Source organism: Euleptes europaea, chromosome 5 (assembly GCF_029931775.1).
Source record: "Euleptes europaea isolate rEulEur1 chromosome 5, rEulEur1.hap1, whole genome shotgun sequence".
NCBI classification, from domain to species: Eukaryota; Metazoa; Chordata; class Lepidosauria; order Squamata; family Sphaerodactylidae; genus Euleptes; species Euleptes europaea.
This window is the reverse complement of record NC_079316.1, coordinates 13371679-13442300: the sequence shown is the minus strand read 5'-3', so window position 1 is coordinate 13442300 and position 70622 is coordinate 13371679. Positions and strand designations below refer to the sequence as shown.

The 70622-nt window shown below is 51.5% G+C and overlaps 1 protein-coding gene and 1 non-coding gene across 2 annotated transcripts; both read left to right on the top strand.

Annotated features, from left to right (window-relative positions):
• Positions 1–23052: 23052 nt before the first annotated feature.
• On the top strand, positions 23053–24027 carry SOX2 (SRY-box transcription factor 2). Its single transcript, XM_056849768.1, has one exon. The coding sequence runs from the start codon at positions 23056–23058 to the stop codon at positions 24025–24027; it is 972 nt and encodes a 323-aa protein (XP_056705746.1). The 5' UTR covers positions 23053–23055.
• Positions 24028–34255: 10228 nt separating this feature from the next.
• TRNAA-GGC (transfer RNA alanine (anticodon GGC)) lies at positions 34256–34327 on the top strand. Its single transcript has one exon. It is a non-coding gene; the product is annotated as a tRNA-Ala (tRNA).
• Positions 34328–70622: the final 36295 nt, after the last annotated feature.

Below are 70622 nucleotides of genomic sequence, written 5' to 3'. Positions count from 1 at the left end.
GCGCTTACTCGAGAGTAAACCCCGCGCGCCCGAGCAGATGTACCCTCCAGTAAGACCGCCTAGGAGGGCAGCTTCGGAACTAGGCTCGGTGGCGACGAGCGGGCATTGCTGCCCCGGTCACGGGGGTGCGGGGCCACGGGGGCCCGGGGTTTATGCTTGGCCCCCAGGCCGCCAAGCACGATCCGGGATCTTCCCCGCAGTCCCTCTCCGGGTCGAAGCGGTCTTCCCAAATGAAGCCCCGGCCCCCTGAATCTTCGGGAAGAGAAGGCACGATGGGGAAATCAGATTTCAAGGCTGCTGCAGTCTTCCCGGGAAAGGGGGTGGGCAAGAGGGAGAATATTCACACAGTTAAGCCGACGCACTGGGGTGTTCGGCTGGACTTATTGCGGCTGGACTCCCCGCAAGAAACCCGAAGGAGACCCGCGGAGCCAAAGCGACTCCCGTTTCTTCCCCCACCCTCGCCCCAGACTGCTTAAAACCGGATTATGGGCATTCCTATAGGTGTAAAACAAAGAAATGGGGGTGGGGGGTGGTCCGACTTCCGCAAGTTTCCTTCCAGCTAGAGCTGACCCAGCTCCAGACGGCAATGAACTCGGCTTGGAAGCGAGTCCTCCTGGTTTCCACGGCCCTCGCTGCCAAATCAGGGAAAGGGAAGCCGTCCTTGGCGACCGGCTTAAGGGGTTTATGGACCTGGGGCTAGGCGAGCCGAGTTCGTTTCCCTCGACCCCCGATCCGGCGGCCTGGGACTTATTCCCAGCTGGTCCCCCCCCCCAGCCCACCCCCGCGGGGCTTGCGGGAAAGGAGCCAGGCGCTTCCAGCCAGGGCGTCCGGCCCCGGGGACGCCTTGGTCGTGCGTCGACTCGAATCCCCCCCCCCACCCCTTTTTAGGCGCCTTTCCAAAACGTGGCCTCTAAACCGATAACCAGCCTGCCGGTTCCCTCCTCCAAAGTGCAGCCGGGAAAGAAGTGGATCGAGAAGGGAAACGGGGGGGGGGGGGGGAAGAACCCATCTTTTCTTTTGCAGGGAAGGGGACTGGGGTGGGGGAGAGCTCTTTAAAGGGGGGGGGGTCCGCCGGCCGAAGTCGTTCTTCCCTGCAACAAGTTGCGCGCTTACTCTCCCCCCCCCCACCTCTCCAAAGGCTAAGATGTCATGGAGGTAGATGACCGTCCGGACGGGGCGGGGGCGGGAGACGTGATGCCCCGTCGTCTCCGCACTTTTCCTCGGCCTCGGGGTGGGAAGCGGGCCGAGCCCGGTCCGTCAAGCCGGATTCTCGAGGGGCAAAGGCGGACGAGTGAACTTTGGCAGGGATCGGAGCGCGAACGGGGGTGTGGGGTGTGGAATCGTCGCCAGTCTTCTCCCAGGTCAAATATCAGGGTCCCCCCCCCCCCAAAAAAAAAAGCTTCGGCAATATGGTCTTGATTAAGTAGGGACGAGCTGGCCACGTCCAATTCAGGGAACAAAATTTCAACAGCCCCCGCTTATTATAATCGGGTTATTTATTATGATTATTAATCAGAATAGCCGCACCATGTTTTAAAAGGGCTTTAACTTTTAACGCACCTTTTAGGTTTAACTGTCACATGCATGAGAGGTTTTGCCTTGGATTTGCCGCTCTCTAGATGCCCATTTTCCCCATCCGATTCTCAAAACTCATGCCCCATGCAGCGTTTTGAGGATTCGGATGGGGAAAATGTGCATCTAGAGAGCGGCAAAGCCAGGGCATAACTTCCCATGCATAAAAGGCCTACATTCACACCAGAGCATCCCACATCACTTTGGAGGGCGCAGCCGCTGCTAGGAGCGGACTTCTCTCCCCTTGTAGCGATGGAGCTCTCCTTTTGCGCGCCGCTTTCCATGCATGTGGGTGTGCGGTGGGGAGGGGGGGTTGTTAATCCACAGTGGTGACTGAGGCCATTTATGCAAGGCAAAAACTTCCCATGCATAAAGGGCCTCAGTGAACAGAAACTGCCCAGCGGTAGTTACCACGGATTAACTAAACCGGTGTACAAAAAATATTTTCAGGAACGGAAGCGTAAAAGCGAGTTTGGAGTCACTGGAGATTTGCTTAAGGGAATGGTTTCGCCGGACCGGGGATCCGTGTTAGACTTGGTGGTGTGTGTGTGAGGGTCTTCAGACGAGAAAAACGAAGCGCGTGGGGGGTCCTGCCGAAGGTGAGGAGAGAGAGGTGGGAATCCTTTCCGGCTGGCGCGCAAGGGCGCCGGACAGAGCGCAGCCCGACCCGGAGCTCACGGAAACCGGCGCTTGGACTGGTGGCCATTCGTTTCGGTCGACTTTCTCTTGGACCGGTGGCCACTTCCTTGGGGCCAAGACCGAATGAGAGTGGCAGGAGCGGCAGGCGTCTTGGGGGCGCGGGTGTTAGGCCCAGACCCGCCATGAAAGAAAGTGACTTATGTCCATGGTGGCGAGGGCACTGGGCATCCGTTGAAAGGCTGTGTGTGCCCCCCGCCCCAGCACAACATATGTATTTAAAGGAAGTTTGTGGTCTTTAGTACATCATTTCCAACCACTCCCCTCGATCTTTCCCTGAGATTCTAGATTTTTAAAAATAAAATTATGGACACAACACCCCCGCCTCAAACGGAAAGGGAAAAAAAAGATGTTTACACTGCTTAAGACTGGAGGGGAGATAGAACCCCCCCCATCTCAAAAAGGAATAATCTGTATCTGTAAATAATAATAATAATAATAATAATAATAATAATAATAATAATAATAATAATAGTAATAATAGTAATAATAGTAATAATAGTAATAATGGATCGGTTGGGTCTTGCAAGGTCCCTTTTAGACTTGCGTGCCTCCTTTAGTGGGGGGGGGAGGGGGACAAAACCTAAATCTTTATCAAGCCCCTATTCTGTGGCTTCAACAAACAGAATCCCCATTACTTCACGGCGCCTTTTGTTGGCCCTATACAAATGAGAACAAAATGGTTATTCAGGAAAACGCTTTTCGATTTGTATTGTGTGTGGCATGCACAAAGCGCACTGTTATTGTATTAAAAAGAACCATCTGTAGCAGAAACAATGGCATCAAATTATCTTTGAATACCCACTGCAAAAATATAAAGCGTTTATTCTTTATTCTTATTCTCCTCTACGGTGTGGGGGGGCAGGGAAAGGGGGGAGCGCGCAAAGAGACAGAGCATTGACTTTTTTGTTGTTTTGGGTGCTTTTCTTATAACGCACACACACCAAATCAGCCATTTGGATTTTTTAAGCCATACCATAAACGATTTTCCCCCTCTCTCCCTCTCTCTCTCCCTCTCTCTCCTTCTCGCTCTCCCCCCTCATTCCAGGGGCTGCAGATTCAAACTAGGGCTTGAAGGATGTGGAGCCGGGAGAGCCGGGGGAAGAGAAAAAACCGAATTGGATTCACTCTGGATGAGAAGGTGGGGGAAAGACCGGGGGTGGGGGGAATGGAAGGATGGAGAGAGAGAGGAACCGGCGAGCATCTGCGACCGCGGCTGTCCGGGGAAAGCGCTCCAGCCCCCCGGAGACCGAGCGGGGTCGGAGGAGCCCCCGCGGACTGTGTCTTTTCTGTCTGCCAATCAAACGACTTCCGAGCCAAGGGCCCGGACTGGCTGGGAGGAACCCGTAAGTAACTTCCACCAACTTTGACATCCGCTCAGTCCGCTTGTTCCTGGTCTCCGTCGGTGCCTAAAAGAAACTGGGGAGGGGGGGGGTAAAGATCTGGGTAGATCTGCGCGCCTCCTGTTAGGCGACCGTAAGGGAAAGGCTTTCAGAGGGTAGAGATGCTCCGTTGCCTCCCCAACCCAGTTTTTAGACTGAAATTGACCCCCCAAAAATTGAAATCTGGTTTGCTTCCTGGGGGGGGGGGAGGATCGCCCCCTTTGTGCCCCCCCTCCCCAATGGAGGTTTAGGAGCGAAGGGGTATGTTGCTGCTTAATACGGGTCCACCCTCGTCGAGCAGGCGGCTCACAGCGCCGGCGCCCAAACCTGTCCCGGGAGGAAGGGAAAGAGGCGAGAGGGGTTAGGAAAGCATCCCTAGCCCCATGGTAGAAAGCAGAAAACGGGGGAACGCGCCCCGTTTCTCTGCGGCAAATGGGCCGTCCCGCATCTAGTAGGGTGCACGTTGGGTTTCCGGGAAACAGGTAACGGGGGAGGTTTACTGGCGGGGCTGGGGGGGGGGAGGAAGGAAGGAAGCGGGAGGCGAGGGATTTACCTGGGGGTGAAACCTGCAAGGTGTTTGGCGCGGTGCCAGCGGCGGCGGCAGGCTCTTGCTCTCGCGCGCCCCCTAACGACAGGACGGGGAGTGGCCTTCGCTCGGCTCTAGCTGGTACCCGAGAGGCAGCTGCTTTCTCTCCCTCTCCTCTGCCCCCAACTTTCTGGACTGGTTTGCGTCCCCCCCTCTTCAAAGAGCGAGAGGGGTTTTTCTTCCCAGCTCGGCAAGGCCTTCACTCTCCCCCCCCGCCCCAATAAAAAAGCGTTACGATTATCTTCACCTTTCCATACACACAGATAGATATATTGTCTGGAAAGCATGACTTAAAATATATGTAAGGGGGGATTAACCCACCTGTCTTTAAAAGTGCTTCTCGATGGTGTTTTTTTTAAATCGACCAACATTTTGCCTGATAATAATACGGGATTTTTATTGATTGATTTTTTTTTTTTAAAGGAGGGAGTTCTTTCAAAAATCGCCCAACATTTTGCCTGATTATAATACAGGATTTTTATTGATTGACTTTTTTTTTTTTAAAGGAGGGAGTTCCTTTTTAGGAAGGGGCCAGCGTCTTTTTCATTTTTCCCCTTCTATTATTATTATTATTATTATTATTATTATTATTATTATTATTATTATTATTTTAACAGCAAAAAAAACCCTCCCCCCCCCAAAAAAAAGCGTATGCTAGATAAAGGTTAATCTCGGGTTGAGTGACGGAGCCGTGATTGACAAGCGAAAAGGTGTGGAGGGCAGGTCGAGCTGTCTTATTTACAGCCCGCTGCTGGCGACGGCGCTTTTGTGAGGACCGGGAAGCTAATTTAGCGCTGATCAAAAGCGCCACGGAGTTAAAGGGGCTGGTAATGACTGCTAATTTCATTTCAGCCTCGTACATCCCCGACCGCTGTAATTAAAGACGTGCTATTTAAATACAGGTGAAGAGTGGTGGGTGGTTTTTCTTTTTTTTTAAGTGGGGGGCCGGGCAGCCCGTTCCGTTTTTTTTTTCCCCGGCTTCCCGAGCCTCAGTGGGTGCGGATGCAACGCTTGACTCCGGATTTTTCATTTCCCTCCCTGCCTCCCCCCCACCCTTCCTCCCCCCCTTCCTCCCCCCCCACCCTCTTAACGATTTCGGCTTTCATCTGGGGCGCTCTCCGGGGCTCCCTCCCTCCCCCTCCCCTTTCAAATAAAACGGATTCGTGCGGCAAGAAACGCGCTACCTCCTAGAAAGGGAACCCTATCCACATGGCAGAAGAAGAAGAGGGTTCCAATGTGGAGTTATTTTATTTTGGCGCGATGCGTTTAATCAGACTCGGTAGGCAGGGGTTAGCCTGGTTGGGGGTGGGGAGGGAGGGGGAAAGATGGGGAGCCAGAGATCAGTGCGTGTGTGTGTGTGTGTGGGGGGGAGTTTAAGCGCCTCTATGGAACATCATTTATTAATTAAATTATCCCCCCCCCACTTCGTGCCTAGATTTGTTGGCTCTGCAAACGAGGTAATTTCTCAACTGATGCCACCGTTCCTTTTCTAGCCAGACATCAAAGGATAAAAGCTCTACATTTTTCGTAGTTGGTTAAAATTGATGCTAAAAAAGAAAAAAGAAAGAAAGAGAGAGAGAAGTTAGCCTTTAATCTCTTTTTATCCACGAGGACTAAAAAGATCTGTACTCGACCCCGCTAAGCTTGCAAGCCGCCGCCCGCTCCTTCCGGGGTTGCGATGGGCTCAGATGAGAGGCGGGGGCTGAGCGGGATGCCTCAGCGCCCCCTGTTGGCCGCAGCGCCAGTCCTGCCGGCAGCCGTCCCCCTCGGCCTTCTTTGGGTATGGGGCTCGGCGTCTTCCACATAACAGCTCAGCAAACTTCGCGAGATGAAACGGGGCTGGCAATTAAAATCAAAGTCCAGGCGAGAGGCTCGTCCGCCACACACGGCGCGCGCAAAAGTTCCCTTTTCAAGAGGGACGGGGGATTTCGAGGATCCAGGCCGGGCCCTGCTTAAAGGGGGCGCGGCGCTTTTTTTTGTCTTGAGGGTTTTGGGGTTTTTTTTAAAAACATCCATCAATTTAAAAAGTTGGGTTTTTTTTTTTTTAAAGATCCTCAATAAACATGCCGGGCCCTGTTTAAAGGGGGAGTGGCGCTTTTTTTGTCTTGAGGGTTTGGGTTTTTTTTTTTTTAAACATCCATCAATTTAAAAAGTTGTTTTTTGTTTAAAAGAAATGATGTTTTGCTTAAAACCGAATGCTCATCTCCTGTTTTGGTTTTAGAGAATGACCTGCAGGAAAATCATGATGCAAATTAACTGGGCCTTCTAGGCTTAATTCTGAAATCACATCATTAAAAGTCAAATCAACATACTTTTTTTTAATTAAAAAACGAATCTTAGAACCTGAGGTTACTTTTTTAAAAGATCACTTTGCCCATATTTTAAAAAACCCTTCTGGAGGAGAAATGCCCACCACAGGATTTTTTATAAAACAACAACAACAACAATATAAATGTATAATTTAAAAACTTTGCCGTATGGGGGGGGGGGTCACCTTTCTTTATTGGTTGTAAGTCAAATTAATATTTTCGTCTCTTATCTGTAGAGGTTTGTCGGATTTTTTTGGCATTATAGAAATAAATATTTTAATTGAAGCAATTAGCCCAAATCAGAGAAAATCTTGTCCTCATATTTTGCCACCCCATATAAAATTATGATTCTTTCAGATGGGCTGCCCGGTTACTCTGTAGCAACAAAATAAAGACTCTCGAAATTTATTCGCCACGACATGCTGGAATCAATTGCTTTAGTCTTTAAGGTTCTACTGGATTCCTCTTTTATCATGTAAAGCGATATGGCTCCTTGATAAAGAAACCCTGTGTTTTTAAGCTTCTCTTTTGTATGGACAGAGGCCAGGATCCTAAGCATGCTTTCTTGCGAGTAAATGACACTGAAACCTAGCGGGCGCCCTTCAACATATCTCTCTTCCGGGCTTTCGATACTTGGGCTATTTATGCATGGGAGGTTTTGCCGTACATTTGCCACTCTCTAGATGCACATTTTTTCCCATCCAAATTCTCAAAACTCTGCATGGGGGTTTATTGTTGAGTTTTGAGAATTTGGATGGGGGAAACGTGCATCTAAAGAGTGGCAAATGCAAGGCAAAACCTCCCATGCATAAATGGCCTTGGAAAGTAAACCCTATTGACCTCAATGGGGCCTGGCACCCCGTAAGGAGACTCTGAATCCTACACCGCTTCTGGTCCTCTCCCGGGCCAGTAGTAAGGAAATGGACCCCGTGTTTTCTGCCTGGCACCTCGCTAAGGAGACTCCGAATCCTACTCCGCTTCTTCTTCTCTCCCGGGCCAGTCCTAAGGAAATGGGCCCGGTGTTTCCCGCAGTTCCGCTTCTGATCCAGTCTTTTCCTAAGCGTCGCCAGTACTGAAGAGGGAAAGTCTCTTCATTCCCCTTCAATCTGAGTGGAAGATTTTTTTTTGGGGGGGGGAACACGACAGAGCCCCCAAAATACCCCCCACCCAAGCCGGGCCCTGGGTTTGGCGGGGCTGCGGCTTGCCTCGGGCCCCCTCTGCGCGGTCGGCTCCCTAACCGACGTGGCCAGGATGGCCCTACAAACGCTGAGCCCAGCTGCAAAGCCCTGAGGCCCCATCTCCGGGTTTGGGAGACCTAGCCCAAGGGGTAAGGGGGGTGCATCGGGACACGGGGGCCTGGCCCTCCAACGTCGGGGCAACGCAAAAAAAGTCGTGGGGGGGGGGAGCGAGCACGCTGTATTGGGCGCGGGGCTTTTGTCTCCCCCGGGGAAGCGCTTTGCGGAACAAAACACCGAAAGGGCTGGGGCCTCTGGTCTGAAAAGGGGTGGGGGAGAGAAAAGAAAAGGGTTTCCCTTTCCAGCGCTTTTGGGGTTCCTCTCAAGACCAGGGAAGAATCGTGGCCCGGGTATGAAGCCCTTGGGAGCCCAGAGCCCGAGGCAGGTCCTCCTCCCCACCCTAAATGCCCGCCCGTTTCACCTGAAATCTGGCACCCACACAAAAACCGAAAACGCATGGGAGATTTTGCCTTGGATTTGCCGCTCTCGAGATGCACATTTCCCCCATCCGAATTCTCAGAGCTCTGCATGGGGGCTTATTTTTGAGTGTTGAGAATTGGGATGGGGGATCTAGGCGCATCTAGACAGTGGAGAATCCAAGGCAAAACCTCCCGTGCATAAAGGGCCAAAGACAGGATGCTAATCCGATACTTCCCTGCCCCAAAATATGGTGATGGCTGCCAACTTGGAGGGCTTTAAGATGGGAGTGGACATGTTCATGGAGGAAAGGGGTATTCATGGCTGCTAGTTAAAATGGATACTAGTCATCATGATGCATACCTGTTCTCTCCAGGATCAGAGGAGCAGGCCTATTATATTAGGTGCTGTGGAACACAGGCAGGGTGCTGCTGCAGCAGTGGTCTTGCTTGTGGGCTTCCTAGAGGCACCTGTTTGGCCACTGTGTGAACAGACTGCTGGACTTGATGGGCCTTGGTCTGATCCAGCAGGGCTTTTCTTATGTTCTTATGTTCTCAACGAGACCGCTTCGGGGGCTGTTGGCTATGAGTATTTGTGCGTGCTTTACACTGAACAGTCCTGTAAATTGCCTGGGGGGGGGGGTTAGAAATGCTTGGGAACCCCAGCTGGGTCTGAAATACCCCCCCTTTGTGGAGCATGGTGTGGGTACTTGTTTTAAACACCTGCAGGGTGACCGGCTGAGCCTGGAAGCAGAGAACTGGAAAGCTGCTCAGACCTCCAGCCCTTGCTTGGTTTGGGCCAGGGCCAGGAAAAAATAATAATAATAATAAAAACCCATCCCTGTACTGTCTGTGAACACCAGGACCCAAATTCTCAAGCCAGCCGAAGAAGGACACAGGGAAATCCATGCTATTTCCAACTGTTGCAAGCTGACCAGCTTCCGTACTATTGACTTGCAAATAAACTTGTGTGCACTCACTGGGGTGTGAAACCGGTTTCAACCCGGGTTTGTTGGTTTTAAAACACAGAGTTCTATTGCTGCGTTGGGTTTGTCGGATGCCTTGCCCTTGCTCCAGAAGGCAGTTTGGGAGGGCCTTAACCTCAATCCCTCCCGCCAGTCCCTCTTATCCATCTCCATTGGGGCTTCTTTTGTTTGTTTTCCTGGAGATGCAATCCCAACTGTTGGTACCAATATCCCAACCTTGACAGCTAGAATGCAAAGCTCAGTTGAATTTTGCATGTGGATTATGGTAAAGAGGGAGAAAGTGTACCAAAATACACCCTGTTACACAAAACGTTCCCGTGTACCTCCTTTTCTTCTTGGTAGGAATGCATTGTTTATTTTATTATTTTTATTTTATTTGTCGTATTTGTATCCCACCCTTTCACATGAAGCTGCTTTATACTGAAACAGACCCCTGGTCAGTATTGTCTAAGACTGGCAGCGGCTCTCCAGGGTTTCAGGCAAGAGTCTTTCACATCAGCTACTTGCCTAGTCCCTTTAACTGGAGATGCTGGGGATTGAACCTGGGACCTTCTGCATGCCGAGCAGATGCTCTACCACTGAGCTACGGCCCCTTCCCTTTCCCAGCAAGCCAGGCTCAGAGCGGGTCATGGCATAATAATGAAACATCAATTAAAACATACATTAAAGCATACTTTAAAATCCCACCTTCATATTACAATGAAACAAGATGGTGTTTAATCCTAAATCAAGGCCACTAGACAGACCTGGCTGGCAATGAATCCCCAAACCAGGTTGGGGAGAAGATGGGGAGGCCAGCAAATGACGATAGTGGAAAAACTCAGGCTACACTTGGATGTAGGCCTGGCGGAACAGTTCTGTTTGGCAGGCCCCTGCGGAACTCATTTAGGTCCTACAGGGCCCTGATGTTACTTGGTAGACTGTTCCACCAGGCCGAGGCCAGGGCCGAAAAGACCCTGGCCCTTGTCGAGGACAGCCACACATTCCGCGGGCCAGGGACCACCAGACACATATAATGCACAAATATGCCCTGACCCCATAGTCCAGGCTACTCGATCTCGTCAGAGCTCCGAAGCAAAGCAGGGTCGACCCTGGCTAGTAGTCAGATGGGAGACCACCAAGGAGTACCAGGCTCATGATCACAGAATCAAAGAGTTGGAAGGGACTACCAGGGTCATCTAGTTCAACCCCCTGCACAATGCAGGAAATTCACAACTACCTCCCCCACACACACACCCAGTGACCCCTACTCCATGTCCAGAAGATGGCCAAGGGGCCCTTCCTCTCATCATCTGCTTAAGGTCATAGAATCAGCATTGCTGACAGATGGCCATCTAACCTCTTCTTAAAAGCCTCCAGGGAAGGAGAGCTCACCACCTCCCGAGGAAGCCTGTTCCACTGAGAAACTGCTCTGTTAGAAAATTCTTCCTAATGTTTAGATGGAAACTCGTTTGATTTAATTTCAATGCATTGGTTCTGGTCCGATCTTCTGGGGCAACAGAAAACAACTCGGCACCATCCAGCCCTTCAAGTACTTGAAGGTGGTTATCATATCCCCTCTCAGTCTTCTCCTCTTCAGGCTAAACATACCCAGCTCCTTCAACCTTTCCTTACAGGACTTGGGCTCCAGACCCCTCACCATCTTTGTGGCCCTCCTCTGGACACGTTCCAGCTTGTCTACATCCTTATTAAATTTATGTGGAGGCAGGAAATGGCAGACCATCTCTGAACATCTCTTTGCTTGACAACCCCACCAGGGGTCGCCATCAGTCAGATATGACTCATGCAAAAATGCACAAACATGTGAACATTCTTTGCTTCCATGTGCTGTTGGCTGTCCCTGCAGGGCAACTGGTTGGCCACTGTGTGATGCTGGACTATATTGGCCACTGGTCTGATCCAGCAAGGCTCTTTGTAGCAACAAAATTTAAATACTTTTTAAGTATGCCCCCCCCCTTCCATCTTCACAATTATGTTCCCAATCCGACACTGGATTTTCTGGGTGGGTGTGATTTCTTGGCTGTTTAGCCCGCACCCTTCTGGGACAGCCAGTCCACCTGAAAATCAGCCACTGTCCTTGTCAGAGGGTCACCTGTGAGACCCACCAGCTGAGGGACTCTTGAGAGCTAGTGTGGTGCAGTGGTTAATGATCTGGTGAACCAGGTTCTAGTCCTCACTCCTCCACATGAGCGGAGGACTCTGAGCTGGGGAACTGGGTTGGTTTCCGCACTCCTCCACATGAGGCCAGCTGGGTGACCTTGGGCTAGTCACACTCTCTCAGCCCACCTCCCTCTGTCTGTTGTGGGGAGGGGGAGGGAAGGTGATTGTAAGCCGGTTTGATTCTTTCTTAAGTGGTAGAGAAAGTCAGCATATAAAAACTAACTCTTCTTCTTGCTACCTCCCAAGAGAGCAGGTCGCAGCGTTCCGCCTTCTGAAGACGGCATCTAACCATGTTTTTTTTTATAAGCCTTTCCCAATATACTAAGGTCAATATGGCTATTTATGCATGGGAGGTTTTGCTTTGGATTTTCCGCTCTCTAGATGCACATTTTCCCCATCCGAATTCTCCAACCTCTGCATGGGGGCTTATTTTTGAGTTTTGAGAATTTGGATGGGGAAAACGCTCATCTAGAAAGTGGAGTATCCAAGACAAAACCTCCCGTGCTTAAAGGGCCATATAAGTTATTATACCCAGGGAGACCCCTTTTTTCTGGAGCAGTCTTGTTGACGTCACTGGAGTCGAGTTGGGATCCAAAATGCATCTCTTCCCCTGTAGACATAGAGCCATAGGAAACTGCCTTTCATGGGGTCTCGAGGTTCTTCAAGACCAGGCGGATCCAGGTTAGAAAAGTTCACTCTCCAGGTGGACCGTTTGAGATCTGTGGGGCCAACCAATTCCGGCAGCTTTCCGAGGGAGGAAGAAGCAGCCTAGCTAGACCCGTTTACACGGCGCCGGTTCGTTTCTGAGCAAGGCGGAGTGGGGGACTGTCACTGGGAATCACAGCAGCCTGCGTGGCATTCCGCCTGTCTGCCCCACCAGCGATCTCCCTATTACCGCTCTTCTGGCGCACGCAGCCCGATCATACCTGTCCATCTCGCCTTCATTCCAGCTGATAACGCGAATGAATTGCGGAGCGAGGGGAAAGGAGACGCCTCGTAATGCCTCCTAGTCACAACAATGCATTTGGCTCCGCATGCTTGTGTACTGATGCGGCGGTTCTCCCCCTGGCTTGTAAAAGTTCCCTGCCAACCCTGAGCCCTAGTAGACCGGGAAGCCCCCGGGAAGATTTCCACCTGCCCCCGCCAGCGCCGATCTTGCAAAGGGCCGCTACTGAGATGCACCTTGGCTCGGTTCTGTTTCGGTGGCGAACAGTGCCAGGGCCCCCCAAGGGTCTGATTCGGATCGCCGGGCCCTGGTCTTTAGGACAGGTTCTTGTTGTTGAAATGTGCGTAGTCTCATATTCCTAATATTTAGCAGAGTGCATTAAGCTGAAGTTTAGCAAACAGCGGGAGCTGACGCATGCGTGTGTGTGTGTGGAAGATAAAGAAGCAGCAGTTGTTTGCTCTAATCAAACAAAATACATTTATTGTGGAAATACACTTTGGATAGGAAGGGACATACAGGGTCCCCTATCCTAATCTATCTATCTAATTCCTTAGATATAAGAGAAATTACCTGGCTTCCACTCCATCTTTGGAGTGGCAAGGCCTGAGCTCATGAAGAGCCCGGCTCTATGCGACTTGCATCGAAGAGGGTGAGGGGAAGAGAGAGAGAAGAGGATATGGTCCCTGACAATATAACTCTAAACATCAAAGGGCAGGAAATGAGGGGAGAGGTGCAACTACTAACAACCTCCCATCTATCTATCTGACTATCTGGTCAGTCCCCCCCCCCCTTGAGTGTGGAGGCAAGTGACACTGTTAGGGAGAGCCCAATTTCCAACACTTGTTGGGGGGTGAGAAGAGATCTTGGCAAACCACCCCCATGCAGAGTCGGCATTAATAAGCAGAAGGAGCAGAAAAGAGCAACCAAAATGATCAGGGGACTAGAGCGACTGTTCTATGAGAAGCGGTTAAAGCGCTTAGGGTTGTTTAGCTTGGAAAGAGGGCGGTTAAGGGGAGACATGACCGAGGTCTATAAAATTATGCATGGTATGGAGAGAGTGCACAGGGAGAAGCTTTACTACCTCTCTCATAATACCAGAATGCAGGGTCGTCTGCTGAAGGTGGAGTGTGAGAGTTTCAAAATAGATAAAAGGAAGTATTTTTTTCAGTCAACACATAGTTAAATTGTGGAACTCCCTGCCCCATGATGTGGTGATGGCTGTCAACTTGGAAGGCTTTAAGAGGGGATTGGACATGTTCATGGAGGAGAGGGCTATCCATGGCTACTAGTCAAAATGGATACTAGTCATGGTGCATACCTATTCTCCCCAGGATCAGAGGAGCATGCCTGTTATATCAGGTGCTGTGGAATGCAGGCAGGATGGTGCCGCTGCAGTGGTCTTGTTTGTGGACTTTGCCCCTGGTTGGCCACTGTGTGAACAGACTGCTGGGTTTGATGGACCCTGGTCTGATCCAGCATGGCCTTTCTTATGTTGTTATGTTCAACCAGATGTGAGCAGGTCCAGCTCAGGAACTGCCTCGAGAGATTCCCTCCCCACCCCCTCAGAGAACGGGCATAGACAACCCATAACGGAACATTTCACTTCCTTCCAAGTTCCACCAACTCTAGTCGGATTTGGAGCACAGTCCCTTGGAACAGAAAAGCCCCATTGATCGCAGGGAGATTTATTTCCTCTAACGAATGCATTCAGGGACCGGGGTCTTGGGCTGTGAACAGACGGTTGCTTTTAGGCGTCTTGGAGGGGGGTGGCCTAGAGGTGACTTTTTCCGGGGTACCTGCGTCCAGTCGTTTTTTTTATTTTTGGGAGGGGGGAGGTTACCGCATGGCTAGTCGGGCACTCAGCCCGCTGAAGCCAACTGCGTGCTGAATTGCAGGTAGTGACTCCAGGGGGACTACCGGGTTGCTTCTCAACCCGCGTGGCTTTAAACCGATTTAATATCCGGAGCCGCCTCCTCAGCGCCTAGCAGCAAGTAATGAGACCGGCTTCGGAGCGATTGCAGGAGGCGAGGCGACCCAGGCCTGATCCGGCACGCATTTGCTCGGAAGCAAAGGTGTCAGACTCCTCCGCCATTTATACCCAAGTCTTTCCCTTGAAAATCAGCTGGTCTCCAAGTATTCCGACTGAGCTATTTCGCTTGTGTAAAAAAGCCTTTCAAACCTACGGGCCTTCGTCCCATGTAATACTCGCTCCAACGCATATTTATTCAGAGGTAACTTCCATGGACTCCCAAGGTAGTGCGCTCAATCCCGTGGTCCTCGAGAATGTAGGATTGGCACATGAAGGCACTTGACAGCTTAGTTGGAAACACTGGTTAAGAGTGTGGGGCTGGGATCTGGGAGACCCGGGTTCGAATATCCACTGGTGCCAGGGAAGCTGGCTGGGTGACCTGAAGCCACTCACACATTCTCAGCCTAGCCTACCTCGCAAGGTTGTTGCGAGGATAAAATGGAGGAGAGGAGCACAATGTAAGCTGCCTCGGGTCCCCATTGGGGAGGAAGGCGGGCTACACATTAAATACATAGAATCATAGAGTTGGAAGGGATCACCAAGGGTCATCTAGTCCAACCCCCTGCACAATGCAGGAAATTCCAAACTACCTCCCCCCATGCCACCAGTGACCCCTACTCCATGCCCAGAAGATGGCCAAGGTGCCCTCCATCTCATGATCTGCCTAAGGTCACAGAATCAGCATTGTCGATAGATGGCCATCTAGCCTCTGCTTAAAAATCTCCAGGGAAGGAGAGTTTACCACCTTTCGAGGAAGACTGTTCCACTGAGGATCCACTCTAACTGTTAGAAAATTCTCCGTAATGTCCTAAATAATAAATTCAAAACCAGTGGCAACTTCTTGCAAATGGTGAATTCGGTGGGGCTTACTCTCAAGTAAATATGCATTGGATTGCAGCCCTGGAGTTTCACCAATTCTATGGGAATTAAAAATGGACAACCCCCAAATGATTCCTGTTTCAGGTCAACTAATGAATGGATTTATTAGTGTCTGAATTGTGGGCTTTATTTGCAAGGTTAGGGGTCTTCCCTCCCATCCCAAAAGGCAAGGATGCGACCTAAAATTATTCCAGGATGGCGGCGGCAGGGAAATAGAGAAGGACTAGAAAGGGAATTAAGGTTAGAATTAGAAACCTGTTCAAGAAACTGCCAGAGTCTAAACGCAAGGTTTGGAAGTAAGCCCCATTGCATTCTAGGGAATGTATTTCTAAGAAATGAGACTCAAATTAAGTAGGATTAGTTACCCCTGAATAACTACTAACCAATTTACCCCGCATAGGGATAGTCAAAGAGCGGCCTAGGAAAGAAAATCTGTTTCGGATGCTTTCTATACACGGGGTGGAGTGGTTGAGGATACTAATGCATTTTGTTCTCTTGACTGCAAAAACCATGCGGATGTTTTCATATCCTGAAATGAGGCCGATCCCAAAACACACTGACTCAGACCTCAGCCCTGCTGGGTTTTGTTGCGCCTTTCCGAACTTGGCTGCGATCCTGAGCGTTCTTCGCTTGGAAGTTAAGCCCCATTGCGATCCAATGGAGTTTGCTTTCAAGAGGACGTGTCTCAAGAGGATCCTTCACGGAAAGATGTCTTCCTCTGGTTGAACAGTCCGCAGTTCTGGGCATAAGGGGGGGAATGCTTATCCCTGGCTGTGAACAGGAAATGGAGGAAGGGCTTTACTTTGGGTTAATTTACTCAGAATTTCAGCGTAGTTATTCCAGATTTACTTACATGGAGTAGAAAGTTGCATTTACTCTGGATTAGTCCATCTAAAATGACTGGGCCTCTTCAAGAGGTGGGGGAAGAGATTTCCAATCACAGTAACAGGTGTTTGACTGCGAATATGCCACTCATGGACTCTGCTGCATGGACCTGATTTGTTTTCCCTTTTCACATTACTGTTTCTGCAGAAGATCTGGGAGAGAGTTGGTTTTTGTTGGTTTTTGGTTTGTATTTGTAGGACATTCTTCAGCTCGATGGTTTGGCAATCCTTTACAAGTGGGGAAAGGGTGCTGATCTTTCTCTCCCCGCCCCCTTCTTTGTTTCTCATCATTTAATGAATTATCTTTACGTTTTGACATGGGTGGTGTTAGTCTGTCACTAGCAGCAGAAAAGAGTAGGAGTCCAGTAGCATCTTAAAGACTGAAAAATTTCTGGCAGGCCATGACCTTATCTGAAGAAGTGAGCTGTGGCTTACAAAAGCTCCTACCCTGCCAGAAATGTTTAAGATGCTGCTGGACTCCTACTCTTTTCTACTTTAAGTTTCAGAGAGTCTCTGGGAATTTAATCTGCCTTCTCTCTGGTTTTGGAAGGGCTGGTGGGGTGGAGAGAAACCATAGAGCCCTTGAATTATTGGGGTAAAACAGAGTTGGAAGGAATAGCTTCTCGCCCCCACCCCCTTTGCCTTTCCCCCGGTTGTTACATATAATACTACTACTAAGCGTGGTGATCGAGCGGTTTGCCGGACGTGCAAGAACAAAAAGCAGATTAAATACTTTGAAACAGCAATTTGGAAAAAAAAAATCAAAGATCCTAAATGTGAATAGCATGGATTAGGTTTTCTCCTGCCGCGGAGCTATTTACACTCCTCTTGCCCCCTTCCTCATCTACACGGGCTCACAAAAGTTAACTTCGGGGACATCTCTCTCTCCACCTTCCCCCCCCCAAAAAAAACCCCACTTTTCATTCAATGGCTGGAGTACCGGCAGCTTCTTGCGTCCGGCCTCCAGAAAAGAGATGCGGATTAAGTTCCACGAGGAGGGCCCTCTCTCTGGCGCGCTTTCCGCCCTCCGCGGAGCGCTCCAGAATAGATCGGGGGCGCTCCCCATATTATTATTATTATAAGTGTAGCGTGGCATAGTTGAGGCCCGGCGGATGGGGACGCGATAAAACGCGGGGCTCGCGCCTAGATGAGAACCGGGCGGAGGCGCGCACATCAAAGCCGGGGCGATAGGAACAAGATGGTCTATTAATTCCGAAAGTGACGGGCTAAAGACACATTAGCGGGCCTCGCCGCGGTGATGTAATTATATCAGATCTGCTATATTGCCCTCGTTAGCCCGGAAGAGGCCTCCAGGGATACCTTGGCTTGTTTGTTTAGCTTATGAGGTGGGGATGTTTTTTTGTTTTAAAGGCCGCGGAAGGCTGTAGTCTTATGAGCTGAAGGGGGATTCTCTGTTGTGACCTAAGTCGTGGATTCTCGGTTCCTCTTTTCACCTTCGCGTCTCCAGTCCCCACCCCACCCCACACACACCATCTAGTTCTTCCTTCCAGTGCATTTACTGTATGGATCTGCTTCTGTAAATCTTTCCTCCCCCCCCTTCCTTCTTTTCTCCTCCCCATTCATCCAACATTGTAATTCTTTCTGCCTCCGTGAAGGAGGTAAGAGTCCAGTTAGCTAGTTGGGAAAACATTGTTTTTAGATAAATCTATTAAAACAACAACAACAACAAAAAACAAAGTTGTATTCATATATGTAAGAAAGGGGGAATATTTTTGTGTTCATTCGCTTTTTTTGGGGGGGGGACTCCTTTTGGGTAATGAAATTAAAACTTTCGAGCTGGCAAGTTGACATTTCGCCAAAAATTGAGTTATCAAGGCAGTAATTATTTCACAAGGAGATAAAAATTCTTCCTAGCCCCCAACTGTCAAACAGGAGAGACTCTTTTCAGAGTTTTCTCTTTCTTCCCCCTTCTCCCCTTCAAATTGCACATTTTTTTTAAAAAAGGGGGAGAGCAGAGCTCTTCCTAGCCGAAGGGTTTGTGAGTGGTTAAACAGAGCCCGCCCCCCACCCCAATACTGGTGGTCGTCAAACTCTGCTAATTAACAATGCTGAGAAATTCCCTCCTAACAAGGACATTCTCTGAGTCTCCGCCGGTTCCCTGCCGCTCGCCTTCATTTCCATAAGAAGATTAAGAGTGCAGGGGAACACACTCAAATGCAGATGTAGAAAAGAAGGGTTTTTAACGAGCATCATAATAGTAAGATGCTTGGCTAGTTCCCGTCTAATTGCTGCAAGTTAAACCTCTATTTGCAGCTAAGGACCAAAAAAGTTTTTTTTTTTTAAACAATCTTTCCATCTCCCCCAAAACTGCTAAGTTTGAAGAGGGAGTTAGGGAAAACTTTTTGTTTTTTAATTTCAGAGTAGGGCATCCCAACCATTCCAACACCCTCCTACCCCCCTCCGTTTTGTTTATTCGGGAATACACCAGAATGTACAATCCAAGGGCTTTTCTCAGTTGAGTGGTGGTTTAGATCAGAAAGCAGATAAAGACGAATCCAACTTTCCACTCCTCCTCCTATACTCACAAAGTAGCATTTTTCTCCATGATTGTCCATCACTGGAAAATATGGGGGGGGGAGCTCTGTTTATTTCGTTCCCCTAGATTCTGTACAAGGCGACGAATTTTCGCATAATCCAGATTAAAACGTGGCTCTCCGGGTTGCCTTTGAGATAATGCCCGTATCGTACCATTGGAGGAGGGGAACGTGAATTGCGCGGGGGGGGGGGTGTCAGCTGGAAGGAGGCTGTAGGACACTGGTAGGCTTTCTCTATGCAGCGAGGCACAATTGTTCCTTCAGAGAAGCCAAGATCCACACAAATGACATACCTTAGGCCTGAAAAGAAAACGACGCTGAATTTATTTATTTTGGTGGGGAGGATAGCCCGGGAAGCACTATCTCTTTTATCTTATTTTTCTAGAGTGCATTATGTATGTATGTATGCCGGGGACAATTCAGTGCGCTGATAAGGAAAACACGGCTAATTAAAATAAAGCGGTAAATACTCGTGATAACCCAATTGTTAGGTAGCTCCATACCTTATTTAGATGATAAATGCAATTAACAAAGAGCCCCACCAGCCACTTTAACCTCTTAACTGTGTTATTATAGAGCTGGGTGCCAGTAATACGCATCTAGTTATTGTGGGGTGGGGGATCTTTCCTCAGCCTCCGCATTCCCTCAATCCACTCCAGATTACTACAGGCTTAAAAAACAAATCTACGCCACTAACCATCAGTTAGCATTGTATCTTCACAGAGACCAAACGGCTGCCTCCCCCACCCGCCCCTTTTCTTCGAACTTAATTATCCATAAGATTTTTTTCTTTTTAAAGGACGTGATCAAGTATTTATGCTGAAGGATAAACAGCAGCCAAGTTTTTTTTTGCCGATGGCGTCTGGACGATTTCAGGCTCCGCTGGGCTGGCGGGGAAGGTCGGTTTCCTTCTGCGTAACGGCCCCGATCCTGGCGCCAGGCCCGCCAGCCAGATCGAGGAGGCTGCGCTTCCAACCAGCCGTTGGGAGGATCGCGACCCACGGATCCCCCTCTCCCTAATCCCCAGATCCCAGTAGGGCTAAGCGTTGAAGTAAAAGCAGTGACACTATGAATAGGCTTTCTGGTTACAAGCTAGGCGCATCGCGTAACAGCGGCGATAATATATTATCAGGTGCCCAAATGCTTCACGGTCATTTTTGTTATTGTTGCTTTTTGGGGGGGGGGGGGCTTGTTACGAAGCACCGGATTCACCCGCTGTAAAAAGGGAGCTGTTTTTTTTTTGAGGGGGGGGCGAAAGCGAATTGACCAGTAGGGGGCGCACATACCCCACTCGTAAAACCCCCGGCTCTAAACGTCCGGGGCGCCCTTCCAGCCCTCGCCACCAGCCTTTTGTGTTTCAAATTCACTTTTTGCAGCTTAAAAAAAAAAAAAAAAATCAGACCCGGTGACGATTTCTACAAAGCAGTTCAAGACTTCGACCTTTTTAAAATTTGGTTTTGCCTGGCCCGCCAAGTCCAAGAAAACCATGTTAAACAAATGAGGTTTTCTGAGAAAGCTTCCTTCCTCTTCAATCTTCCCAACCGTACGCTTTTCAAGTTGAAGCAAACTTTTACAAAGGAAAAAAAAGAAAGAAACGAGGACGCTCATTTTGCTGGGGGGGGGGCTTTTCCCCTCCCCCAAGCAAATGCAGCGGAATGAATTTTCTTAGCCTGGTCTGAAAGGGGTCTTCCCCCACCCACCTACCCAGAACAGGCGTGAGAGGAGGAGGGGTTTCGGGCACCAGGAAACCATCGATTTCCCTGTGTTGACCAGCCAAGAGCTGCTCGTAGGAGGAGAAATCGCCACGTTCAGGGACCGGGGAGGGGGGAGTCCCGAACGCTCCAGCGTTTTATAAAGCAGAAATGGCATGGGGGGGGGGGGTTTGCTCTGCCTGTCTGCCTGCCTTTGTACTCGAGCGCGTTTTGGGAACAAAGATCCCGACAAGAGCCTTCCAAGGAAACTTCGCCGGCGCTTTGTTGAGCTGCCTGCGGGGACAGCCCGGCTCACAAAACTACCTTTTTTGTAACGGCCCTGCCGCCACCTCGCCCGCGCCGAGGAGCTCACCTCTGGAACAACCCCCCTCCTCCCCCCTTTCATTTGTGTTGCAAAAAGATGCGGGGGGGGGAGCGGGTGCGCGCGCGCGCGAGCTCTCTTCCGCCTGTCTCCCAATTCCCCTCCAAAACCTAGGCTGCGACTCTTCCTCCTTCCCCCTCTCTGGCACCTCTTCTTCTCCCTGCGCTTGCCGAGTCAGCCTGGCTTTTCAGATTGGCCAAAGGGGAGATTTGGGGTGCTTGTAGGGGGGAGATGCGCGGCGCATCTAGGTGTCAGGACGGCCTTGCTGTGGGGCCAGCGGTTCTCTAGTGCAGAGGAGAGGAGCGAAGGGGATTTAGGCGCTCTGAAAGGGCGTTTGTGGCTTCCCGGTGGGATTCTCTGGTTTGGCGTAGCCGGTCGAGGACGGAGGAGATCAGATGTTTGGATGGGGGAGGGGAGAGCGGGAAGCCAGCTTGGCGTGGGTGGGGGGGGGGAGGAGGGAGGGGGCCCAACCGCCTGCAGGGAACTTGGCGTCGGTGGGAGAAAGAAAACAGCAAGCGCCTCCTCGTTACTCGGAAGTAAGCCCCCCGGGTCACAAGGGAACGCATGAGTTTAGGATTGCCGTGCAAGGCCCCTTTCTATGGGATGCGGCTTGAATTCCTGAATAGCGTCGCCGAATCCCATCTACGGGCCCAGCACGCCCAGGATCGCAGGCTTGGGCGTCAGGAGGGCCCAAGGGTCCTGCTGTAGACCCCCTTCCCCAAGTGGCTTGCAGACCCCGCTTGCCACCCCCTCTGCACAGCGATTGGTAGGGAAGTCGTTGCCCGCGCAGGCCACCAGACTCGTTGCCAGTGAACAGAGGTTCGGGGACAGCGAGGTTGAGGGAATTCAGGGATGCCCCGGGCTGGTTTACTGGGAGCAAGACGGATCGAGGCCAAAGGGCTTCCAGTGGGAGAGATCCTTTTGCAGACGAGGCTGTTAACACCCAGATTTTAGCAGCACACTGGAGGGGGGGGGACAAACCCCAGGGGTGATTTATCTGCCCTCCCTGGGTTTGGGGCGACCTGCAGTTCCCAGGTGGGTAGAAAAGAGGCAAAACCGAAGAAATCCAGAAAGGAAGTGAAACCGGAGCAGATCTCTTTATGCAGGGGAGGTTTTGCCTTGGATTTGCCGCTCTCCAGATGCACATTTCCCCCATCCAGATTCTCAAAACATGGGGGCTTAGTTTTGAGGATTCGGATGGGGCAAATGTGCATCCGGAGAGCGGCAAATCCAAAGCAAAACCTGCCAGGCATAAATGGGAGTCGAATCCCCCTAAAAAGAAGCCGTCAGAAGTGTGCGCGTGTGTGTGGGGGGGGCGTTGCTGTCCCCCCCTCTCCCCTCCCCCACCCCCTCTCTTGGGGAAAAAAAGTCGCACTCCTCACCTCAAGTCGACTTCGAGCCGTTGCAAGAGCGAGTCTTTATTTGTTTGTTTGTTTGTTTGTTTGTTTGGGGGCAGCGCCGTTTCGCGCGCGCGTGTTTTTCACGTCCCCCCCCCCACCCACCCCCGCCAGCGCTGTTTACACACTTCCTCCCCGAGGCGTGTGTGACCTGTTGCTTGTCAGAGGCGCCGGGGGAGGGGTCCCGGGGAGGGCCCGCCCCCCAGGCCCCGCCCCCCCGCCCGCTTCCCCAAGCCGGTCCCTGCGCCGGAGGCCCCGCCCCTTTCCATGCAAAACCGGCCGCCGAGGCCGGTGCTCAGTGGAGGAGCCGGCGGCCGCTGATTGGCCGGGGCGAAGGCATTTATTCCGTGACAAGCCCCCCATCACATGGATGGGTGTCTATTAACTTGTTCAAAAAAGTATCAGGAGTTGTCAAGGCAGAGAGAGAGAGAGAGAGAGAAAGGCAGAGAGTGCGCGGAGGGGGTGAGTGCGTTTGGGGGCCCCAAAAAAGAAAGGGAGAGCGACCCAAAAAAAAGGGGGGGGAGAGAAAAGGAAAAAGGGAGCAGGAGACTCGAGCTGCCTCCTTAAGATCGAGCGATCCGGAGCAAGGAGAGGCGGGAGCGCCCGAGGAGCCAGAAGAAAAGAAGTTTTTTCCCCCCCCTCCAGCCGGCCCTCTCCGAGCCGTCTTTGTTATGAGTCTCCTGGAAGAGAGAGGAGGAAGAGCCCGGTCCTGATCCGCGCGGGGGAGGTGCCCGTCGGGGGGGAGCGCGCCCCTCCCTGCCCCCCAGCCCGGCCCGGGACCCCCGCCCGCCCGCCTCTCCTCGCCGGCCTCGGCTCTCCTCCCGGCGGCGCCCGGGGGAGCGGACCCTCGCCGCGCTCCCAAAGCCCGTTCGCCGGCGCCCGCCCGCCCCCCGTCTTCCTCCTCCTCCTCCTCCTCTCCCCCCCCCCCGCGTCCCAAGCCGGCCGCCCGAATGTACAACATGATGGAGAGCGAGCTGAAGCCCTCCGCCCCCCAGCAGGCGCCGGGGGGAGGCCCGGGGGGGAACGGCGCCTCGGGGGCGGCCAACCCGAAGAACAGCCCGGACCGGGTCAAGCGGCCCATGAACGCCTTCATGGTGTGGTCGCGGGGCCAGCGGCGCAAGATGGCCCAGGAGAACCCCAAGATGCACAACTCGGAGATCTCCAAGCGGCTGGGCGCGGAGTGGAAGCTGCTGTCGGAGGCCGAGAAGCGCCCGTTCATCGACGAGGCCAAGCGCCTCCGCGCCCTGCACATGAAGGAGCACCCGGATTATAAATACCGGCCCCGGCGGAAAACCAAGACCCTCATGAAGAAGGATAAGTACACCCTGCCGGGGGGCTTGCTGGCCCCGGGCTCCAACGCCATGGGCGTCGGGGCGGGCGTGGGAGCGCCCCTGGGCGCCGGCGGGGTCAACCAGCGCATGGACAGCTACGCGCACATGAACGGCTGGGCCAACGGCGGCTACGGCATGATGCAGGAGCAGCTGGGCTACCCGCAGCACCCCGGCCTCAACGCCCACTCGGCCGCCGCCGCCCAGATGCCCCCCATGCACCGCTACGACGTGGGGGCCCTGCAGTACAACGCCATGCCCGCCTCCCAGACCTACCTGAACGGCTCGCCCACCTACGGCGGCATGCCCTACGGCCAGCAGGCCGGCGGCCCGACGGCCATGGGGCTGGCCTCCATGGGGGGCTCGGTGGTCAAGACCGAGGCCAGCGCCAGCCCCCCCGTCGTCACCTCCTCGTCCCACTCGCGGGCCCCCTGCCAGGCCGGGGACCTCCGGGACATGATCAGCATGTACCTGCCCGGCGCCGAAGTGGCCGAGACGGCCGCCCCCAGCAGACTCCACATGGCCCAGCATTACCAGAACGCGCCGGGGCCAGGCACGGCCATAAACGGCACGCTCCCTCTATCGCATATGTAAGACGGCGAGGGGGGGGGGCGGCCGGGGGGGCGAGGAGAGGAGAGGAGCCGAGAGACAGACCCGACAAACTTTACGCACGGACCCCGAACTTTCCTGGCTGCCGCTGCTGCTGCTTCTTCTCCCCTCCTCCTCTCCTCTTTTTCCGGGGGGGGGGGCACTATTTTTGTACAGAGAGAAACTGGGTAGGGCAAAAACGCGAATCACACCCCAAATCCACAACCCCACCGAGGAACTTGTATAGATCTCCCCCCCTTCTCCTGTGGGAAAGGGATCCGAGCCCCCCAAACTTGGTTGCTTTGTTTCACCCCCCTGAGTGAAAACGGTAGGAACTTGGCGGAAAGTTTGGGGTTTTGGGTTTTTTTTTTGTTTTGTTTTAAAGTCTTTTACCAATAATCTTTAGAGCTAGTCTCCAGAAAGGGACGTAGGAAAGGGCGAAAAGGGGAGAAAGGGGAGGCAGAGCTGGGGGGGGGGGCGCCGGCGGGGAGGGAAATGTTTTAATATTTGCAAGCGGCTTTTGTACAGTATTTATCGAAATAAACATGGCAATCGAGATGCCCATTGTTTATATTAAAAAGACAAAGAGAGAGAGTAAAAGAAAAAAACTTGAGAATTTGCCAATTATTTTTAAAAAATACATCAGAGTCTACATAAGACCCTGGGGTAATAGCAGATGGATTTATAGCGGCTGCACACACACACAAGAACCTAAGGGAGCTGAATTTTATTTTAAAACCCAAGATCTGGGCATTTTAATTGTTTTAGCAATTGTACAAAAGGCAAAAAAAAATAGCATAAGTACTTGCATACCATTGAACTGTTTTTTTTTTATAAAAGGGCAAAAGATTAGGGTGTACTAAATTTTTTTACACGTTGTTAAAAGAGCAAACAAAATTGTCTTGCAGCTTCACACTCGTTTGTTAATTTAAAATAGCCTCCTTTTTTTGTTTCAAATCTTCACCCTGTTCAGCGGGAGAAAAGACAGCAAAACAGCAATCTGAAAAAATTACTGTGTTTGGAATATTTTCTTATGGTTTGGAATATTTCTGTAAATTTATTGTGACGATATTTTAAGTTCCTTTTATTTTTATTTTTTTGTCCCTCCTCATTTCCCGTAGTTGTATTTTAAAGACTCGGCTGTGTATTATCTGAAATCAGTCCGCCGGCAGTCCGTGCGTATACACGCACACACCCGTGTATGCGTGTGTACACGCGCACACGCACCCACGCCTGTGTGTGCGTATACACACCAACATATATATTTGAACTAATACCATCCTTATAAACAGATTCATATTCGAATTAAGTTTTTATTTCATTATGCACAGTTTGAGAAAAAAAATAAATTTTTGAAATATGGACCTGGAGTGACGCTTTGAGTCTTGGATTTATTTTAGTTTATTTTTTCCTAGCCAGCGGCAGGGCAATTCGGTTTAAAACCAGCCACGACCACCCGTTGCTGGTCAAGGATGAATTATGAAATGCTCGGATGTTAAAGATAAAGAGTCTCTGGCGGGCCTGAAACTCTTGAGCCGTTTTGATTTTTTTAAAACCTTCCTTCGCCAGCCAGATCAGCTTCCAGAACGGGAAACCTTCTGCAATTCGACGTGGCCCTAGGCCGAACCGGTCTGGAGGCGAGTTAGGCGCGGGGTGGTGATTCCCCCCCATTTTTTTTGACAATGTGTAACACAGTAGCTGCTGGAGAAGACCACTTGTTGCCAGACCGACGCTGAGCAGGACCCCGGAATCCGGGCCGGGCCGTCGAACCAGAGCGGAAAGGAAGGAACCGGACCAGGCGTGCGCCGTCTCTCGTCTCTCCCCCCCTGGCGATCCGTCTCCTTTGGAAAACGCGGCGTATGTAGGAAGCAAATGGGATCTTTTTTTGGGGGGGGGTCTTTGCAGCGTCACAGATGCGAGATAATTATAATCCCAGCAATGCAGAAAGGGAAGCTGTTACCTAGGGGGATCTGAGAGGGGGGGGGAGAGCAGTTGACTTCCTAAACTTTCACTTTTTTTTAATGGGGGTGGGGTGGCGGGAAATCCCTGGACGGCGTGCCCAGGGAGCGTGCCCACTTAATAAGGAGTGAAATGTTGTTCTGAATAACAGTCCTAACCTAACCATCTTGCAGTGCCCATAGGCTTTCGGCGAAGCTCTCCCTTGACTCCTTGCTCGTAAGTCACCCGGCGAGGTGCAGCAGGCCGCTCTTCCGGGGCCAGCAGCGAAAGTCGAGCTCCCCTCCCCCGAGCCAAAAAGGGAAGCCGGGAGCCTCTAAGAAGAGCCGCGCCGTCTCGCAGAGGTACAGGTGGTTTCACTCGCGTCCCTTCCCGTCGTCTTTGCCCTGCCAAGTTCGTGGCGTCTCCGTCCGTGCCAAAAGCGCCAGGGGAACTCCGTGGGACTTCGGGCTGGAAGTCAGCTTCCAGCCTAAAGTCCGTCGGACTTAGTTCCGTGTAAACACGCGTCTCGGAGCGAGGCCTTGCTCTTGCGAGGAGCGGGCGCGGAGAGAATTTGGGGAGGGGGGGGTCGCTGTGGCCGGGCTGCCCTCCTCAGCCCCTTTCTTGGGGGAAAGAAGTGTTCTTGGGAATTCATGGAAACCTAAGTCTAAGAAACGGGGTTGAGCCCCGGAGTGGGATTTCTTAAGGGCCGAAGGAGTCAAAAGTGGGGACGGCAGAATGGAGACCAGTTTTATTGCCGGGAGGCCTGCGAGATCGGCCGGGTATCCTCCTCCACCCCCACCCCCCGTGGGCCCGTTTCACACGTGCGTAACGACCTGAGTTGAACCCAAGTCCGGAGGGAGAGGTTTCCCCGAACGGAATCGACCTTGTGGCGACTGCTGGGGATGGCTAAAAATCCGCCGAGGCCTTTGCAGACAGAACTGTTTGGCAGGAGGGAAACTGGAGGTCTCTCCAGCGCAAACACGCCTGTTCCTTTGCCAACCGCGTCAGATTTTGTTTGCTGGTTTGTTTTTAGGCCCAAAGCAGTTGACTGTCAACTCAGCCTGAAACTTGGACAGCAGCTTGGCTTTGGAGGGGACTTTCTTTGAAGTCACAGGTCCCAAACACGCTTACTCGGACTTACTTCCCTGTAAACGTGTGTCCCGTGGAAGGGCGTGGGAAAGATTCAGGAGCTCACTGGCTTGAAATCAGTTCCCTTCTTCCCCTTGTAAATGGGAGCGTAAATGTCGGTTTCCCTCGCGGGATGCTAAACCGCTTACTTGGAAGTAAATCCCCCCGAAGCCGGTGGATTACTTGCCTCTAAAACTGCAGAATAGGATCGTAGATCTGAATTTAGAGTGTGTTTTGCTTTTCAACCCGTTCTTCCGGCCTTTGCAAATCTCGGCGTTTTATTTTTATTTTTTCCCTTGCAGGCCTCAGTCTGCAATCAGACTGATCCCCAACACATTTCTGCCGGCGCCTTCCGCTTTCTCTCAGGGAGGTTTTGTCTTGGATTTGCCACTCTCTGGATGCACTTTCCCCATCCAAATTCCCAAAACTCAACAATAAGCCCCCATGCAGAGTTTTGAGAACTCAGATGGGGAAAGCGTACGTCTAGAGAGCGGCAAATCCAAGGCAAAACCTCCCGTGCCTAAATGGCCTGAGTCTCTCGGTCTCTCAATAGCGATCGGGTTCGTTTTCCCACACCAGGCCGGATCCTGCCAAAAAGGTTGGATGATTATTTAGAATTTCAATCCCCCTTTCCTTCCCCCTCCCCAAACGAATGCAAAGCAATCCTGCAGGAATTGCCGGCTTCGCCAAGGCATCCAAGAGGAATTATACAGCCCCCCTCTCCTTCCTTCGCCCACATTTTAAGTTTTTTCAAAGGACACTTTCCAAAATTACTTCTCCCTCCGCCCACAAGCGCTGTGTACAAATATGTCTGTATTTTTTTTAATTGTGAATTTTAGCCTGTGAATTAATGTATGGGAAAGGAAAGGGGGGAATCATAGAATCTTAGGCCATTTATGCATGGGAGGTTTTGCCTTGGATTTGCCTCTCTCTAGATGCAAATTTCCCCCATCAGAATTCTCAAAACTCTGCATGGGGGCTTATTGTTGAGTTTTGAGAATTTGTATGGGGAAAAATGTGCATTTGGAGAGAGGCAAATCCAAGGCAAAACCTCCCATGCGAAAATGGCCATAGAGTTGGAAGGGACCACCAGGGTCAATCGGGCTTGAAAACGGTGTGTGGAGAGATGTCTTTTGAACCTTCGCAAACATCCCCAGAGCTATGAAAACAGCGGCAGTTAAACCCAAAGATCCTACATTCATTCAGCGGCTTCCTAAATTTGAAAAGCGACCTAGATTTGTGTTTATTTTTCCTACTTGCTGTTATCGCGAGGAGGCGTTTGGGAAATCGTCTTTTTTTCTGCGCAGAGGACATTCGCAGTAAAATGAGCCGGTTATAAATGCAAATCCGGATCCTCCTTTTTAAAAAATAATCAGCTGTAGCAAATAGACAGCAGCGCCGTTTGTTTCCAGCCTCCTAGAACCGTAACAGGGACAGTCCTGGTCCTTTATGCACGGGAGGTTTTGCCTTGGATTTGCCACTCTCTAGATGTACATTTTCCCCATCTGAATTCTCTGAACTCTGCATGGGGGCTTATTTTTAAGTTTTGAGAATTTGGATGGGGAAAATGTGCATCTAAAGAGGGGCAAATCCAAGGCAAAACCTCCCGTGCATAAATGGCCCCTGTCTTCTTTCCGCAGCTCCACTGCGGTTTGCTTTTCTTTTATTCGGCGTGGATCGTGGTCCTGTTTTGGGAGGGGGTGGCTGGGTGGGCAGGTATCGCCACGTATTCCGCCCCCCCCCAAAAAAAAACTGGCCCGTTGGTCGCAGGTTGGGTCGCAAAGGTGGCCTGTCGCACGGCCCTAAGCTTTGCCCCAGGAAAAAAAACAAAGCAAAAACAAAACAAAACACAGAGACCATGGATAAAGATTAGGAGATCCCCTGTGATTCCCCCCCTCCTTTTTACCCACGGCGTTTTAAGGACCGGGTGTTGAAATATTTCGCTGACCTGGAGAGGTAGATTAACAGGGTTTCTTGGCAAGCCGGCGAGGCTGGTATTACCGCCCGTCCCAAGGGGGAAATGGCTCGAATTAACCACTAAATGAATATTTGACAAGCGCTCGTTTGGGGGGTATCATTACTACAGACGGGTCCCAATTGGACCTCGCAAGGGTCAGAGAGCAACGGTGCCATTAATTATTGAGACTGCTAGTAGATTTGGTTGTAATAGCTGTACTTATTCCTCCGAGCGACACATTCTTGCGGCAAGAGCGATCTCGGGAGAATCTCCCCCCCCCCCGCCGTTTCCATCAAGCTCTAAGCACAAACCCCAGGCAAAGGAAGGCGAGCTGACAGCCGAGACCAAACCAGGAGGAGGGGGGAGAGAGGGCTGCCTGAATCGGGACAGGAAACTCGGCTTGCCTTTTGAGGGGCCTTCCACCTGGTCTCCCCAGCCCTTAGATAGTCAGTAGCACCTTGAGCCCGGTAGATCTGTCTTGACCTTGGAAACAGAGGTCTACAAATACGGAGAGATTCTCTTATACTGTTATTCCAACTAGAAAATCGTATGTGGAGAGGCAGGCCGGCAGGCCATTTACGCAGGGGAGGTTTTGCCTTGGATTTGCCACTCTCTAGATACGCGTTTTCCCCCATCTGCACTCTCAGAACTCAAAAATGCAGTTTTGAGAATTCAGATGGGGAAAATGAACATCTAGAGAGCGGCAAATCCAAGGCATAAATGGGGATGGATGGATGGATGGATGGATGGATGGATGGATGGATGGATGGATGGATGGATGGATAGATGGATAGATAGATAGATAGATAGATAGATAGATAGATAGATAGATAGATAGATAGATAGATAGATATTGGAATACAGGGTGAAGTATGCATGCATGAAGAAATTAGCATAATTTAAATGGATCTCGTTTTAGATATTTATCTATATCTAGAAACATCGATCGCATACTGGCTTTCCCCAGGTAGGATGACATGTATTTCAACTGGTTCTTGACCTCGAGCAAAGCCAGCCTGTGTCTATTCGCTCTTCGCTTGTCCGCCGCTTTATTCCCGCGGAACCCGCCTGCTTGAATCCGGATTCGCTTGGACTTCGGCGGGTTGCGGATCCAGCTCTCCCCCGTGTTCAGAGCGAAGGCCGAGATTCCCAATCGGCCCGCCTCCTGCGCGCCTTGGGTCGGATCCCGTGGGAACTTCTCCCGGCGAGCGTGCGGAGGATCACGGCCCCAGTGGCCAATGTCTTCTGTTGAAGGCAATCGGACTCTTGGCTCAGTGTTTTAAGATGAAGGCTCTTCCTTGAGCCATAACTTATTTCAAGGGGTATTTCCGTCGGGGGAGGGGAGGGGCAGGGGAGAGTGGGTTGGAAAGGCTTTGCTTGTCAAGGGAAAGACCCCCACAAAAGTACTTTACCCCACCATCTTTTCCCTTACTCAGCTCAGGCTTCGTCCTCTGTTTTGCGACGTTCTGTGAAGTTTTGCGCTCATTACTTTGCCTGGAAATAATTTTATCGCCGTGGAAATAGTAGCGGTGGTAGTAATTGCGTGTTTTTTCTTCAAGCAATGTTGAGGGTGAGATTAGGGGACAATAATATAAATCGAATGCATAAGAGATAAGCTGTGAAGGAAGACGGGTGTGTGTGTGTCTGTGCAGAAGCGGTAATTATAAGGCCAATTCATTCCGCTTTCCAGGACTTTTGTTAGGGCTGCTCCGCCGTCGGCCTGCGAGCTGCCAGTTTTCTCACATTAAAAAAGGGCTGATCAGCGCCTGGGGGGGGGGGGACAAGAGGGGCCGTTTAGCCGCATCGTGACGGGGTCTCCTTGAAGGCCTTCGCGAGAGGGAAATTAAACAGATCTCCCCCTTTTTTTTTGCGTGCTTCGGCTGTACCTTCTCGCTGGCCGGCCCTTTAAAGCTTGCTGTTCCTAGACTGAAGTTGGAGCGCGGTGGGGTCCTCCGGTCGTCAGCATCTCCTCTGTTTGAGATTTTAAAATTAATATTTTTTTAAAAAACAGCCCCTCCCCCCAATTCCACGGGAGAAGCTCAGGAGCAAAATAATAAGATTGTTATTTTGCTTCTGAAGAACCGGGTGTCATCTTGTAAAAGAGATGGGCCCAACTGCTATAGTATGATGTTGCTGTTTTGCAGGTTCTTTCTTTCTTTCTTTCTTTCTTTCTTTCTTTCTTTCTTTCTTTCTTTCTTTCTTTCTTTCTTTCTTTCTTTCTTCCTTCCTTCCTTCCTTCCTTCCTTCCTTCCTTCCTTCCTTCCTTCCTTCCTTCCTTCCTTCCTTCCTTCCTTCCTTCTGCTAGTACTAGAAAGGGTTTGAGCTTGCAGGACAGCACTGAGGAAAGTTGCCCCTCTCTGGCTTCTCAGGAACAAACCCTGGTCGATTTCCCCTATAGCTTTCATTTGTAGCTGTGGGGTTCTGAAACGGACTAGCACGGCTGCTTAATTTTGCTCTTACAGGTGAAAGAGTGGAATTTTTCCAAATAGGCACGGGCTAGAAGTTTTTTTTTTTAAATGTCGCTCATGGTTTGTGTTTCCTCTCCCTCCCCCCATCCCAACTCTGCTACAGATGTTGAGTATTTGGGGGCATCGATCCGTAGAATTTACTCAAGGGGGGGGACCAAGCTTGAAAGACTTCTGAATTGTCATTGGGCGCAACTCACATCCAACTCAGGGAATTTTCCAAAGTAGCGTTGGAATTGCAACCCCCCTCCCTCTCTAAATACTTCGAGGGCATAATTCTTTCTAATGTGGGGAAGGAAATTGCAGTCTCCGCACATAATCTTCGGGGTTAAAGCCTTTTTATTAAAAAGAAATCAGATGGGTGATTTAATTAGAGATACTTATCTTTGGAGTATTTTGCCTAACAGGCTCACGGAGTTTGCGAGGAGCAAAACAGATAGCAGACTTGTTTAGCGACCAGTCAACTCGAAATGCATTTTTGGGGGTGGGGGTGGCATTCTGGCCTCTGAAACATTCTGAGATCTCTAGAGTTTATCTTGTAGCTTTCGCATTTCTCTGCCTTACTGGTTATTTTTTTTAATCGTTATTCTTTTTCTCTTTTTTCCAGTTAGAAACCCTTGATTTCCCCCCTCCCTGTAGCTCTTTCGTATTTTCTCTTAAGGGTGACTTGAGATGAACCCCACTTCATGTCGCCCTTCAGAAGTGACAGTGCGTACACGCTTGTCCCTGTCCTTTGCAACAAAACAAACAAACATCACCCATCAAGACAGATCATGATGGGTAGCTGTGTTTGTCTGTAGCAATAGAAAAGAGCAAGAGTTCCCTTAGCGCCTTAAAGGCTGTTAAAATTTCTGGCAGGGTATGTGAGCTTTCGTGAGTCACAGCTCGCTTCTTCAGATCCCTGCCATATACCTGCCAGAAATTCTGTTAGTCTTGAAGGTGCTACTGGTCTCTTCCTCTTTTCTGTCACCTATGAAGCGACCCTTCAGGGCACGCTTTTGAAGTGGGGAACGGGGCAAACGTATCCACAAGGGTGCCCTGTGAACCTTTGGAAGGATTTGTGCCAGTTAGAGGACCATTTGATTTGCAGGGTGGGCGACAGCTCCAGTTTGCTGTCTTTCCCAACAGATGGCTTTTGCTGGCGTGGACTTTGCTGTCTTCTGTGTTAGAGCTATGGCCTGCTTGAAAGAAAGATTTACCTGGGATTTGTGATACCAGATTGGTTCAGTGGAGTGTGAATAGGGCCACTTGGCTTTACTGGGTTGTGAGTATCTGTCCTTAGCAGCACAATCCACACACACCCATTCCTTGGGGCCCTGCCTCCCCGTCCCAAATTCTGCCAAACCGACAGTGTTTTGATAATTCAGGACATAAGCAGTATCTGGCTGCCTTGGCACCTTGTGTTTAAAACATTTACACCCTGTGTGTAAAACATAAGGGGAAGGGCCGTGGCTCAGTGGTAGAGCATCTGTTTGGCATGCAGAAGGTCTCAGGTTCAATTCCCGGCATCTCCAGTTAAAGGGACCAGGCAAGTAGTTGGTGGGAAAGACCTCTGCCTGAGACCCTGGAGAGCTGCTGCCGGTCTGAGAAGACAATACTGACTTTGATGGATGAAGGGTCTGATTCAGTATAAGGCAGCTTCATGTGTGTTCATGTGTATTTATATCGCGAACAGAAGGACTCGCTGCTGCCCGGGCTACAAGCTATGGAAGTCAAGGGCGATTGCCAACACCTTTTTGGACAGCCAATCCAAAGCATGCTTACTCGGAAGCAAGTCACATTGACGGCCTTGTGGCTTGCTCCCGAATACACCTGCTTCGGACTGCAGTCAGTAGGGCTCCTATGGTGGGCACTGACGACCGAGGAGCTTAAATACGACTCAACAGGTTTGTGGATCGGGCTCCTTGTAGACCCCCAATGGCAAGTGAGTTTGGCATGATCTTCAGGAATGATCTCGGCTGTCTTCTGGGATGGGCCTGCCTGCGGAAGAAGTCGCCTGGGCACCTGAGCATTCCCTGGAGCGCCGTCGTGAACAGGTGGAGGCCTTAAGCGCTTGGCTCTGGAGAGGTCCCCGGAGCTCGACTGGCTCTTTGTGTGGTGGGAGCATGAATGTGCGCTACCGCTGGTGCGAGGTTGTCTTCGGGTGTGTAGCAGGTGTGTGTTCCCGTGCGTCCTGGTCGAGGTTTGCTGTAGAGTGGGAAGGGAGCTCATGTCCCGGCCAAGTCCTGGTTCGAGTCCCAGCCAGGACAAAGAGACCCCCGCCGCAGTAAAACTCAAAACCCGGCGGCCCAGAAGAAAGAACTCCCACAAACCCCACTGCTCACAGTACCCATTCAGATGCCCTCCATGGGCAGTGCCACCTCTTGGTTCTTATCCTCTTTGAATGCAAGGGTGGCACACCATCTGGTGGGCAAGAGAAGTTAGGATGTCCCCCCCCCAGTTCCTGCCACCTTCAAGCACTTAAGATGCTCCCTTCTTTAAGAGATCCGAGGATCATTCTGAGACGAACACTTGAGGAAGTCCCTCCGTTTCCTCTCCAGCTGCTTAACCGGGATCCATTGCCCAGTCAAGCTTGACACTGAGGTGAAGTAAGGAAAGTTTCTGGACAGCGATGGTTCTGCTTCTCAAACGTCTTGAGGACCTGTGGAGAGGAACTCATTAGGTGCTACTGAACTCGGGGACCGAATCGCTGGACAAGGTCCAGATCCCGTTCCCCCACTCCCCGGCCATAGTACTTGCTTTGGGAGGAGATGTGGCTCAGTGGTAGAGCATCTGCTTGGCATGCAGAAGGTCCCAGGTTCAATCCCCGGCATCTCCAGTTAAAGGGACTAGCCAAGTAAGGAGAAGTCTGAGGGTCTGCCTGAGACCCTGAAGAGCCGCTGCCGCTCTGAGTAGACAATACTGATTTGGATGGGCCCAGGGTCTGATTCAGTATAAGGCAGCTTCATGTGCGTTCATGTGTTCTTTGTCCAGAGAGCTGGCTGGTGCGCAGGTTTCCTCTAAAGTAAATCCGGCCGAGTTGAGTGTGGGACTTGCGTGGGTATGCGTAGGGTGGAAGCCTTTGGGGAGTTTCCTCTGAGGGTTGAGGGAAGAGACGCAACCTCTGGGGGTTGAGTCTTTGGGACACAACTCGGGCGAGGATCAAAATGCCTTGGGGGGGGGGAGCGGGTGGGCGGCAGAGGCGAGTCCAAGCAGAGGAACCTCGGGAAGATGGAGGCTCTTTGCCGGTCCTGAGGCGACCGCTTGGCCCGTCTCCCGCCCGGTGCCCCTTCCAGCTCGACCGATCGCCTATGGGGCCGCAGTCCTGCAAGCCGTTGGGCTCCAGGCTGTTCCTGTGCTAGGGAGGTCCCCTTGACTCCGACTACGGCACTGAAACCGACCTGCAAAAAGAAGCCTTTGGGGGAGAGGGAGGGGGGAGAAGCCCCTACCTCCACTGCCAAACCGCCCTCTTTTTGGTCCCAGCTGAGAAGCCCTGAAAGAGGAGGCGGGCTTCCCCCTCAGCCCCTCCCCCCAGCCCTCAAGAAAAGCAGAGGCGCCCTCCCCCTCCTTAAGCTCTTACAAATTGCAAACATTTGCGGACAGCGGAGAAAATAATTAATGTATTAAAACAAGCGGCGAATTCCTCCGGAGGGGCCTTATCGCCCTCCGCCACGCTCCCTCCGTCCCCTCCCCGTATGCTAATGCCCTCGTGACGTCAGCGCCGTGCCATTGAATGGGAATCTATTATGAAATTGTATGGGTTTTTTTTCCCCTTTTTCTTTTTGCAACAAGATCAACAATCTTTGAGCTTTCTTGGCATCCCACGACAAGCGATTGGCAGAGAAACGGCTCTGACCTGACTGCTGTTGATATTCATACGAAACGCACACGGCTGTGATTTGCAGGAAGAAGAAGAAGAGGAAGAAGAAGAGGAGAGTTAGTGTTTATATGCCGACTTTCTCTGCCACTTAAAGGAGAATCAGACCGGCTTACCCTTCCCTTCCCCTCCCCACAACAGACACCCTGTGAGATAGGTGGGGCTGAGAGAGCTCTAAGAGAGCTGTGACTAGCCCAAGGTCACCCAGCTGGCTTTATGTGGAGGAGTGGGGAAACAAATCCAGTTCACCAGATTAGCCTCCGCTGCTCATGTGGAGGAGTGGGGAATCAAACCCGGTTCTCCAGATCAGAGTCCACCGCTCCAAACCACCGCTCTTAACCACTACACCAGGCTCATCTTTACCTGTCCCTCTTCCATAATGCATTGATCAAGTTTATTTTTTTAAAGCAGAAAACTCTTGTATTAATGGTTTGTTTCTATTTTTTAAAAAGTACCCAGTCGATTAGAAAGTCCTTTACTGCCTGGCAGAAAATAAGACCTTTGAATAAAGGATGGGCATTACTCCATGTTCGTCTTCGGTTGTTACTACTTGGGAGTAAGTGTTTGTGGGGGAGGGGGAACCGCTTTGGGAACCACGGGTCTGCGATGGTTTAAGCGGCCCGGAAGAGTTTCCTGCGCGTTAGATTCTCGATGGATCAGGGCGGTTCCACCATCCCAGCTTCTGATTCATTTGAAAGTGGATTCCTGCCAGGTTCGACGCCAATAACCCACAGGGAGCTCCCAGGTCGGATTGGGCTTTATCATTCCATGAACACATGAAGCTGCCTTATACTGAATCCGGCCCTTGGTCTATCAAAGTCAGTATTGTCTACTCAGACTGGCAGCAGCTCTCCATGGTCTCAGGCAGAGGTCTTTCACATCACCAACTTGCCTAGTCCCTTTAACTGGAGATGCCGGGAATTGAACCTGGGACCTTCTGTATGCCAAGCAGATATTCTACCACTGAGCCACGGCCCCTCTCCGTGGTAGGCAAATACGTTTGGGAAACAATCCCTGGCAGCAAAGTGTGAACCGGACCGCTGCTTCAAAGCACAGTTATCCAGAAGCAAACCGCCTTGGTCTTAGGGGCGTCGAAGCCCCTTGAATCCCCGGAGGCCTCGAGTCCCTTCATCTCTCTGGTTCGCCACCCCCATTCTGGCAACCTCCGCCCCCCCACAAAAAACACACTTCCCTTATTAATTCGCCTTGTTCAGTTATTTATTTAGCCTTCTCACTGTACAGTCGGTAGACGCAGGAGGAGTGTGAGCCCTTTGAGGACCTCCTCCTAGGAGTCTCCAAGAAGAGCCTGAAGGCACCAGGAGATGATGAGTGCTGGTCAGAAGCACCGTGGCCCGCCTGCCTTCCAGCTCTCCTCCGAAGTCGCCACCAGCTCCCTGGAAACAAATACCCCCTCCCCCGCCTTGTTCACCTTCTTCCACATCCCAGTTCAACGGAAGGAGATTGTATTTACTCTGAGTTGGAGAGGACCACCAGGATCATCTAGTCCAACCCCCCCTGCCAACGCAGGCGCGACCCCCGACAAGTAACCCCACCAATCACCATTAACCTCCCCAGGCACGAAGATTTTATGGGGTTTCTTGAGAAATGAGGTGCCTTTAGGGACTGAAGCGATCCAAACTAGCCTTGCGGGGGAAATCTTGGTTTTAGGTGGAACGTCCTTTCAAGAGAACTGGGGAGGTGGAGTGCATTTACAGAAGATATTCCGAGAGGGGGAGGACACAAATTTACTTCTTAGATGTGAGTCCCGTAGCAGCTTAGAGACCTACGAGATGTTCGGGGTATGAGCTTTGCAGAGGCAGCACTTCCTTGGCCAGATACCCTCTGAAAGATATCGACTGGTTTAGCTTGGGAAGACGGCTTCCCTTGGGGAGAGGTCGTGGCTCAGTGCTAGAGCCTCTGCTTGGTCATGCAGAAGGTCCCTGGTTCAATCCCCGGCATCTCCAGTTAAAGGGACTGGGCAAGTAGGTGATGTGAAAGACCTCAGCCTGAGAGCCTGGAGAACCGCTGCCGGTCTGAGTAGACAATACTGACTTTGATGGACCAAGGGTCTGATTCAGTAGAAGGCAGCTTCATGTATTCCCCTGAACCAGAACCACATCATGTACACATGAACACATGAAGCTGCCTTATACTGACTTATGAAATCAGTATTGTCTACTCAGACCAGCAGCGGCTCTCCAGGCTCTCAGGCTGAGGTCTTTCACATCACCTACTTGCCTACCACTGAGCCACAGTCCCTCCCCAACTTTATTGTACAGGGTTTGGGGGGGGAGGCTGTCACTGGCTGGCAAGACTCTGTGCACACGTGTGCGGTGTGCGTTGGCTTGAAAAGCAGGAAGAAATGTAATGAATTGACTGCTGTCAAAGATGTCTTCAAGGCTGATGCGGTGGTGAATGGCTGCGGTTCCCTCAGCCAGCGCAGGTGCAGCGAGGCTAGGCTGGAAAAGGGGGGGGGAGATTTATCTTCAGTGGAAAAAGCACATTCCCCACAATAGACCACACACTGCCCGCCCAGCCGGCAGGGCATCGGCGAACACGTTCGGACTGGGGCCCCCTCCCAAGCCCCCTCTCTTTTCTCCACAGTTTGGAGTCCACAGAGTGTCTATAAAGTAGTTGGGTCCCCCCCCAACTTAATGTTAATGAACATTTCGGCCTCCCCCCCCCATCTCTCGCACAAAATTTGCTGTCTGTTCTCCAGGGGCAGGGGTGGTGTTTTTTTTTTAATTTTTAATTGTGTGTGTGTGTGTGTGTGTGTGTGTGTGTTAAGTGCCGTCAAGTCGCCTTCGACTCATGGCGACCCTATGAATGAAAGTCCTCCAAAATGTCCTATCTTTGACAGCCTTGCTCAGATCTTGCAAATTGAAGGCTGTGGCTTCCCTTATTGAGTCAATCCATCTCTTGTTGAGTCTTCCTCTTTTCCTGCTGCCCTCAACTTTTCCTAGCATGACTGTCTTTTCCAGTGACTTGTCGTCTCATGACGTGACCAAAATACGATAGCCTCAGTTTATTCATTTTAGCTTCTAGGGTCAGTTCAGGCTTGATTTGATCTATAACCCACTGATGTGTTTTTTTGGCAGTCCAAAGAATCCGTAACACTCTCCTGCAACACCACATTTCAATGGAATCTGTTTTCTTCCTAACAGCTTTCTTCACTGTCCAGCTTTTTTTAAATTTTTAATTACAAACTGGCAAAAAAAATTAAATTTTAAAAATGCAAAAAATAATAAAAAAACAACAAAATGCATCACAGCCCTGTGTATGCAACTAAGCGAATCAATACTCAGACTGCACATAATATTCCATTAACACAAATTCCCTTTCTCCCCCCAGCAATTGTCCATCCGGCCCCTGGTTCTTGGGCTTCAAGCTGGTTGACAGCCAGTGCTTGGATGGAGGCTGATTCGGGCTTTTCTTCAGAGACTCGGCGGACAGCCAAGGATTGCGGCTAAATGGGGCTATGGAGGGGGGGAGGGCTTTCCCTCATCAGCCCTTTCGCCTCACTGAATTGTAGGTCAGGCAGTGAGACACGCGGAGGGGTCCACTTCCTGTCCAGTCACATCTTGTTGAGGTGTTAGGCGGAAGTGCTAGGAGTTAGACGTAGGCCAATGCAGACCAATGCCCCCAAAATACATAGTCCTGAGACTAACCGTGCAATCCTATGGAGAGTGACTCCAGTCTAAACCCATTCATTTCAATGGGCTTAGACTGGAGTCACTCTCCATAGGATTGCACGGTTAGGTGTACGGCTGTTTACCTCTAAACTTGTATAGGACTGAAGGATAGCCCTGCTGATTTCGGCCTGAACGTTGGTCATAAGCACACTCTCTTGCGTCACACTTAATTGTAATGAGACTCACTTTTTAGGTCAACTGCAGTCCCGGGGTCTTTTTCTCCTGATCTGGTCCCGGGATCTGGTCCTCTCGGGATCTGGTTCTCCTGTACTCAGCGCGACCTGCAACGCTAGGCTAGGACATGTTCACTTGTATGAAAGTCACCCCCGGTTCAGTGCGGCTTAGTTGTATGGAGGGGTGTTTGAGGCTCCCCTTTCCTGCTTACTTTCTTGGGAGGAAATGCCACCGAATACCACGAAGATTACTTTGAAGACGGGACGGTTAGATGGCATTCCTTGGTCGGTTAATAGCGCTGGGAGTAAGCCCCATTGGATAGGTCTGAGTAGGATTCTGACTCTAAGGATCCTATCTGGAACATGCTGGTGGAAAGAAATGCCATTAGAAAGTATTTCCACTCAATCACATTCAGGTAGAAACAAATTCTGGGCACATCAGTAACGTTTAGTTCCACTCAGGTTTCCCGTGGGTCACATGAACACATGAAGCTGCCTTATACTGAATATGACTCTTGGTTCATCAAAGTCAGTATTGTCTACTCTGACTGGCAGCGGCTGTCCAGGTCTCAGGCAGGGGTCTTTCACATCACCCACCTGCCTAGTCCCTTTAACTGGAGATGCCGGGGATTGAACCTGAGACCTTCTGCATGCCAAGCAGATGCTCTACCACTGAGCCACAGCCCCTCCCTGCCAACGGGTTTAGGATCAGGTGCTCGGGGTTCGATCCTCAAGCGAATGAATCTTCCTGCACCTGCTCTGGGCGTCAGCAACAGGGATGGGCCGGATAAAACTCAATCCGATTATCTTCTGGCGGACAGGTCCCTGATCCTCTCTTCAGTGTTCCTAACTTTTGCAGGAGACCCTTCCTGCTTCAGACCACCCTAAATTTGTGGACACCGCAGAGCCCACTGAAGAATTTAGGAGACCCGTGGATTTCAACAATGCCTATTCAAAGACACGGGACTTAAGCATTTGGCTGCGCTTTAGGAGTTGTGGCTCAGCGGTAGGGCATCTGCTCGGCATGCAGAAGGTCCCAGGTTCAATCGCCAGCATCTCCAGTTAAAGGGACCAGGCAAGCAGGTGATGTGAAAGACCCCTGCCTGAGAGCTTGGAGAACCGCTGCCGGTCTGAGTGGACAATACTGACTTTTGATGTACCAAGGGTCTGATTCAGTATACGGCAGCTTCATGTGTTCAGTTCAGCCATGGGAGGGTCCGTGGCTCAGTGGTAGAGCATCTGCTTGGCATGCAGAATGTCCCAGGCTCAATCCCCGGCCTCTCCAGTTAAAGGGACTAGGCAGGTAGGTGATGTGAAAGACCCCTGCCTGAGAGCCTGGAGAGCCGCTGCCGGTCTGAGCAGACAACACTGACTTTGATGGACCAGGGGTCTGATTCAGTATAAGGCAGCTTCAGGAGTTCGTGTGGATGCAAAGAGCTCATTTCCTTCGAGCGCGGCCGGTTTGCTGGTTGGGCCGCCCGGCACGATTTGGGAGGGGGAGACGAACTCCGATTTCCACCCCCAGCGTTGATGGCTTATTCGGACACAGTCCGGGTGCTCAGGAGACCCGCAGCCTCTCCCCTCCCCTCTTCTCTCTTTCGCGGCGGAGAGGAGGGGAGAAGCCGCGGAGCCTGGCCAGGGTTTCTGCCTCGGAGCGAAGCAGATTAGCCCCTTTTGGAGAGGTGTGGCGATGCATCGCGCCGCGGAAAATGGCTCGTGTTTGCTTATGAAAAAGCATGTAAGCGGAAAGGGGGTTTTGCAGAAGAAGAAGAAGAAGGGGGGGGGGAATAGCCGTGGTAACAAATAGTATCACCTGGCGGAGCGGCTCTTTCACTGTCTCCTGTGGGACCCCCGCCTCTGGCGTAAAGGGGGCCTCTCCCGACGCCCCCCCCCCATCGTTGCCTTCCTGACCCACAGGGCCCCGAGGAAGCGTTTCCATACCTAAAGGAGCATTTGCATTTGAAACGACCCCATGCCGCCCCCCACCCCCAGTGCAAATGGGGGGCTTCCGTCTGGCTGCAGCCGAGCAGAGGAGGCTGATCCGCACCTGCGACCAGTGGGGGCTTTCGCCGCCGCCGTCCTGGGGAAGAGTAGCCTTACTGGCTTCGACGGCCTTGCTCCTAAGGATCGAGGCCAGCTATTCCTTGGGTTTCTTGCAAGCCGCCCGGCCTATTTATCACTCCCTTTACCCTAAGAGTGACCATCTCTGTCTAGTTCCAGAGGGTATAAATGTTATTCGGCAGCTGAAGAGCTCGATTCGAGTCCTGTAGCACCATAGGGACCAACCTTTTTTTTTTGGGGGGGGGTATAAACTTTAGAGAGTCGAAGTCTCCGTTTATCCCCCCTCTCCCCAGTTTCTATCTAAGTACCACTTAGGGCGGTCTCATGAAAAGATGTAAAATGTAAGGATTCTGGCTTCCACCCGTCGTGGAGAGGGCTCAGGGTCCCCTCCCCCAATCAGCTTTAGGAGCAAGGATTTCGGCTCGACTGGGTTAGGGATGGAGGTCAGAGAGGAAGGACGGAGAGTTGAGCTCCTCTCCCTCCGTTTCAGCTTAAGGATTTCAGTCGAACCTGTTGTGGATGGGAATAGCCAGGCCGTGGATGGGACCCCTCGCCCACCGAATCTCAAACTCATGCTACTCGGGAGCAAGCTTGGCTGACGCCCGCGCTTCTGCCAAAGGATGCCTGTAGGATGAGGGGCTGGATAGAGGACCTCCGTCCGCCCCCCAGATTCCCGGCAGTTCCTGGCTGACGGCTTCCTGCCCCCTCCCCCTCCCCCTCCTCCTCCTCCTTGATAGCCCCTGTGCCCCCACTCCCGTACACACCCATAATTAATCCTTCTTATTAATGCCTGCTTTCAGTACCCGGGAGACGGCCGCAGCCTATTTAGATCGCCTTGGTTGGCTGCACAAATTTAAGTGGGAAACGCGTTATAAACCTAATAACTGCTTTAAAGGAAAAAAATAATTATTTGATTATGGCGGAGAACATTAAGTCTAGAGCGAGGGTGCGCGTTCGGGGTGGGTATTTCTCTTTTCTTCTTCTTCTTGGTGAATTCACGTCGAGGGTTTCATGGGAGGCTCACGAGCCCAGAAAAACACACACAGGGAGGCATGCAAAAGTCCCTTCACTTTCCCCCCTGTTGCCTCCCCCCACACACACACTGTTTTTTTTTCTCTTCCTGCCGAAGGATTAATTAATTCCTAAAACATTTCCAAAGGGGAACTTGGGAATCAAATTTTTTTTGGGTGGGCGCAAAATTAATTGAATGCAATGGTCGCCGGAGAGCTCTGTAGTTTCGCACGCGTTGAGAGCCCCCCCTTCTCTCCCCCCCACCCCTTATTTCTTCTTCGGGTGTTGTGTTTGGTTCTCTTTTTAAGCGGGAAGAATCGGTTGACTTTCAAGTGGGTCCCTACGCTGCTGTTTTGTTTTTTAAACGAGCGGAGTTTTTTTTTTTCTTCCAAAGGAGGCTATAAGAAGAGGAATACGGAATGCATCGATAAACACTCGGGATTGCCACCTCTGATAATAAATAAATAAAAAAACCGCCAGCATATTGTCGGATTACTAATTCGAGTTAATATGATCTTTATGGCAACATAACAGTGGGTAATTGGCCCCCTCCCCCTCCCCCCGCGCGCCATCATGTAAATCACAATCGCCTTATTATTTAATAACCTCAAACGCTTCCTTGGGTTGGCCCCGACAGAGGAGACCTTTTCTTTCCGCCTCGAGTTCTCGGGGAAAGAACAATGCGGATCTAATTGTGGAGATTTCAGAAAAGTTGGCTCCCGGAAGTGGACCGGCTTAGATCTGGAAGCTCCGGCAGATGTCCGCACTTTCCCCCTGCCCCAAACCACCGCCCGCCCCCCTTCCCCTCCCTCCCCTCCCGCCCGATTTAGTGGAGATTTTTTTTGTCTTCACATCCTAGCAACAGCCTAAATCTTCCAGAAGCAAATACAAACACTCTTCCCGCCCCCCCTTTCCCCCCTCTTCTGTTTTTTTTTTTTTTTTTTTTGGCCTGGTTGCTATACAGCATTTTTTTTTTTTAATGGCAGGCTTCACGGGAAAGTAGCAGGGTACCCGGCAAAAAAATCGTGGCCGGCCTTCAAAAACAAGAGGACGCGGCGAATGTTGTGTTTTTAGAAATGGGGGTTTCCTCATCCCCATCTCTCTCTCTCTCCCTCTCTCTTTTCTTTGATTCTTCCTCTTTATATTGTTTAAGAACCTGCGGCCCTTCAGCTACCACGAAGCTTGAGATCTGAATCTGGGAAGGGTTGGGAGTTGGAAGGGTTTCTATCGCCCCAAGGAAACCATCCCGAAAGGCCCTCGGAAGAGTGTGTGAGCTCTCCCTTACTAAAGGGATTTCTTCCCCCTCCTAGCTTCTTTTCTGTTAATTTCGCAACCTGTTGGTCAATTTCCCATCTGGGACCTGCGGAGGCGGCCGGTCTGTCCCCCTCCCGCCGCCCTTCTCTTGGAACGGACCAGACTGAAAGCAAGGCGCGCCGGTCAATACACAGCACCTGCTTTCCACCACTGGGGCGACCCTCAAGATTTATATCCTGGCATAGAAATACAACCGGGTGGGCTTTTTTGTTTTCAGAAAGCCCGCCTCTGCCGCCCCTCGTCTCAGTTAGAAACACTGTAGGGTTGTTTTGTTTTGTTTTGAGCGAGTAGATGGCTCTTCTATTAGAGAAGCTGAATTGCTCGGTTACAGAACTGGATCAAGCTCGATCCAGAGCCCGCTTAAGCCGCATGTCTCGGGCCCGAAATTCTGCCCAACGGAATGTCACGGTCCGGTTCAAACTGCGATCCTATGCACACTGGAAGTAACCCAATTGGAAATTAGTGTGATTTACTTCCGAGTAGCGGGGCATAAAGTAGGCCCGCATCCCACCCCACCCCCCAACACGCTCACTCGGAAGTAAATCGCCTTAAAAATTCGAAGAGGCTTACTTCCGAGTAAACATGCTCCAAGTCAGGGTTAATCTATTTCTCATTTCGAACCACTTCGGTAAACGGCATCGAAAACCTTGTCGTATGGATTAGAAATGGGGTCAGGCTGCCTTTCACCCCCCCCCAATATCCCCTCCTTTTGGGGTTCATTTTGTCTCAGAAGGTTGAAGCCGGTTGGGTGTCTGCTTGCAAGTTTTTTTTGGGGGGGGGAACTGGCGCAGGAAGATCAGCTCCCACCCCCGATTCCCATCTCCAACTTCCCGTTTAAATCTAACTATGCTGAAAGGAGTTTATTTAGAAAACTTTCCCCTCCAACAAGGGTCAGGAACAATGCCGATCCTCCGCTCTCCTCTTGTTGGTTCTCCCCCCAAAGCGTTTAACAATGCGCGCTTTGATGCGCTCCGGAGTTCACTCAGTAGGGGATTAGAGGGCGATGCGGCGCATTCTTCCTCGCCAAGGGTGTAAAGAGCTGAGCCGAACAAGCGGCCAGAAGTGCCGGCCACAGCTCGCCGGCGACCAAAGGGATCGCCTGACCGCTTCGCAGCGCACCCGGTTCTTTTTACCCTGGGCGGAGCAACGAGACACGCTGGCCACTTATGCATGGGAGGTTTTGCCTTGGATTTACCACTCTTTCGATGCACTTTCCCCACATCCATAGTCTCAAAACTCATCAATAAGCCCCCCCCCCTGCAGAGTTTTGAGAATTCGGATGGGGAAAATGTGCATCTAGAGAGTGGCAAACCCAAGGCAAAACCTCCCGTGCATAGCTGGGTACTGAGCGCCTTTCCCTAAAATCGCCTCCATTGTAGTTTGCAAAACCGGGTCACTCTGGACCACTGAAAACCGGTGCAAGGAACCGCCCCACTCTCACGCCCCTTAATATCGGACTCGCTTTTCCTCTCCCAGACCCAGCAAATACATTTCCTTTCTTTGGAAAACAAGCACAAATAAAAACCAAGCACGCCTCTATGGAGAAATGGCTTTGAAAAGATGGCCCGGCAGCCTGGGGTGGGAAGCAAAACTCCATTGCGTGTGTGTTAAGTGCCCTCATATCGCTTCCGACTCATGACGACCCTATGAATCAACGTCCTCCAAAACGTCCTATCTTTGACAGCCTTGCTCAGGTCTTGCAAATTGAGGGTGGTGGCTTCCTTTATAGAGTCAATCCATCTCTTGTTGGGTCTTCCTCTTTTCCTGCTGCCTTCAACTTTTCCAGTGACTCTTGTCTTCTCATAATGTGTCCAAAATACGACAGCCTCAGTTTTGTCGTTTTAGCTTCCAGGGTCAGTTCAGGCTTGATTTGATCTAGAACCCACTGGTTTGTTTCCCCGAAAGTAAATTCGGGGCCAGCCAATGGGACCTGCTTCCAAGTAGGGCACAGGCATCTTAGGCAGATCATGAGAGAGAGGGCACCTTGGCCATCTTCTGGGCATGAAGTCACTGTGTATGTGTGGGGGGGAGGTCTTGCAAATTGAGGGTGGTGGCTTCCTTTATAGAGTCAATCCATCTCTTGTTGGGTCTTCCTCTTTTCCTGCTGCCTTCAACTTTTCCAGTGACTCTTGTCTTCTCATAATGTGTCCAAAATACGACAGCCTCAGTTTTGTCGTTTTAGCTTCCAGGGTCAGTTCAGGCTTGATTTGATCTAGAACCCACTGGTTTGTTTCCCCGAAAGTAAATTCGGGGCCAGCCAATGGGACCTGCTTCCAAGTAGGGCACAGGCATCTTAGGCAGATCATGAGAGAGAGGGCACCTTGGCCATCTTCTGGGCATGAAGTCACTGTGTATGTGTGGGGGGGAGGTAGTTCGGAATTTCCCTCATTGTGCAGGGGGTTGGACTAGATGACCCTGGTGGTCCCTTCCAACTCTATGATTCTATGAATTGAAAACTGCTCTAAGCAGCAAAAGCGGCGTTGGAAAGAACCGGGCGTGCCATTTTTGTGGGCGCGGGAGAGGGTTTTTCTCCTCCATCGCCTGTCTGTCTCTCTCCCCTCCCCCCTTCTCCTAAAATTGCTGAGTTTTTCTGCCGCCCCGCGAAGGGTTAATGATCCCAGAACTGCGCTGCGAAGGGGAGAGGAGAGAGAGAGGAGGAGAAGAAAAAAAGAACCGCTCAGCGAGATCTAAACAAAAAACGCGACATAATCGTTGTGAAATTGACATATTTGTACAGGCGGCGCTGCCGTCGGGGGCTTTCTCGGCGCAGCCTTGTTTTTGTTGATTCGATGTTGCGTTGATCCCGGGTTTGGGAGTGGAAGGGAGGGGGGGGCAAGGCAGGAGGGAGGAGAGGGGGGCACTTCCTGCCGCCCCTCCCTCCCTCCTAATGAGCTCATTTCCATATCTGCACCTCCCGCAGCTGCGAGGGGGAAGAGGGGAGGGAAAAAACGCATCTTCGCGGGGACTTCGCGGCGTGCCGATGCGTCCCGGCGCTTCCCTCCGTCTCCCCGGCGGCGGCTCCCCGGGGAAGTAAAGCGATCCATTGATCGCTCCGCCGGCGCTCAGAGCCCGCCGGCGAGCGGGGAATTGGGGGGGGGGAGATATATGTTGATCTTGGCATCTAGCGAGCTGGTGGGGATTGGGAAGAGGAGAAACCGAATCTGGGCTGGCGCAAGGGGATCGGCCTCCTTCGCCTGGCAGGATTTCCCAGCCCCCCCTTTCCTTCCTTCCTTCTTCTCAGGGCAGTTTTCGCATCGGCCCGCCTCGCCCCTCTTCCTTCTGCCCCCCCCCCATTCCCGATTCCAGCTTCCCAAAGTGCGGATCGAAAGAAACAAATCAACCTCTTTCTAAATATTGTCGAAGGCTTTCACGTAGGTTATCCGGGCTGTGTAACCGTGGTCTTTCTTTCCTGACGTTTCTGAAGTTTCGCCAGCAGCTGTGGCCGGGGTCTTCAGAGGAGTAACACTGAAGGACAGTGTCTCTCAGTGTCAAGTGTGTAGGAAGAGTAATATACAGTCAGAAAGGGGTTGGGTTTGAGCTGAATCATTGTCCTGCAAAAAGTAACAACCTCTTTCTCTCTCCCAAGGGAAAGCAACCCTCCGCCCCCTGGAGAGGCGGGTGGGTCCCGGCTCTTTTTGTAGAAGAGGGGGCGAAATGGAAGTCCTCATGATGAGGGGTAGGGGTGGGGGTGGGTGGACGCCTTGCTGGCAGGTTGAGGCTTTGGCCTGATGCGCCCTTGCTTGGACTACGGTCCCTTTGCACTCAGTGGGATTTATCGGTCCAAGTGCGTAGCGGCGGGGCCTCCCAGGTCCCAAGCACGTGCGTTTCATTCGAAGGCGGAAAACTCACTGGGTTCAATGGCGCTTCCTTCCAAGGATCCACGCCTTAAAGGGAAAAGAGCTACCCTGGCAAGATTTCCCAGGCGAAGAGCTTTGTGGCAAGGGACGGTTAAAATATTATTAAGTAACATCAGTGCTATAATAACTGCAGCAAAATAATCGCTGAGGAAAGATGTAAAAGCTGTTCAGAGAGAGGGGCCACAGCGGAGCGCTTTCATGCCTACTTATTTGGGAGAAAATCCCACGGAAGTCTGTGGGATTTAACTCCAGGCCGCAAGTACCGAGACTCGCACCTGCTCAACACGTTTGAACCGTAACCCACGGCCTTTAAAAGGGCTTAAGGTCTGCAGGATCGTGCCCCAAAGGAACCAGTCGGATCCACAAGGCCGCGCAGACGAAATACTGAGTACCCAGCTGGGGAAGGCAATGGCAAACCACCCCGTAAACAAAGTCTGCCTAGGAAACGTAGGGATGTGACGTCACCCCATGGGTCAGGAATGACAGGGTGTTTACACGTGGGACCTTTATCTTTACCACGGGTTAGGTTTCCTGAATGCAACCGTAACCAACTCGGTTCGAACCCACCTGGGGCGCAGACTGGATTTTCACTGTGGATCGGAGGGCGAAGCGGACCCCGCCTCTCTCCTCCCCCTTCGCTCCCCCTTCCCCGCTGCTAACATTATTTTGGAGGGAGGGGAGATGGAGGGACTTGCATACCGGTGGAAAAATTAGCAGAAGTTGTGCGGGAGGTGTAGGTCGCAAGGTCCCGCATATGCCTTAATTAAATCGGAGTGCTATGAGTTTCGCAACTTCACAGAGGAGAAAATCTGATTCATTTCAACGGAGCTTCTTTCCCCCCATCCCCCCCCCCCAAATGCCATCCGGGATTCTGACTCTCAGTCAGCGGTCTCCTTGGAAAACTCTGGGATGAAATGCGGGATGGGCAGAGCCCATAGGCAGGGCAGGGATGCGTTTACACTGGCGAAGGCCCTCCTATCCCAGCGGCTTGCCACACCTGAGAGAACTGCTGCCAGTCTGAGTAGACAATACTGACTTCGATGGACCAAGGCTCTGATCCAGTATAAGGCAGCTTCATGTGTTCATGTGTTCAAAGTCAGTACTGTCTACTCAGACCGGCAGCAGCTCTCCAGGGTCTCAGGCAGCGGTTTTTCACATCACCTATTTGCCTAGTCCCTTTAACTGGAGATGCCGGGGATTGAACCTGGTACCTTCTGCATGCCAAGCAGATGCTCTACCACTGAGCCAGGGCCTCTCCCAATAATGAACATATGAACACATGAAACTGCCTTACACTGAATCAGACCCTTGGTCCGTCGAAGTCAGTACTGTCTACTCAGACCGGCAGCAACTCTCCAGGGTCTCAGAAGTCTTTCACATCACCTACTTGGCCTGGTCCCTTTAACTGGAGATGCCGGGGACCGAACCTGGGACCTTCTGCATGCCAAGCAGATGCTCTGCCACTGAGCCACGACCCCTCCCCTTATTCCTAGGAACTTCTGTCAGGGGTGTGGGTGGGGGAGGAAAGCAGAGATCATTCCCTCTCCCCCCTTTCTAAAATATTCTTATCAGCGGCAAGATGGATCCGTGCCATCAAAGGGCTGGAGAGGCCGAGGGCCGGCTTAAGCGGGCCGGCTCGCCGGGTGATTTGTCGCGCGGCCGGGGGCGCGGCTCGCAAACGCCCTGCAGGTGCAGGCAGTAACGTCGCCATCCGGACTTTTAATGTAGATTACTCTACGACTTGTTTGATCGCTCCTTTGAACCCCCTTTGACAATTGCCTGTGACGAAACGCCGGGCTGGTTCCCCCCTCCCCTCGCTCTCTTTTTCTCTCTCCCCCTTTGAATAAGGCCTTCAGGGTAATTCCTCACGGCTTTGAAAGATCTCTACTATATTAAAAAAGAAGGGGGAGGAAAAAGTTAGATTAGGGAAACACACACACCGATCCCAAACTCCGTTTGGGAACCTGGGTCTGGCTGTCAATCTGCGGGTATCTTTTCAAGCCTTGGCTTGCAACTTTATTGAAGCGCAGGAAACTTTCCTTTCCTTTCCTTTCCTTTCCTTTCCTTTAAGGAGCGCCGTATTAGCCCCTTCAGCCCCCCAGCCTAAACACATGCAAATGGAGGTAGAACCCCACACTGATTTCAATGGAATGGACTTTCAAGTAAAGTATAATTTACAAGTGGGAAAAGGCTGCGATCCCGCGATGGTTTACTAGAGACGAAGGCACCCTATGACCCGGTGGGACTTCTTGAGGAGGAGGAGGAGGAGGAGGAGGAGGAGGAGGAGGAGAAGACAAAGAAGAAGGAGGAGGAGGAGGAGGTGGAGGTGGAGGTGTTGGGTTTTATATGCTGACTTTCACTACCCCTTAAGGAAGAATCAAACTTACAATCTCCTTCCCTTCCCCTCCCCACAACAGACACCCTGTGAGGTAGGTGGGGCTGAGAGAGCTCTAAGAGAGCCGTGACTAGCCCAGGGACACCCAGCTGGCTTCATGTGGAGAAGTGGGGATACAAATCCAGTTCACCAGATTAACATCCCCCACTCATGTGGAGGAGGGGGAATCGAACCCGGTTCTCCAGATCAGAGTCCACTACACCACACGGGCTCTGCTCCCTCAGCCTACAATAGGGCTTTCCAAGGCTAAATCTTATAAAGGTTCTCTTCACCTCCCCACTGAGCCCAAACCCTCCTGGAGCCATGGATCTAGAGGTTAGGGTGCCTGAGGCCTCAGCCAGGAACGGTATAAACTCGACGGACTGAGAGCGCCAGGAGAAATGGAAGGGTTTGGATTCACCGGCAGGTCCTGTGCAATGTCGGGCCGCCTGTGCCTAATTCTGGGCAGGATGGAGCCGAAAAACGGGCTCAGGCTTCCGCTCGAGAAGCAACAAGGGTTGCGGTAGACCTCAAATGTGTCTTGCTTCGGCAGAAGCTTGCTTAGAGTGGCGCATCTTGCGCGCCTCGGGGCCCCTGCCGCGGTCATTGCAGCGCAGCTTCTTTCCACGCCGGAGAACTGCTTGGGTTCTTAAGCAAGGCAGAAGAAGGGCTAGTTTTTATATGCCGACTGTCTCTCCCTTTTAAGGAGAATCCAACCGGTTTAGGGTCTCCTTCCCTTCCCCTCCCCACAACAGACCCCCTTGTGAGGTAGGTGGGGCTGAGAGTGCTCTGAGAGAACTGTGACTAGCCCAAGGCCACCCAGCTGGCTTGATGTGGAGAAGTGGGGAAACCAACCCTGTTCACCAGATTAGAGTCTGATGCTCATGTGGAAGAGTGGGGAATCAAACCCGGTTCTCCAGATTAGAACCCACCGCTCTTAACCACTACACCACGCTGGTTCTCTACCACTAACAGGCTAAGGTCCCGGCAGGCTCGCTTGGCTCTGACAGGCCAGTCGGATGCCCCAATCGGTTGTGCGAAGAACTGGGATGCCAACCTGCTGCAGGTGGTTGGATGTAACCCAGCCTTTCTCTTACAAGAGCTGTTGTTTGGGTTTGTCGAGCCAGCCTCTGCTGTTCCTTTTGGCTTTTGCAATCTGCGCCAGACAAGGGACATATTAGACTCAACAGGGAAACCGGGGGAATGGCGTCAGAGCCGGGCATCTCCTACCCACTGCGTGGTCTGTGCCTTGGCAGAAGGGTAGGCGATGCAAGAAGCAGCTGCTTCCAATCAAGATACAATTTATGCCATCCGTCAATTTAACTGCATATTAGATTGCGCATTCCGCATCCTTCGTCTGCACAGGCGAAAAGCTGTTCAGTCGGAAGCACTGGAATGTCAGACGATTTGGGGTGACCGGGACCGGATCTGAATGGGACACCGGCTTAATCGGGTTAGGGGATAGGATGATGGACGTGGCTGAACTACAGACCAGGGCGGCCCTTGGAGACCGCGCCGAAGGATTAATAGTTTAAGCAGACAGGCTGTATAGGAGTCTGTGTTGTTCCCTTGACTGACACCTGCCAGCGTCCCAGTTCTGCTCGATGGTGGAGAGGACCAAGGGTTCGAGGCCGTCTACCAAACCTGCTATTTTTAGGTGTTAGGAATGACCTGGATAAATTTCATGCGATGTATTTTGCCGCCTCATCCTGATTATGCAATCTACGATGACTCGCGTCTGAGGACTTGGGTTTAAGTGGTTCTTTATGTGCCCAAGACTCCCTTTTAATTCTTTTTGTGAATCGGGTTGTGCAAATCTGCCCCTTCCAGCGTTCTTATTCCGGAATGAGACTCATTATAACGGAGTGGGGTCAACTCGACCACGTGCCTGGAGGCTTAGGTTGGGGGTCTGCTATAATAGCCAGGTTCACAAACTCATTTAATCTGAAACAAGACAATTTAGACGATGCACATTTATGTAGCTGCAGCTTCACAGATTTCCCAGGGATTAATTGTTGGATCCAGTGTGCGTAGGATCCCGATGCCGGATCACTAAAATTCAATCCAACAGGTTGGTGGATCAGACAAAAGAAGTAAATTTTGGGTTAAGGTGCAGTCCGATCCTCTGTTTACTTGAAATCGAGTCCCGCTGATTTAAATGGGACTTATCCCCAAGTATGCATGATATTCCAGGCTGAAACTTGAATTCCTTAGAAGTTCTCTGGGCTACATTCCCTTGAAAGTAGGGAAAACGGACAAGCTCGAAGGACGTGTTTGTCTTCGTGGCAACAACAACAACAACAACAACACACACACACACATGCTAAAATAGCCCGAAGAAACCAACCCCAGAGGGACCGCAGGAAGCCTGCCGATCCCCCCACCCCTCAATTCCCTTCTTCCTCCTCACTTGATCGCACACCACCCTCTAATATTTGCTTGATCCGGCTTACCGCTCCCCCCTCCCCAAAGAACCACTGAACTCTTCGCCCCTTCCAAACTCCCACAAGCGCCGCTTTGTTCCCATCCAAAATAAACTCGTGCGAATCAATCCCTCCCTATCAAACCCGGGGTTTGAATTAAAGGGCCCGTCGGGGGCACTTGAGGCTACAAAGGGTTACACATAAATAAATGCCACATTTGCCTATTGAGAAAACTTTATCTCTGCGCCTTTTCTGGCTCGCAACAGGGGGAAAGCCGGGGGCGGGGAGAGGGACCCTCGTTTATTACCCAGCTGTAGGCAGAGGCGGGGCCCCCCTCTTGGCTGCGGAGGGACCGCCTCCCCTTCCTCCCCCCCCTCGGTCCTATCTTGGGTCAACAGCAACCGCCTTTGTTCGCCGGAGCTCTTCCCCAGTTTTAAACTTCACTTGTCCGACCCACGTTTGTTTGTTAATGACGCGATTACCATCTGGCTCGCTCTGCTTTCCAAAAGATATAAATCTTTGAGACTCTCTCTCTCTCTCTCTCTCGTTCCTCCTCGTGGTTTTCCAGCCTCCAAAAGGTTTATTCCCCCCCCCCTCCACACACACCCATTATCATTTAAGTGCCGCCGTAGCCAGAAGAAAAATACGCTCTCAAGGCTTCCCAGCTCTTCCGTGATGGCGCAAAGTCCCACACAAAGCCACAGGTTCCTCGACGGGGTTAGTTAATTTCACCTTCCCTTCACACAGCCCTCCCAGAAGGGTCTTGTCAATTTCACCTCCGCAGGCTAAAACGGTGTGGGATGATGGCGATTAGAGGGCAGCGCCGAAAGGAGATGCGCGCCAGTGGACTTCTTCCAGAACCGGCTTTGGACCTTGAGAATTTTGCCATTTATACACGGGGGGTTTTGCCTTGGGTTTTCCGCTCTCTAGATGCACGTTTTCCCCATCTGAATTCTCAAAACTCTGCATGGGGGCTTATTTTTGCATTTTGAGAATTTGGATGGGGAAAATGTGCATCTAGAGAGTGGCAAATCCAAGGTAAAACCTCCGATGCATAAATGGCCTTTGTAATGGACTAAAAATTCCCCCCTGGCATTTCGTTGCCCTTCACGCAGCTCCGATTTATAGCAAAGAGAGAGGATTGTTTTTGTTTGTTTGTTTTGCAAAATTCGTTAAGACCAGAATCACAACTCTCCTTAAACGCTGGTTCCAAAGTTATCCTGAACTAGCGGACTAGAGCAACTGCCCTATGGTGACCGGTTAAAACGCTGAGGGCTGTTCGGCTTAGAAAGAAGGCAGTTAAGGCAGAGACATGATAAAATTACGCATGGTATGGAGAGAGTGGACATAATACCAGACCGCAGGATCGTCTGCTGAAGCTGGAGGGTGAGAGATTCAAAACTGATAAAAGGCAGTATTTCTCCACACAACAGCATAGTTAAATTGTGGAACTCCCTGCCCCAGGATGTGGTGATGGCTGCCAGCTTGGAAGGCTTTAAGAGTGGAGTGGACATGTTCATGGAGGACCATGGCCACTAGGCAAAATGGAAACTAGTCATGATGCATACCTATTTTCTCCAGGATCAGAGGAGCTTGCCTATTATATTAGATGCTTTGGACCACAGGCAGGATAATGCTGCTGAAGTTATCTTGTTTGTGGGCTTCCTCGAGGCACCTGGTTGGCCACTGTGTGAACAGACTGGTGGACTTGATGGGCCTCGGTCTGATCCAGCATGGCCTTTCTTATGTTCTTAAGTTTAGGGATGCTCGCCTATCTGTGTGTGTGCGCGCAAGCTCACCTTTCCCTCCCGCGCGATCCTGCAACTTTTCTTTAAGCGCTGGCAAACGTGTCGGTTTTTAGAGATGGCAGGGCTTCGGGGTGGGAGAGGGACACAGAGGGAGAGAGAAGTCGGCTCGGCGCTTCCACAATGCCCGGTTTATTCTCTGCCCCCCAGCCGGAGCCGAATGAGAAGGCCAGGAATTTAATCTCCCAGCAGCCCCTGGTTGAAGCCGAACGACGCGGATCGGAGAAGGACGGAGACAGACAGCCTAGAACAAAAGTGCCATTTGGAAATTCATTCTCGGCCTCAAATGGGGTCTGAATCCAACCCGAGTGCTTCCCGTAGCTAAACGCTGGAAGGGGCGCCGATTTCTGCTGCAGATTTGTCTGGAATCCGGCGCAACTTCCCTTTCTTCCACCCTTTTCTGCACGTGCGAGTGCTACCACAAATAAGTTAGGACCTGCGAGTATTAAAATGTATTATTTCCACACCGAATGACTGAAGGGTAAGAGAAAACCCCCACCCCCCAATTTCCCAAAAGACCAGCCAAAGAAAAGAAAGGGGCCCTTTTAGAAATGCGAATTAGAAACCCGTCCCAACGATCGCTCCCCCTCCCGGTTTCCTCCTGGTTACGATCTGATATAAATAATTCAGAAAACTCGCTTTGCGAGGGGACCGCGCCAAGGGGAAGGTGGCCCCGAAACAGAGGTGAATTGATAACTGAGTAGAATAAGCCGTTTCCTAGGGAAAGGGGTCTCTTCGCCGCCCCGTACCCCCAGCCCAAAGAAGAGATTCTTGAAATAAACGTGGCGCTTATTCTTGTAGGCGGAAAATCAGGTAAGCTTTGGAGTTACACAGAATTATTTCCTGGGGAGGCTGGAAAGGTGGGCCATTTCATTTCTCGGCTATGGAGAGAGAACGGAAAACCTATTTTAGCTGCCCCATGGAGTCAGGGGTAGGAAACCGACAAACTGTTCCCCCCTTCCCTCCCAATCCCTAAAATGTTATGGACAGTCGGCAGTTGTTGCTATTGAAACTTAAAACGGTGTCACTCCGTTTAGAATCGCACTGCGTTTGGCTGACGTGACCTTTCCTTTTGGTCCGAGGAAGATTTCTGTGTAGCTCGAAAGCCTGCGCGTTCGGAGGCCAAGGAACTGAATGTACCCGGCGGAAGCTAAGATGTTTGCTGGCAAAATATACATTTTCCACCTTGCCACAAAAACAAATTATAAAAACAGTTGTCGAACTTCGCCGGGCGCAAAATCATAACACTTTTGGAGTTGCAGCCAGAGGGCTTTTTCCATATTTCTTTCCTCGCTTATTCTCGGAAAAGAGCCGCCAGCGGACAGCGGAAACCCCATCCTTGATTCCCCAAAAGTTGGATGCCAGGTGGTTTCCCAACGGGGGAGGCAAAGGCGCTCTGCACATGCTCCCGCGCACTCTCTTCTGATCGCATCCCACGTTTCCAGGCCGGAGCTCCGGCTTCTCAACCCAGTAAGCCTCGGCTCAGATTTCGTCCCCCCCGCCGCGTGGTTAAAGTCCAGCGAGCCAGTTGAAGAATCTCCTTTCCGCGTCGCTTCCCCCCCCCAGTCCAGCCCCGCCCCCGCCTTGAAAGACGACCCTCTTTCAAAACGCCCTCGGACTCGCTCCCAACGCGTCGCGGAGGTCTCCCAACTTTCTGGAGGGTGCGCTTTTAATCATCGATCATTAAAATAGTTATGTTAAATATACTCAATTACATGCATGACTTCCCCCCCACCCCACCCCCGATGGGCATTTCTATTCTCCCAGCTGCTCCCCTATTCCTCCGCTATAGACACGGGCTGGGGGGAGGGAGGATGGAGAGAAGGGGGGAGAGAGAGGACCTCGATTATAGCGAATCCATACATTGCGAGGGATTTCATCAGCCTAATTACCGCTTTCCGTGTGGTCCGAGAGGCTTGAATGGGCCTTTGAGTATTTACTTTGAGGGAAGGGGAGGGGGGGAGAGCCGGGCTCTCTCTCTCTCTGTGTGTGTGTGTTTGTGTGTGAAGGCACGCAAAGGGCTCTGGCCTCGGCGCCCTCACCTTGTCAGTATTTACCTAGCAAGGTATCTTGTCTCTAGGTGTGTCCAGTGAGGATGGGGAGGGGGGAGACAAATAAGGCTGCGGCTCAGTGGTAGAGCACCTGCTTGGCATGCAGAAGGTCCCAGATCTTCATCCTCCCCCCCAGGTCTCCATCCTCCCCCCACCAGCCCAATTAAAGGGACCAGGCAGGTAGATGATGTGAAAGACCTCTGCCTGAGACCCTGGAGAGCCGTTGTCAGAGTAGACAATACTGACTTGGATGGACCTAGGATCTGATTCAGTATAAGGCAGCTTCAGGAAAATGTAACGTTTGCTGACAGCTACCCTCCCCTGACAGAATCTCTACTCTACAGGGCTGGCGCGGTCTTTTGGGAACTAGCTGGGGAAGAGTTGCTCTCAGCTCCTCCCTGTTAAGGCTAAACCTTTTGGAACTGAGAGCTGGTGGCAGAACTACCTACATTGCGTGGGTGATTTGGGTTTTCTTAAGGAAAACATTTGGCAACTTTTGACCCAAAGAGGAACCGGCTTGCTGGTGAGTAGGCCGGACCTCCTCTGCACCTTATTAATCATGAGCCCTCATTTTTTGGGGGAGGGGCCATGGCTCAGTGGTAGAGCCTCTGCTTGGCATGCAGAAAGTCCCGGGTTCAATCCCCGGCATCTCTTATTAAAGGGACTAGGCAAGTAGGTGATGTGAAAGACCCCTGCCCGAGACCCTGGAGAGCCACTGCCGTCTGAGTAGACAATACTGACTTGGATGGAGCGAGGGTCTGATTCAGCAGAAGGCAGCTTCGTGAATTCATGTGTGTTCATTAAACCAAGCCTCGACCCCAAAACCCAACAGGCTTATACCCAGGAGGTCAAGGAGGAGCTCGAACAGAGGGCGATTTGTCCCCCTCGCCACACGATTTTCGCCCTAACTGGGGGGGGCAAATCTGATTTCTGCGGAATAATGGAAAGTTGCCTCGGGGCACTCTAACTGCCATCACCTGCCCAACAGAGGGAGGGGGGTTTGTCCTCTTGGGTTTCCGAAGTTCTGCCGCAGCGGGAGGGATGGGGCAGCGGAGTTTGAAAGGGAATGCGTCTGGGAACAGACAAAAACCATGCGCCTCCCGCCGTGGGAATGTGGGATAACTCCAGTTCCGAATCAAGTGGCATGTCAGAATGGACTCAGAGAAACTTTGAAATCTAGAGAGATAGCTTTAATTAGGAAAATGCATACAACAGGAAAACAATATTCATAAACAAATAAGCATCTGCCCAGATGAGGAGAGAGGCTGTAAGGACCCCATAGGTTGTCACTGGAGATTCTCTCTGCTCATTGGAAGGCAACTTAGCATTTTATGAACACAGAACACAGGAAGCTGCCTTATACTGAATTAGACCCTTGGTCCATCAAAGTCAGTATTGTCTACTCAGACTGGCAGCGGCTATCCAGAGCCTCAGGCAGGGGTCTTTCACATCACCTACTTGCCCAGTCCCTTTAACTGGAGATGCCTGGGATTGAACCTGGGACCTTCTGCATGCCAAGCAGATGTTCTATCGCTGAGCCACGGCCCCTCCCCATAGAGGCATTATAGAGGTATGTAAACAACATTCCATTGTTGCAAACCCCTTAAAGCCAATCCGGAACTGTTCTGAACACGGGTCATCAGGTGCACACGAGAGAGAAAAAAAGTATAGGGAGAGAAAGGAGGCGAGGCCCGGGAGCCCTAACCGTCAGACACGCGTTTCCCTCGAATGTCCTGTCCCGGTTCCGTTTCCCAGCAGCCGGGTTTGGTCGGCAAAGGCGTCTCTGCGAACGGAGACACAAGAACACGGGTGCACAGAGGAGTTTGCAGGCGGAAATAAACTCATCTGCCTTTCTGCAGTCTGGCCGGTGTCCTCCGCCAGATTTATTGTCCCCATACAGAGCAAATCCCAAGCCACAAGACCAGCGACTTCTAGGTAGAAGTCTAGGAAGGCGTTGATTTTTGGTGAATTCACTCCTCGGAGATCTCGGTGGTTTAGGATCTCTTGCCTGGGCCTTGACCCCCCCCCCCCAGGCCTGCAGGTGCCTCCTCTCCCTTCCCATTTAGCCTGGACATCCTGAGCGCCAGCGTGATGTAGTGATTAAGAACAGTGGAGTCTGATCTGGAGAACCGGGTTTGATCCCCCACTCTTAGGCACAAAGCCAGCTGGGTGACCTTGGGCTAGTCACAGTTCTCTTAGCCTCTCCTACCTCATAGGGTGTCTGTTGTGGGGAGGGAAGGTAAGCCAGTTTGATTCTCTCTTAAGTGGTAGAGAAAGAGCTGCAAACCAGCTCCTGTCTTCTTCTTAAATCAGCACATTGGAATGAATGGGGACGCAACGGTCAAACTATATAAAGCGGGGCAGCGAACGGTTTTGCAATCTCAGGAGTGGGATTGCGCAGCTCTGCGGCGTTCTGCCCTTCGCAAAAGACACGGCGAGAGCCTCGCCGCATCCTCCGGACGCGCAACCACATTCGCCTTGCAGATTGTGGAGGGTGGCACCAGCCGCTGGGAAGCCCTTGGGGTGGCACGCCCTTGAAGTCAATGGGAGTTGCGTGGGACCAGAGGTGCCGTCCCATTCATTCAATGGGCCCGGAGGCGGTGCTGGGAAGTAGAAGGAGAGTTGGTTTTTATATGCCGACTTTCTCTACCACTTGAGGAAGAATCCAACTTGCTTACAATCACCTTCCCTTCCCCTCAACAGACACCCTGTGAGGAGGAGGAGGAGGAGGAAGAAGAGTTGGTTTTTATATGCCGACTTTCTCAACCACTTAAGGGAGAATCCAACCGGCTTACAATCATTCTCCCCTCCCCACATCAGACACCCTGTGAGGAAGGTGGGGCTGAGAGAGCTGTGACTAGCCCAAGGTCACCCAGCTGGCTTCATGTGTCCGAGTGGGAAACAAATCTTGTTCGCCAGATTAGCTCCCACCGCTCATGCGGAGGAGTGGGGAATCAAACCCGGTTCTCCAGATCAGAGTCCACTGCTCCAAACCACCGCTCTTAACCACTACACCAGCTGGCTCTCAACAGCCACCTGGGAACAGGTGGGAAATACCTTCAAGGAATAAGAGAGATGGGACGAAGCAATGCCAGATTGTAACGCGTTTCCCCTCGGCTCCCGCTTACCGAAGTATTTCTAACATCTTACAAAACTTTTACTTGCAAGAAAGCCCTGCTCAGAAAAGACGGATGGGGTTTCCCCCAGCAAAAAGACGTCGAGGAAAGGGACGGTTTGTCTGGCTGACTTCTGGGGGGCTTTGCTTAGAGCAATGGTTGAGGGGGGGTGGAGGGGCTTTTGCTTCGCGCAATGACGCACCCATCCTTGGGCTCTTTCTTTTAAGCGCATGAAACGGCACAAACTCCGGCAGGCATCCTGAGACCTGGTCGCCTCTTCCTCTGTTAAAACCAGAGCATCCAGTCTTTGGAGAGAGTGGGGGAGGAATATCTCTCCGCTGCCTGCTCAGACACCTGTTGTGACTGGGGGCGGGGGGGAGAGGGAGGATGTTACGGTGAAGAGATAAAAAAGCGAGTCAGCTACGGCCCCGAGCGCCTTTACTTGGAAGCAAGTCCTGCTTCCTTCCCAAGCTGAGAAACCTACTTAGGATTCGGATGTAAACCGACCTGGTCACTTAAACCAGTGGAGAGAATCGTAGCAGGTGAGGGCGGGAGAAGACGAGCCAGAAAAGCCGGGGACTCCCCCCGGGACTGCGATGCCACCCTGCTGAAAAGAGTTTGAAAAGATTTTATCAACGCCCTGGGAAGATCGAGTCCCGGTCCTGTTGAACCCAAACGCCTGGATGCCCGTCTACTCCTGTCGACTGCCGCGGGATTTACTCGCGAGTAAACATATTGACTATTGCGCGGGGAGGAGGGAAAGGCGGCGGGCCATCCTGGTACAGTCGGCTGCACGACCTTTCACAGAACAGCCGGATTCCAAGCGCCTTTCGCGACCTCCATCCCAGTCACCTGCAGCGGGACCCCAAAAAGCTTGGCGCCCTTCCAAACCCCATGGATTTAGAAAAGGGCAACTCTGTTGAGGATCAGGCTGGTACCAATGATAGGCTACGACCCTGCACACATTTAGTGGGGATTTACTTTCAAGCAAACCAGTCTCAAATTTGGAGTCACTTAAAAAAACAACAACAACAGTGACGGGGGCTATTTATGCACGGGAGGTTTCGCCTTGGATTTGCTGCTCTCTAGATGCACCACCCCGTAAAACAAAGTCTGCGTAGGAAACGTCAGGATGTGACGTCACCCCATGGGTCAGGAATGACCCGGTGCTTGCACAGGGGACCTTTACCTTAGATGCACATTTCCCCCATCCAAATTCTCAAAACTCAACAATAAGTCCCCATGCAGAGTTTTGAGAAGTCAGATGGGGGAAACGTGCATCTACACAGCAGCAAATCCAAGGCGAAACCTTCCATGCATAAATGGCCCTGGGTTAGTTTGTTTTAATTGTTACCGCCATGGTTTTACGTGTTCCTCTAGAGCAGGGGTTCTCAACCTCTTTTGCTCCATCCCCCCCTTTCACCATTGTTCAGAATATAATCCCCCCCTTCCCAAGTTAGTCTAACTAAAAAAAAACAATTGTACAGATTGTACATAATCTCCAGGACATCACACTTTGCTGAATAGTGGTCCCAATCCCCCCTAACCCCCCCCACCGGGAAGATTCCCCCCTTGTTGAGAACCCATGCTCTAGAGAGAGGGGCATGTGAATCGTACAAATAAATGAATAAAGAATAAAATGGGAATCCCTCAAATGTGTCAGGGCCTATAGCCACAACTGGGGATACTCCCAGACCCGTTGAATTCGCTCGGTTCCTTCCCGTGGGCCCTCAATGGGTGCCCAACAATGCGGCCGACGCTCTTCGCCATCCATCCCTCCCAGGCTGTAAAAATGCGCAGCGCAGATGTGTTTAGGATGGGGCTTTCCCTTCCGTTCTTCAACGCACTGCTCGGGACTCCATACTTCCCAGCCAGGATGTCTTTCCCTACCTAGGATCGGGGCACCCGCCCAAGTCCAAGAGGTAATGAACCCTCCCGCCCTTTCTCGAGGAATCAGGGCGGGCATCCAGACGCGCTCCTGTTTAAAGGGCTGGCCTTTCGGCTCCAGCGGATGGTGAATCGCGAACCGCGGCCAGAACGAGCCCCCCCCCCCCAGCCAACTCCTAAAACAGGGGCGATGCTTTTGGGGGGGGGCATTCCCACGGATCCCTGTTTGGATGCCCTGTGGATTTTGACCCCGGTAGATTTTGACCTACCCTGACCAGCCTGGTCTCGTCAGATCTCGGAAGCTAAGCAGGGTCAGCCCTGGTTAGTATTCGGATGGGAGACCACCAAGGAATACGAGGGTTGCTGTGCAGAGGAAGGCACTGGCAAACCACCTCAGATAGTCGCTTGCCTTGAAAACCCCCCAAAAGGGGTCGCCATAAGTCGGCTGCGACTTGAAGGCACTTTACACACACAGATTTTGACCTTCCCCAAAGAGCCGAAGGCTAAAGAGAAGAGGGGGGGGGGGAAGTGAGAGAGCAGGGCTGGTGGAGGGGAGCTGGAGGGGGTATTGAAATCTGGGGGGGGGGGAGAACATAGTCGCCGTCGCCCAGAATCGCTAGGAAGGCCCGTTCACACGACGATCGAGTGACCGAGAGAACAAGAGGCCCATTTTAATCAAGCGGTCCTCTCTGTCTCTCTCCGAGGTGGAGATCAGAGCTCCGTCTCTCCCGACCCCGCCATTGTCTCCCCCCTGTTGGAAATGACAGCGCCTTCGGAAACCAGCAACTTGGTCGCTGGATGGGATTTCACCTCTCTTGCTCTACACATGTCCCCATTGTCATTTTACAGCTCCGGCGAATCCTCTGAATTATAGAAAGGCCTGAGCTCGGCCTCATTAAATCCCTCTTTTTCTTCTCCCTCTTTTCCTTCTCCTTCTATTTTTTTTTTTGGGGGGGGGGAGAAGAAGAGTTGGTTTTTATATGCCAACTTTCTCTACCGCTTAAGGCAGAATCAAACCGGCTTACAATCACCTTCCCCTCCCCTCCCCACAACAGACAACCTGTGAGGTAGGTGGGGCTGAGAGAACTCAAAGAGAGCTGTGACTAGCCCAGGGTCACCCAGCCGGCTTCATGGGTAGGAGTGGGGAAACCAACCCAGTTCACCAGATTAGTCTCCCCCACTCATGTGGAGGGGTGAGGGATCCAAACCAGTTAGTTCTCCAGATCAGACTTGAGTCCACCCCTTCAAATCACTGCTCTTAACCACTACACTACGCTGGCTTTCTAGGTAGCTGGGACTGAGAGAGTTCAGAGAGAGCTGTGACTAGCCCAAGGTCACCCAGCTGGCTTCGTGTGTAGGAGTGGGGAAACCAATCCAGTTCACCAGATTAGCCTCGGCCGCTCATGTGGAAGATCAGGGAATCAAACCTGGTTCTCCAAATTAGAGTCAACCCCTCCAAACCACCGCTCTTAACCACTACACCATGCTGGCTCTCCACCCTGGAGGGCAGAGCTTCAAGGTTGGCAGGTTGCATTGCTATAAATCGCGGGAGAGAGAACTGGAACGTTATCCAGAGGGGGACTGAAGACACGGTTGTGTTGAAGCAGGCCCAGCAACAAACACACACACACTCACACACACGCCTCCCGATCAGCAACTTTGTGTGCAGGTGTATGCTCACACACCCCTACTTCTTTACAGTTCTCATCTGATAAACGTGCCAGTTTCCTCCTTGGCCATTTATGCAGGGGAGGTTTCGCCTTGGGTTTGCCGCTCTCTACATTTTCCCCATCCGAATTCTCAAAACTCTGCATGGGGGCTTATTGTTGAGTTTTGAGTATTTGGATGGGGGAAATGTGCATGTAGAGAGCGGCAAATCCAAGGCAAAACCTCCCCTGCCTAAATGGCCCTTGTCAGCGTGAAAGGATGATGCGCACACAATTTCTCCATCCTATCCCTCCAGGTTCCTATTGTGGAAGCAACGATCAAGTCAAGATCTGATCAAGGCACGCTGTGGCCCCGACAAAGGGAAGCCGCCCTTTCATCTGCAGAGCATCTCCGAATCTGAAGCTGGAACCCGCCAGCCTCGGGTTGACCCCCCCCTTTTCAGGCCAAATGGACCAGGCGACCTCCAGCAGTTACAGAATGGGAGTGGGGCGGGCTATTGAAAAAAAGCCCATTAACTGCGCAATCCTAAAGATGGTTACTCCTGTCTAAACCCATTCATTTCACTCTCTTTAGGATGGCACTGTAAGCAAACATTAACAAGCCTTTCCAATCCTAGAATTGGAACCACCAGGTCCCACCAGGAGTAATCTACTCCAACCCCCTGCACAATGCAGGAAATTCACAACTACCTCCCCACCCCACCCCCAGTGACCTGTACTCCATGCCCAGAAGATGGCCAAGATGCCCTCCCTTTCATGAACTGCCTAAGGTCATAGAATCAGCACTGCTGACAGATGGCCATCTCTGTGTGCCTGTGTTAAGTGCTGTCAAGTTGCTTCTGACTCATGGCGACCCTATGAATGAAAGTCCTCCAAAATGTTTTGTTTTTGACAGCCTTGATGTTGCAAATTGAGGGCCGTGTGGCTTCCTTTATTGAGTCAATCCATCTCTTGTTGGGTCTTCCTCTTTTCCTGCTGCCTTCAACTTTTCCTAGCATGACTGTCTTTTCTAGTGACTCTTGTCTTCTCATAATGTGACCAAAATACAATAGCTTCAGTTTAGTCATTTTAGCTTCAGTTTAGTTATTTTAGCTTCTAGGGTCAGTTCAGGCTTGATTTGATCTAGAACCCACTGATGGCCATCTGTGTGTGTGTGTGTGTGTGTAAAGTGCCTTCAAGTCGCAGCCGACTTATGGCGACCCCTTTTTTGGGGGGGTTTCATGGCAAGAGACTAACAGAGGTAGTTTGCCAGTGCCTTCCTCTCCACAGCAACCCTGGTATTCCTTGGTGGTCTCCCATCCAAATACTAACCAGGGCTGACCCTGCTTAGCTTCTGAGATCTGACGAGATGAGGCTAGCCTCTGCTTAAAAACCTCCAGGGAAGCAGCGCTCACCCCCTCCCGAGAAAACCTGTTCCACTGAGGAACTACTCTAGCTGTTAGAAAGTTCTTCCTAATGTCTAGATGGAAACTCTTTTGATTTAATTTCAATCCGCTGGTTCTGGTCCAACCTTCTGGGGCATCAGAAAACAACTCAGCACCATCCTCTATATGACAGCCCTTAAAGTACTTGAAGATGGTTATCATATCCCCTCTCAGTCTTTTCCTCTCCAGGCTAAACATACCCAGCTCCTGCCTTCCAAATGAATCAAGGCCGTCCCAAGTATGAAGGTTTTTTACTACTGACGGCCACTCAGAGTAAGTTTTGGGGGAAGCGTGAGTCACCCAAGTCAGGGCCACCAAGTCACGTGCGAAAGGGCCATCACAGATCAAAACGCCACCTGTGCGGGTGGTGGGATGCTTGGGTTTGGTCTCTCAGCCAGGTCAGGCTCGGGCTTTGGCGAGTCTCCCGCAGCAAGGAGCAGGCCCCGATCTGCAGGCACCCGGCCACCTGCTCTAGCGCGCATCCTGGGAGATCGGAAAGGTCTGGTCCAGCCTTGAAAGATTTAGGGGGGCACCTCCCGTGACCCCCCCTTTAGGGCGGCACCTGCTCCTGAGGTGAGACCATGAGTAGCCAATAGCAGAACTCCCCAGCAAGGCGATCAGCCAATCGGCGGCGGCCAGTTCCCTTCCTCAGCCAACGGGGGCTCGGGTTCCCCAGCCGCCCTCTGGGTCTAGCTTGTGGGTCATAAATTTCTCATCGAACACGGGCACCTTTAAATATTCAGGTAACAACCAGCAGGTGCCCGCTGAACAGCGCACATTAACTATGAATTAAGCCGGCTCCCTTTCCGCCCGCGGAACGGGATCACGGTTTCAAAGGTAGCAACCTTACACCTGGCCCGAAGCCTTGCCCTGCCCTCCACCACCGCAGGGATCTTGCGCAAAGTTTTGTGCGGCATCCAAAGGCCCCAGGCAGCCTGGTAGCACTGAGGTCTCTTGGCTCAAGGACTTTTGGGCGTCCGAAGGCAATATCAAACGGACTTGCTCAGGAGACCAGGACTCATTTTCTAGCTTCTGGGGTCTGGGCTAGTCACCGCTCTCTTAGAGCTTTCTCCTCCTCCTCCTCCTTCGAAGCGGGATGCAGATCCAGAAGTTTGGGTGAATCAAAGAAGCAAACTCTTGGTGCTGGGGGGTGTCTCTTGGGGGAGTGGTCTTGATGAAAGTCTGCATCCCAGGGAGGAGAAAGGGGGAGGGGGACCGAAGGGGAAAAGTCGAAGGGGAGCCCTCCCCCCCAACCCCGTCTCTCCACCGGCATATCCTTCCTGCCAGACGGCCCCTTCCCAAACGTCGGGATGCCACATCGCGTTACCGCTTCCTCGGAAGTCGCTTTAGGATCCCTGACAGCTGACTGTGCCCTATCGATTATGTGCCAACGCGCTTCATGGGCGTCCCTCCCAAGGCGTCGAGGCTCCAGCCGGAGCCAGAAAGCCGGCCCCGAGAAGCGGCCCCACGTCCTGTGGGCTCTGGAAGGTGATTGTTCAGAACTTAATTCGCAGTGACACCCAAGGGTCTGACGCAGGGGGCCCCAGGCAGCGCCGGCTCTGCATCCAGGTTTACACAGAAACTGCCCTGAAGGGACAGAGGTCGAGGTGTGGAAGAAGGTAGAACCGCATCTGGAGCTTCACCGAGCTCCAGGAACGGCGCCCGACAGCCCAGCTAGGCCCGGGTTCTGTGCACCAGGCGTAGTCCTCATTTCCCTGATGTCCAGGAGAAGCAAAGTTGTTGTCCCAGTCAGGTGGTGCCTACGGTACTCACATGGCATCTCCAGTTAAAGGGACTAGGCAGGTAGGTGATATGAAAGCCCTCTGCCTGAGACCCTGGAGAGCTGCTGCCAGTCTGAGCAGACAACACTTGTGGTATTATTTACTGTGATATATGTATATAAAGGTATAGTCTGCTCCTCCCCCATTATCTATTGGAGTTAGCTAGGTCCCAGAGGGCAGAGTTCTTGTTACCAGTTTCTAGTTTAGTTGATGTTGCCGTGAGCTATAGCTGGGGGCTGTTGGAGTTGATGTTATACAAATGAAAGCTGTTGGATGGGTCGGAAAGTGAGCCCTCTTGCCTATGCTGTATGCCTTGAAAGGGGATCATACTGACTTTGACCGACCAAGGGTCTGATTCAGTATTAGGCAGCTTCATGTGTTCCTCTCCACCCTGTAAGGTAGATTTGGCCGAGGATACCTGACTGGCTGAGGTCACCCAGCAGTTTTCATGGTAGAGTGGGGATTCCAACCTGAGTGTCCTAAATCCTAGGCTGACACTCGGACCGCAAAAACACACCCTTAGAGAGCCAGCATGGTGTAGTGGTTAAGAGCTGTGGAGTGCGGACTCTAATCTGGAGAGCTGTGTTTGATTCCCCTCTCCTCCACATGAACCCTGCTGAATGATCTTGGGCTAGTCACAGTTCTCTCTGAACTCTCCTGGCCCCACCTATCTCACAAGGTGTCTGTTGTGGGGAGAGGGAAGGAAGGTGATTGTAAGGTGGGTTGATTCTCTTCTTCTTCCTAGTTTGCTCTGCTCTAGTTAAATCAGAGGCAGATGCAACCAAAGAAATGTAAAGGGGATTTGGCTTTGGGGCTGTGGTATACACAGAGAGCGAGAGAGGAGAGAGGTCTGAATTAGAATGCGGCAATAAATTCAAGACTCTACCCTTCCCCGGTTCTTAACAAGGACTTTGGGTTCCTCACTTACTATGCATACTAAGGTCTTGCATTTCCCACAGTCTATGGATGTGAATGAGAAGAAGAAGAGTTGTTTTTTATATGCCGACTTTCTCTACCACTTAAGGGAGACTCAAACCGGCTTCCAATCACCTTCCCTTCCCCTCCCCAAAACAGACACCTGTTTTAGGTGAGACTGAGACTGTGACTAGCCCAAGATCACCCAGCTGGCTTCATGTGTAGGAATGGGGAAACCAACCCAGTTCACCAGATTAGCCTCTGCCGCTCATGTGGAGGAGTGGGGAATCAAACCCGGTTCTCCAGATCAGACTCCACCACTCCAAACCACTGCTCTTAACCACTACACCACGCTGGCCATACTCCTGTCACTTTGTTCTGGATTGGTTTATTTTATTTCTGCCAACACTTCCCTAGATTAGATTTTGTGTTAATCCCGGGTCGTTTGATGAACAGCAATTGGTCCTTGATTGGATCTTGTTTCAAGCTGGCCTCTGTCAGTAATATTTCCCCTCCTTCTGTGGTTCATATAAAAGGACAGGCATAACAAGGGGCTGTGGCTTAGTGGCATGCAGAAGGTACCTGGTTCAATCCCCAGCATCTCCAGTTAAAGGGACCAGGCAAGTAGGTGATGTGAAAGACCTCTGCCTGAGACCCTGGAGAGCTGCCGCCGGTTTGAGTAGACAATACTGACTTTGATGGACCAAGGGTCTGATTCAGTATAAGGCAGCTTCATGTGTGTTCCCTTCATGCATCTGATGAAGTGAGCTCTGCCCCAATTTATGGTGGAATAAATTCTGTTTGTCTCTAAAATGCCACTTGGACTCCACCCATCTGGAATTACCACTGTTGCCTGCATCTCTATCCACAATCCACTCTTGTGCAGGAGAGAAAGCAGTTTAGGTTACTTGGAGAAATTTGCATCAAAACAAGACAATATATAGTATCTAGGAGGATCGGATGTAACTCTGTTGAAGAATGGATTTATCTGTCTTTCTGGATAAATGCAGGATCCAAAAATAGAGATATAATGTCCTGCTGTATAAATCACACATTTGCTTACCATAAGAACATAAGAAATGCCATACTGGATCAGACTGAGGCCCATCAAGACCAGCAGTCTGTTCACACAGTGGCCAACCAGGTGCCTCGAGGAAGCCCACAAACAAGACGACAGCAGCAGCACCATCCTGCCTGTGTTCCACAGCACATAATATGATAGGCATACTCCTCTGATCCTGGAGAGAGTAGGTATGCATCATGACTAGTATCCATTTTGGCTAGTAGCCATGAATACCCCTCTCCTCTATGAACATGTCCACTTCCCTCTTAAAGCCTTCCAAGTTGGCAGCCATCACCCCATCCTGGGGCAGGGAGTTCCACCATATATGTATTGTGTATGTACATATTCTTTTACCTTTAGAAAAGAGCAAGAGTCCAGTAGCACCTTAAAGACTAACAAAATTTATGGCAGGGTATGAGCTTTTGTGAGTCACAGCTCACTTGTTTAGAACTTCTTATACCTTGTTAATGTCCTTAGGTGCTATGGTACTTCACACACAGACCGAGAGAGAGAGTATAATTGGACTTTTGCTTTAACAGAATCTACAATACAATTCTAAAAAGCATTACACCCTTCCAAACCCATTGACTTCAGTGGAGCCAGAAGCATGTAACTCTGTTTAGGATTGCACTGTTGCTTCCTAGGAAGAGGGTTTAGGACCACAACCTTCTGGACAGATCCACCTGGAAGGGGCTGTGGCTCATTGGTAGAGCATCTGCTTGGCATGCAGAAGATCCCAGGTTCAATCCTCCTCGGCATCTCCAGTTAAAGGGACTAGGCAGGTAGGTGATGTGAAAGATCCCTGCCTGTGACCCTGGAGAGCCGCTGCCGGTCTGAGTAGACAATACTGACTTGGATGGACCCAGGGTCTGATTCTGTATGAGGCAGCTTCATGTGTTCAACCTTTTCAATGAAACATATGCATTTGTTCTGAGCCACAGACAGAAATGCTGTGAGAAAACCCACAGAAGTTCTGGGGTTCCCTGCACTCAGTTTCCTCTGAATTGAGCTTGTGCAGGAGAACTTCCCAGCCGATCCATCATCAGGTTTTAGCAACCCCTCCACCCCAAAAGGCTTTCATCGGTTATTCCAACTCTTTGCTTTCGGGTCAACAAGAACATTGGTGCATGTGTGTGGAGTGTGTGTGTGTGTGTGTGTGTGTGTGTGTGTCTGAGTGACCCCCCAATAAAAAAGCGAGTCATTGCAAAGAATGACCCCCCCACTTCTCCCTTATGGAGGGAAAGCCCCACCATCTGAAGCTATTTTTAAAAGAATGATTTTAATTAAGGGTGATGAGAAGACCTTATCTGCCTAGGAGGGGAGGTCATTAATCCGCCTGCTGGAGCCTGGGTCTTCCCCCAGAAGGTCCCCTAGTGGGAGGCCTGCCCCCTCCTCCTCACCCCCTCCTCGCTCTTCCTGCCCAGGTTTCATTACTTGCTGTTAGCGCCAGAAAACAATGAAGGATGTCGAACTGGGGCTTTTATTGATTATTTGTCAACCTGCATTTGTCACTTCCAATAACTCCCCCCCCTCCAAGTCTTACTTATGGGCACTTGAGTTTTCGGATTAGGCCATCTCGGAGCAGGGAAGGGAGGGGGAGTTATTATCCGCTGGCTGGCTCCCCCCCCCAGGAAAGGAGAAGGGCCAGAAGGGGGGGGAGAAGTACAGCTTGGCCTCAATCACCCCCCTTAAGCAGATCCCCAAAATGTTTGGGCCCACCTAGGCACAGTTGACTTCAGTGCTGGAGCTAGGGATGCCAACCTCCAGGTAGTAGCTGGAGATCTCCTGCTATTACAACTGATCTCCAGCCAATATTGATCTGTTCCCCTGGAGAAAATAGCTGTGTTGGCAATTGGACTCTATGCCACTGAAGTTCCTCCCCTCCCCAAACCCCGCCCTCCTCAGGCTCTGCCCCAACAATCTCCCGCCGGTGGCAGAGAGGGACCTGGCAACCCTAGCTGGAGCACCAGAGGTAAACCAGTGACTTCCACCAGAGGCTGGTCAATTTCTGCTCTTTGGGTGATGCTGCAGTGTGTCCCTCTCTGATTCGGAGGCCTCTTGTTAGCTTGTGTCCATTTCTAGCCCTCCCAGAAAGAGTTTACAGAAGTGCTGCTTAAAAGGTGGCATTCGCTGCCCAGAGGCTGTAGTGATGGCCACAGGCATAGATGGCTTTAAAAGGGGATTAGACAAATTCAGGGAGGAGAGGTCTATGGGTGGCTCCCAGCCATGGTGACTGAAGGGAAACTCCACATTCAGAGGCAGCCAACCTCTGAATCCCAGTGCCAGGAGGCAACATCAGGGGAAGGCCCCGGCCTCTATGCCCTGTTGTTGGAGCTCCAGAGGAACTGGTTGGCCACTGTGTGAAACAGGATGCTGGACTGGATGGACCATTGGTCTGATCCAGCAGGGCTCTTCTGTTGTCCTTATGAAGGCCTCGGCCTTTATGCCCTGTCGTTGGTCCTCCAGAGGAACTGGTTGGCCACTGTGGGAGACAGGATGCTGGACTGGATGGACCACTGGTCTCATCCAGCAGGGCTCTTCTCATGATCACTGGGACTGAGAGGTTAACTTTCTCCATGGGTACTGGAACATATCCAGCTCTGAAACTATGTCCAAGTAAGGCAGTTCCCCAACCTTTATATG

Coding starts and splice junctions, on each gene's coding strand:
- SOX2 (XM_056849768.1), top strand. CDS start 23,056: ATGTACAACATGATGGAGAGCGAGCTGAAGCCCTCCGCCCCCCAGCAG.